This window comes from Garra rufa, chromosome 11, assembly GCF_049309525.1.
Source record: "Garra rufa chromosome 11, GarRuf1.0, whole genome shotgun sequence".
Lineage (NCBI taxonomy): Eukaryota > Metazoa > Chordata > Actinopteri > Cypriniformes > Cyprinidae > Garra > Garra rufa.
The window spans coordinates 22186709-22258797 of NC_133371.1; positions in this window are offsets into that span (position 1 = coordinate 22186709).

A 72089-nucleotide genomic window follows, 5' to 3' on the forward strand; every position below is an offset into this window, starting at 1 on the left:
TGATCACATATGGTCTCATTGCTTCTTTTTTCATCTTGTCTCATCTCTTCCTTTTTTCTCTCATCTTGCCATGTTGTCTCCTCTTTTTTCCTCAGCTCATCTAATTTCTTCTCTTGTCTCTGTGCTGACATCTCATCTTAATTAGTTTAATTTCCTTTTCTCCTAACATCTCTTTTCCTTGCATCTATTTTTTTCTCCTTTTGTTTCATCTAATCACCTTTCTTGTCTAATCTCCTCTCCTCCCTTCTGCTCCTGTTTCCTCACTGCTTCCTCTAGTGTCCTACCCTCTCTTCTCATTTCACTTCCTCTTTATTTCTGATATAATCTTTTTTCTTACATTTAATCTTTTCTCCTCTTATTTCATCTAGTTGTCTTGTCTCCTTTCATCTCCTCTTCTCTTATCTTTGTCTCGTTTCGTTTCCTACTTGTTTCTCATCTCATCTAATTCCGTCCCTTCCTGTCTTGTCTTTCTCATTTTGCCCTTTTACAGTAATTCTCATTTCATCTTTTGGTCTCCTCTCTTCTGACAATAGCCATTTTTTTTGTACCCAGTGTTGTTCCCTTGTTATGAAAAATTAATTCTCATGGTTCTCTCCCACTATCGCTCTCTCTTTCTTTCTTTGCCTCTTTTACTGTCTGTTTGTCTCCATGTCTCACACTAACACTGCCATGTTTACCCGTTACTATGACTCCTATATAAGTGGATGAGTGTGTGCTTGTGTATGTTTGTTTACGTGGTGACAGGCTGGGATGGGGGGATGGATACACATATGGTTGGTGTGTGGTCGTTGAAGAGATTTCATGCATGTGTTTTTGTCTGTGTGTGTGTGGATTTGGCGTCCTGTTTATCCACATAGAGACTTCTGGCAACTCTTATCTGCCGCTGTCTCATGATGATGATGTAATGCTGGTGGGAATGAAAGGGGTGTGATGTAGGGCAGCAGTACAGCCAAACTGACACAGAACTTTAAGTGCACAAACCTCTTTAAATCATCCAGCAAAAGACTGTCAGTGCTGACGCTCAGCCAGAGGCTACAAGAGGCCAAACCCAGTTCTAAATGAAGGTTCAGCAGGAACATGTTCATCTAATCCTGTCCATCACAACACATATATACTCTATAAACAGCTGCTTACCAAATGTGTTTACCTTAAAGAGATAGTTTGCCCAAAAGGGTCAATTCTGTCATTAATAACTCACTCTCATGTTGTTCCAAACATGTAAGTTCTTTATTCTTTTTTTTAAGGAAATCTGAGAGCTTTCTTACCCTGCATAGACAGCAATGCAACTACCACATTCAAGGCCCAGAAAGGTAGTAAGGATATCATTAAAATAGTCCATGTAAAATCAGTGGTTCAACTGTAATTTTGTGAAGCTACAAGAATACTTTTTGTGAGAAAGGAAAACAAAAATAACAATTTTATTAAATAATTTCTTCTTTTCCATGTCAGTTTCTGATGCACGTTCATGAGAGTATCACAATTCGCGTCGAAGACTGACAGAGAAGGGAGGAAATTGTTAAATAAAGTTGTTATTTGTGGTAGTTAAGTAGTAGTTAAGTTGCAGGGTCAGAAAGCTCTCAGATTTCATCAAAAATTTCCTAATTTGTGTTCCAAAGATGAGCAAAGGTCTTACAGTTTTGGAACGGCATGAAGGTCAGTAATTAATGACAGAATTTTCATTTTTGGGTGAACTATCCTATTAAAGTGTGTTTATCTGCTTACCCCCAGGGCATCCAAGATGAATGTGACTTTGTTTCTTCAGTAGAATACAAACAAATATTTTTAACTCGAACTGTTGAAGTCTGTCAGTCATATAATGGCAGTCAATGGTTACCAAATCTTCAAGATTAAAAAAAAAAACAAACAAAAAAAAACATTAGCAGACAAAACCAAATTAAACCCTGCGGCTTGTGACAATACATTGAGGTCTTGAGACACATACCGATCGGTCTGTGCAAGAAACTTTTTTAGCAGTATTTTGGGACTTCTATGGTGCCCGCAAGTTTGAACTTCCAAAATGCAGTTTAAATGCAGCTTCTAAGGGCTCTAAATGATCCCAGCCAAGAAAGAAGGGTCTTATCTAGCAAAATGATTGGTTATTTTCTAAAAAAAAAAAATGGACAGTTTATATACTTTTTAACCTCAAATGCTACTCTTTTCTAGCTCTGCCTGAACTCTGTGTATTCCAGTTCAAGACAGTTAGGAGAGGTTGAAAAACTCCCATCTCATTTTCTCCTCCAACTTCAAAATCGTCCTACATCTCTGCAGAAGTACCAACCCAGTGTGTCACGTTGGCACAGAGGAGGTCAGGGTCCAAGTTGCAGGGAAGGGAATATTTATTAAATAAACACAAATAAACAAACGAACAAACAAAAGGCCGAAACGGCACACCAAAACACAAACAAGGCAAGATCAGGAACATAAACTTCAGGAACAAGAATCACGAAAAACAAACCACACAGAAGACAATGCAGCCAGAATGAGCAGTGAGACATGAGCAGCTTTAAAGTCCGTATAATTGTGAACAGGTGTGAGTTGAGACGAGTGTAACGATCACAAGACAGGTGTATACAATCAAGGAAGTGCAGTGCAAGGGAAAGGGAAACAGCGACCTCAGGTGGCTGAGGGAAGCCCCACAGCCCAGATCATGACACAGTGTTTACAAAGTGAACATGCAAAGAAGATCAAACAACCTTTACAAAAAAGGTAAAACAGCAATGTAGGATGATTTCATAGTTGGAGGAGAAAATGAGATTGAGTTTTTTGACATACCCTAACTGTGAACTGGAGTTCACACAGAGCTAGACAAGACGAGCATTTGAGGTTAAAAAGTATATAAATTGTTTATTTATTTAAAAGAAAATAACCAATCGTTTTGCTAGAGAAGACCCTTCTTCCTCAGCTGGGATCGTTCAGAGCCCTTTGAATCTGCACTGAAGCCACCTTTTGGAAGTTCAAACTTTTTGGCACCACAGAAGTCCACTATATGGAGAAAAATCATAAAATGTTTTCCTCAAAAAAATATTTCTTTAAGACTGAAGAAAGTAAGACATGAACATCTTAACATCATCTTTATCCTTGTCGTCTCATCTTGTCTCTTCTGTTCAAATAGTACTCAATGTTTCATCCCTTTTCTTCTTCTCTCATCTTTCATGTCTCTCTTCCTTCTCATCTTTCAGCTTGAACATTTGATGTAGTGTCTTCTCATCTCATTTATATTTTTTATTCCTTTCATCTTGTCTCTTCACTTTTCAAAATCAACTCAAACATATTCTCTCTCTTTATTACTCATCTTTTTTCCTTCCTTATTCCTATTTTCTCTTCTATTACAAATGGCTTTTTTTTTAAGGAAGCACTGTTGCCTTGCAATAAAGTGGTGTAGTGAAAACATGTAGTATAGTTCAGTACTAAATCAGTATCTTAAATAATTTAAATTTTAATAATTAATTTAATTTAATTTTAATATTTTAATAATTTAAAATGTAATAATTTAAGATACTGTAACGCATGCGTAATAATGTACTTTTGTGTGTCTGTCTGGGCATCAGATCAAGGTTTGTGCAGCAGCGTTCGCTTCTCAGGGAGGCTTTGGCCCTGCTGCAGTCGTCCCGTGGGGAGATGACGACTGTTAAGAACCAGTTAACTCACTTCCTGGAGACCTGGGATAACAGCAAAGCACTGATACAGCAGAGTTGCATCAGTGCTGATGCAGGTAATTACACACACACACAAACAAAACCACTGCTTTTGTCCTGTGAACTTCCTTGCTTCAGAAAACATTTGCTTTTATCTAATTTGTACATCTGTTACAGCTTATAATACATGCATTACACACATGCTCAGGCAGTATCCGAGCCTCATGCTCAGAGCACAGTCCTACATGGTGAGGATGACAATCATATATATCTGTCATGGTCTGAAATTAAAATAGGAACACATTCTCCCTCGGCCTCTGTGGGTGCGTGTCGGTGACTGTGAGATGTAGGGCACTCTGTACCCGCTGTGCTGAGATAATTGCAGTATAATGATAATAGAGGATATGAGACATTTACTATGAGTGAAGAGAGGAGAATGTTAGGGGATGGTAGGGCTGATATATGCCCCACAGTCGTGTGTGTGGTGTAGGTTTTGTAGGATGAAATTTCTTAAATTCATGAGAATTAAAAACCTTTATAGAAAAAAAAAACATGAAAGCATTTGAACTTTTGATCAAATTGAATGGCATTAAATGTATTAATATTTATTAAGCAGCACAACTGTTTTCTACATAGATGATATTAAGATTTTGTAGCGGCAATTCAGCATATTAGAATGATTTCTGAAGGTCCACGTGACACTGACGACTGGAGTAATGGCTGATAAAAATGTTAAACTGTAAAATTATTTCACAATAAGTGTTACTGTATTTTTGTTAAAGTAAATGCAGCCTTGATGAGTTTTAGAGACTTCGTTCAAAAACTGTTAGTGTACATTGTTGAAATATCCCCGAATAGATTAAAGTAACTTAATAATGAGTTTCTTCACATCTACTGTACAAATAACTAAATGTTTATGTTTTTGTCTGCTTGACATTACCATACAAAGTTGTGTATCTTGGATTAGAGCAGTTTAAATTAGGTGCTTTAAGTACAATTCTCTCATACTGACAATTGGATGTTCAACACGGCATCTCATGGCAAAGAACTCTCTGAGGATTTGAGAATTAGAATTGTTGCTCTCCACAAAGATGGCCAATGCTATTAGAGGTTCAGTAACACCCTGAAACCGAGTTACACTACAGTGGTCAGGGTCATACAGAGGATTTCCAAGATGGGTTCCATTCGGAACAGGCCTCGCAAGGGTCGATCAACGAAGTTGAGTGCTCATTCTGTGCATCAGGTGTTGAACCTGGCTTCAAAAACAGATGCAGGAGTGCTGCCAGCGTTGCTTTAAAGGTTGCAGAAGTAGAAGGTCAGCTTGTCAGTGCTCAGACCATACGTCGCACACTGCAATAAGTTGGTTTGCATAGGCGTTGTCCCAGAAGGAAACCTGAAGCTGACTCACAAGAAAGTCCGCAAACAGTTTGCTGAAGACAACCTGTCCAAGAGCATGAATTACTGGAACCATGTTCCGTGGTCTGATGAGACTATAAGATAAACTTGCTTGGCTCGGATGGTGTCCAGCATGTGTGGCGATGCCCTGGTGAGGAGTACCGAGAAAATTGTGTCTTGCCTACAGTCAAGCATGGTCAATTCCATGCCCAGGATGTTTAAGGCAGTGCCAGATAACAATGGTGCTAACACAATATATTGACATTTTGGACAAGTTCACTTAGGGTGTACTCACTTTTGTTGCCAGCTTTTTTGACAATAATGGCTGAATGTTGAGTAATTTTCAATAAAGGCCTTCTGAAGTGTGTTTGAGTAAGAAAAATATCCATATTTAAAACGTCATAAACAATAATTTTCTAGCTATCTGTTGTATGCATGTTCATTAGAGTGGTGTTCCAGCAGACGATGTAGGACACAGGTGTAGTGTAAGGGCTAGTGGAAAATTAGCATTTTTATTTTGCTTCAAAATCTTGACCTTTTATATCTTTTTACTAAGGTTGGAAGAGTCTGAACATTTTTAATATAACTCCATTTGTATTCTGAAAAAAGAAAGTCAACTATCCCTTTAAATAAAGCAGTTGAAGTTGTCTGCCTGGATGGCCATTTTGGTGTAGACGGCTTTGTTGATTATAATGTGAGTTTTGTGCAGTCTTTGTTTTGTGTCATTCTAACCAGACTGAGATGTTCTGAAAAACACTTTTCTCACCCACTGTATTTTTTTTTTACTTGGAATCTAAATAGGCCCCATATGATTTCTTAAAGTTAAAATAATTTGTGTAACCAAACCAAAACCAAACCAAAACAGAAGCATCTAAACAATTAACATATGCTACATGCTTACATTTCATTTATTTAAATGGCAAAATGTGATTGAAAAAACAACAACAACAACAACAACAACAACAAAAAGCTAAATGATTGTGGTTATTGCGATATATACTTAATATGTGCAGGTCTACATACAGTCACACTTACCGTTGCTTGCCAAAATGTTTGCTTATTATCAATTTGGTCATGCAAATCATTGCATTATTTAAAGACTGTCAGTCCAAATCCAATTTTGTGCCTATCCGATTGGAAGTCAGTCTAGATGATTGACTGTCTTGTTTTAAGCAAAATGCACTTAATTTAACTAAATTTAACTTAATTTGTTTTCCCCCTGGAAACAAGTAAAATTATCTGCCAGTGGGGTAAGTAAAATATTCTAAAATTAAGAGTATTTTACTTACCCCACTGGCAGATAATTTTTACTTATTTTAAGCAAACTGCACTTAATTTAAATTTTCCCCCGTGGAAACAGGGCAAAATATGTAATTTTGCTTATCTAGTAAATGCATCTTAATTTGAGAATTTTTTAGATATTTTAGACTAGAAACAAGACAAAACTACTAAGTAAGATAAGCCTTTTTGCAGTGCTGAGCTAGGCTTAAGAGAAAGCTGATTGATATAAACAAGTGAATTCTAAGTGAGCTGTACTTCATGCATCACTAGACTACTGACAGTGGAAAATAGACCTTTTTGCCTGCGAAATACTGCCAAAATTTAATGTGACCACACCTTAAGAGAGAGAATAGAGTGTTACGGTGTGGGCAAGTATGAGTATTTTCCAGTTTTTTACAAACCGGCTCTGTTGTGACTTGCATGTTGTGCTTATGTGTTAAAAGAGTTTTTGCATGTTTAAAGGCATTTTTTCGGTTCATACATTGGCATGCAAATCACTTCATGCAGTGATACTAACACTTGCATACTTGTTGTGTGTCGCTCAACATAGTTTTGGTTAGCAGATGATTTGGGTGCCGAAGGGTGAGTTAACCTCTCGCTCACCCCGTGGGGTGTGTGCCTCCTCCCCGCAAATGTTTGGAACCGCCTTCCTTCTGCCTGTTGCACGTTCCACAAAGCTGCCAAATTCCAGCAAGTGTGTACGTGTGTGTGTCACTGAGAGGTGATTGAGTACAAAAGGCTAGAATCCTTTGAACCAACGGACAGGTATTTTGTTTACAGTAGCCTAAGGAGTGTTTAGGCTTTGCTTTTCCTTCCTCCCTCTACCTGTCTTGCAGCATACACGTGTAACGCATGCATATTTTTATATACACTCTCTCCACTCAAGTCAGTTTGATGGAAAGCACTCTTGGATGCCATATGCGGCTGTTTGTGCATGTAGGTTTTGCTCTGCTCAAAAAGACAGCTTGTTTATGTGCAGAAATGCATATGTGTGTGTGTGGGTAAAGGCCAAACCGATATGGGTGTGGGTGCAACAATTATGCACTGCTACCTGTCTGTCTGCTTTCCACTGTTATGAGACAGGGGGGAGATGAGATGAGAGCAGAAAGGTATAAAAAATGAGAGAAACAGAGGAAGACAGTCAGAAAAAAAGATGAATAGAAAAGTCGGATTTGATTATGTTGTATTCCACTGCTGCTAGCTTCATGCTAACCATTAGCTCATAATAAAAGAGTAGGTCTGATCTTAGTAAAATTGGTAGGGATGTTCTAAAAATATAAAATTCAGAGGAAGCAGTTGAAGCTACACATTGATGTTGCATATGGGTCAAAGACATTATGTAGATTTTTTTGTCTGATTTATTGATTTATTCAAAAATACAATGTGGCTCGTAGAAACAACAACTTGAATACACTACCAATTAAAAGTTTAAAGAAGTCTCTTCTGCTCACCAAGCCTGCATTTATTTGATCCAAATTACAGCAAAAGCAGTAATATTGTGAAATATTTTTACTATTCAAAATACCTGCTTTCTATATGGATATATTTTAAAATGTAATTTATTCCTGTGATCAACATTTTCAGCATCATTACTTTTCAGTATCACATGATCCTTCAGAAATCATTCTAATATGCTGATTTGCTGTTCAAGAAACTTTTTTTTAAAATTATTATTATCGTTAATATTTAAAACAGTTGAGTAAATTTCTTTTTCCAGGATTCTTTAATGAATAGAAAGTTCCAAATATCAGCATTTATCTGAAATAAAAAGCTTTTGTACCATTGTACAGTATAAAGGATGCTTTAAATTGATCAAAAGTGATAATATAAACATTTATAATGTTACAAAAGATTTCTATTTCAGATAAATGCTGTTTATCTGAACTTTCTATTCACAAACAAACAGCAAAGACTCGTTCATCTCTACTATGGAACCTTGATCTAGGAACAGAGAGGACACCAAAATTACTGGATCTTAGAGACCTATTGGGTTTATGAATAGAGATAGCCTCTGAAAGATATGCTGGTGCTAGGTTGTGACGAGATTTAAAAACAAAAGTTAAGATTTTAAAAACAATTCTAAGTTTGACTGGTAACCAGTTCAGCTAAATAAGAGATTCTAACAAGCCCCGCCCTCACCGAGCTGAAACAGTCCGAATACGATTGTCATTGTGTGACTCAGGTGCAGAAGAAGACTCTAATTGAGCGATTGAGGTGTTCTGTTGTTGGATGTAATAATGAACATAGCGGTAGTCATTTACTCCCGACATCTGAGCCGCTTAAGAGGCAGAGGACAATGTTACTTTAGTTTTTAAAAGGAAAGCACCGATCCTGATCTACATATGCATCTATGTTCATGTGAATCATTTGTTATGCAGCTTCATCCACAGCAGAAGTGAGTATAAGGGGTTTTTATGCATCTTTGCAAATGGCCTTTCTTAATAATGTACTTGCAAGTTTTGCCGATAAACGTGGCTAAATGTGCCTAAATGTGGCTAAATGCGGCTAAAGTAAACATTACAGCTTGTAATCCTTCAGCAGAGAGGGCGGGGCGAGCAGAACTCATTTGCATTTAAAGGGCCCATGCTTTAAAATGAGCTGCTATTTTGCAGAGCTGATTTTGACAAGGTAAAAGGGTATTTTTTTACACTACTATTGAGAATTTTTAACCAAAGTATATTAGAGACTTTTTTTATTAAGACACTAAAGAATCATATGAACTTGTGGAAAATGGGCATCCGATGACCCCTTTAAAATTCAAAGAATCAAGATTGGGTCTCTGTAATGATGGAGTTAATGTGGCTGTTTTTAGGCAGTCAGGAACAACCCTGGTACTTAGACTAACTTTAAAAATAGATAAAAGGTTGTGTCCAACAATATTAAAAAATCTGTTTTAGAAATCTAGATGGAATGATATCTTGAGAAGATATCAACATTTATCAAAAAAAAAAAAAAAAAAAAAAAAACCCTGAAAATTCTACTCAGCTGTTTTTAAATAATAATAAATGTTTATGAGCAGTAAATCAGGATGTTAGAATGATTTCTGAGGGATCATGTAACTGGAGTAATGATACTAAAAATCAGCTTTGAAATCACAGGAATAAATTACATTTAAACATATATTCAAATACAAAACTGTTATTTTAAATAGTAAAAATATATCAACATTTTACTGTTCATTTGTATCAGATGAATGCAGGCATGGTGAGAAGAAGAAACGTCTTTAAAAAACATTTTGAAACTTTTGACTGGTAGTGTACATCTCTGTAATGATGAGCATGTATTTACTTTCCTTTTTATTAATTGAAATGACTACTAATTCATTTTGATTTCAAGAAATAATAAATGTATTTAATAATACTGCTCTGCATATTAATATTTTCAAAACCTTTAACATTTAATGTTTGGTATTATTAACTGGTCAGGGAATGCAAAGGGCCTTTATGGTAGGACACCTTACTGAACAGCATTCTTGGTCAAGAAGAACATAAAAGGCCAACATGAGTGTGTTAAAATGAATTTGGATGGACCTGTACAGTTCTGGAAGAATGTTTTATGGGGTAATGAGGCCAAACTGGAACTTTATGGACCCATGGATTAGTGGCTATATCTTCAAAAAAGGCAAGGCTTTTGAGCAGAAGAACACCATGTCCATGGTGAAACATTGAGGTGGACCAGTGTTGTTATGGGGATGCTTTGCTGTTGTAGGAAGAGGAAATCTTGACTGTATAAAGGATATAATGGATTCTTTGAAGCGTCAGGCCATTTTGGCAAAGATTGGGATGATTTTCCTGTAGGAAAGGTCAAAGCTTTAATCTATGCTATGAAGGCATCACAATGTATACATCCAAATCTACTGAAGTTTGTTTCAGAGATCAGTCATAGTTTCACAAAATGTTTATGAATGCCCTATTTAGTCTTTGGACTTATTGGGATAGCTCACTCAAAAATTAAAATTCTGTCATTAATTATTAATACTAATGTCGTTCCAAACCCATTAGACCTTTGTTCATCTTCGGAACACAAATTAAGATATTTTTTATAAAATCCGAGAGCTTTCTGACCCTGCGTAGACAGCAATGAGACTGATATGGAAGAGGTGAATTTGTTGAATAAATTATTTTTGCTTTCTTTGCATAAAAAAAGTATTCTCGTAGCATCAAAAATAAATAAATAAATAAATAAATAAAATAAAGTTTGAACCACTGATGTCACATGGACTATTTTATCAATGTCCTTATTATATTTTGGGGCCTTGAACATGGTAGTTACATTGCTGTCTGGGGTCAGAAAGCTTTCGATTTCATCTAAAATATCTTAGGCCATAAATTTTCCGTAAATAAAATGATCCTGCCAGAAGAATTGCGTGAAAACTTATGTCTGTTCCGTCTGTATAATCTCAGTGAGTTTCTGGAGGCTTTACACATGTGCAGTACGACAAATTTAACATTTTCCTAGTGTGGAGGAGAAACTTTTGGAAAATGCTTGGAAACGCTAGTGTTCAAATGTATCTGGATTAATGTAGACATAGCCTTAATTTGTGTTCTGAAGATGAACGAAGGTCTTAGATTTGGAACAACATGAGGGTGAGTAATTAATGACAGAATTGTCTTTTTTTTGGGTGAACTGTCTCTTTATATCTCATTGAAAATTTTTGGTGGAATTTTAATAAAGCAGTGGCAACATGAAAACCAAAGAGTATTGGTGATCTAGAAGCTTTTTCAAGTGAGTAAAAGGTTAAGATTTCAGTAGAGAGGTAACAGAAGAACTTAGAAAAGAGTGAGATATAAATAATAAAAGAAATTGACAGGGGGGGGGGGGGGGTTAATAGTTTTGCACATAATTGTTTAGAGCCTTTATTTTTATTTTTCGTCAACTTTACATTCTCAGAATCACTCAAATGTGTATTTTGGTTAATATTTTTCATTAAATTTCATTCAGGCAGCAGACTATATCGCAGGTCGTTGGGGTTAAATACTTTTGATTGCAAAGTCATACAAGTTTACAACGACACAAATGATGACATAATTTTATTTTGGGGAGAGCTACCCCTTTAATAGATAGTAAATAGTTTATCAAATAGAATGGGTAAGGTTAACAAAGTTCAGCAGACTTATTCTTTTCACTGAGGTTTCTTGCAAGTTGAACTGATATTTTCTCCACACTGCTGCCTGTTGTCTGTAGAGAGTAGTGCAACCGAGCACAAACTATAAATGCCTCCCAATGCCTTTGAGGTGCACACACTGTCTGCCGTGGTTTGTGCCAGAGCGAATGCGTCAGACTTCAACAAGACTTAGCTTGTGCACGTACTACACCAGTCATATACTATGCCACTGACATTGAATCTTCAGATTAGTGAGTGACCAAATCTTAAACTTTTACATTTGATCTCCATTCCAGTCTTAAGTATTTGCTTACAGTTTGGTGCCTCTAGGTAACTCTTACTTAAATTTACCAAGGTAAATAATACTTTCATTTTTAAAATTGTATAGGCAGTATTCAGTAGTCTTTGGTACAGACGTGTCCTTACTGTTTATCCAACCTGGGAAAACCAAAAGCAAGTTCAGACACTCACGCAGAGCAGGGCTTTATATTGCAACCCCCCCCCCCCCCCCATGCACGTACACACACATTATGCAGTAGCATGCTAACGAGTTTTATCCAAAGCGTTCAGTGAACCCTAACCCAGGCTCGGTCAGCACTAGCAGCTGCTGTTCAGGTGCTTAGTCAGCTGAGAGAGACAGGTAGGGTTTGAATGTGTTTGAATGTGTGTTCATGTGCATGAGACAGCAGGTTTGGGACTGAGCTGGAACAGAGCTGATGGTAACCGCCCCATGACCCGAAGTACATCAGTCAGCAGACAGAGGCTCGGCCTCTCTCTCTCTGTCTCTCTCTTTAGCTCTGTTAATGTGCAAGCACTTCATTGGTCTGTGTTGTTGACGTGAATTACTGCACCCGCTGCTGTTGTTAAAAGTTCTCTGGTATTTTCTCACCCATCAGAGCATTTGCTTAGTTGTTATCTTTGTTATGCCATGCACAAGCACTTGTGTGAGATTTTTCAGAGTTACGTATTTTACCTTCTCGGGTGACTGATTTCCTGTGTCACTTTGTGTGAATGGTTCTTAAAGCTTTCACAATTGCCTCATAAAGCAGCACTTAAAGTGATGGGATGATAATGTTTGTGAGGTATATCAAATCAAATTACACTTTACATTTTAATATACTGACTTTGTTACATCATGTAACTCTTTATACAGACAGAGTACAAGAAATGTTTTTAGATTTACTTTTAAACAGTTTGTTTTAATTCAAGATGTCAGTTCCAGTAAAATATTATTATTAGTAGTAGTAGTATCACATAGTAGTACTATTTTATTTTATTTTTTTTTAAATTCATGATTCTATGATAAATAGAAAGTGTACAGGAGCGGAATTGATTTTGAATAAAACATCTTTTGTAACATTGTGAATATCTTTACGGTCACTTTTATATCAATGTATACATTAAGTTTAGTTTTAAGTGTATTAATATAATTATTTTGAAATAGATTTGTTTATACATTACCGTTCAAAAGTTTGGGATCAGAAACATTTTTGTTGTTAAAGGTCTCTTATATGCCCATCAAAACTGCATTTATTTGATCAGAAATGCAGAAAATACAGGGGAAAAAAGCCAGTACTATATTATAATATTATTGCAATTTCAAACAATGATTTACTATTTTAAAACATAATTTATTCCTGTGATGCAAAGCTGAATTTTCATTACTCCAGACTTGGACAGTGTCACATGATTCTTCAGAAATTATTCAAATATGCGTAATTATCATCAATATTGAAAACAGTCCTTTTTTAATTTAAGAAATTTAAGAAATTTAAGAAATTAATTAATTAATTAATTTAAGAAATTAATATTTGTTTTGTTTTGTTTTTTGCAACAATGTGATAAATTAATAAAAACGGATGGTAAAAACTTATATTATTGGAAAATATGCTGTTCTTTTTATTTATTTATTTTTATTCATCAAATAATCCTGAAAAAAGTAGCACAGGTTCCAAACAAATATTCAATCAATCAAAATTTATCTATAAAGCATAAAAAACAAAACCTTGCTAAAAAGATATAGAAATAAATCTAAACAGTTTTGACTGCAATACACTAAAGAGGAGGACGAAAGGACACTATATATAAATATTAGTGTTTTTTTCTTGTATTTTTGTTCAAATAAATGCATGAGAAAAAGAAACATCATTAAAAAAACATACAAAATCTTACCGATCCCAAACTTTTGCAAGGCAGTGTATATATAGTTAATTGTGGTCCATGTATCAACACTTCATAATTCAAATACTACTAATAATAGTAATGTTTTTAAGTGTAGCTTCCATACGTTTTAACCCACTGTGTTTATCTACTTTAGCTCTGCCCCAAACTGTCTAAACCTAGCCTACCAGCATCCATGCGAATGGCCTGTTTACTGTGTCATTATACAGTCTGCTTTAGAGGGTGGGAACCATGTTGGCTGGATTACCCTACACTTCACTGAACTCATTGTCTTTCCAGCAGGTCAAATTAGTTTATGCTTGGGCATCTTGTTTTTATCGCTATTAATTTTTCTCTAGAATCTGTTTTGCATTTAAATTATTCTCTGGAATACTGCACATTAAACCAGGGTTGAATGTGGTTGACGTCAGTGCACAGCACTGCCACTACTAACTATGAATTGGAAAAAAAAAGGGAAAATGCAAAACACAAGTAAACAGAGATTTCTCTCTCTGACCATTTTAACAAATGTATTCTTTTTCAGAGTGTACTCATCTGAAGCAGGAAGTGACCAGGTTGCAGGCAGAGCTGAAGAGGCTACAAGTGGAGGTCCCGAACCTGAATTCACGTCTTGGTGAAGCAAAAGAACAGATGCTGGATTTGGAGAACCAGGTCCAGGCCCAGAAACTACTGCAGAACCAAAACCAAGAAGCCCAGTTTGTCATACAGGGTGTGTATACCCCTAGTTTAAAGGTTAAGTGTGTCATTTTTGCAATTAGCAGCACTAAATAGAATTGGATTAATACACTCTAAAAAAAATAAGTACATATCACTGTAGTTTCCAACAGAAATGAACACTAGAGGTGATAAAATAGCAAGCACTTGTAATCATTTTCATACACAGTTATGATTACAGCTTCATGTGATTTGCTTAACAGACATAATAAGCTTGTTCGGTTGTTTAGCGGCACGGAATTGGAATTAAGATGTGGTATCCTTGGGTTCGAAAAACAAACTAAAACTTTCGATTGTGTTTTTACATCACATTTGCTTTTCGCTACTCAACGGACATTTCAAGTCAAACCGGCAGTGAAACGTACAAAACCAATATTACATAAAACATGTTCATCTTTTCCGGGGGAAAAAACTAACACTTTTTTAGCGCCACTCAGTGGACATTTCACATTGAATATGTCACGAAACGCACATGACCATACGTATTTCGCATCTTGCAAACAAGTTCCCATAGGGACGTTTTCCTCTTGAGATCAGGTTGCTAAAAAATGTTGGGTTAAAAACAACACAGGGCTGGGTAAAATATGGACAAACCCAGCTATTGGATTGTTTTGATGCAGCAGTTGGGTTAAATGTTTAACCCAGCCCTCTAGATAGTTTTGTTTACCTCAACTATTGTTTAAAAAATAGAGTTATAGTGCCACTCAACGAACATTTCAAGTCAGAACTGTGGTGACATACAAAATCAAGGTCATATAAAATTGACCATATGTACATTTATCTGTACCGGGGGAAAAAATGAACACTCTTTTAATGCCACACAGTAAACATTTCACATCGAATATCTAATGAAACGTACATGGTGGTACATATTTTGCATCTTGCAAAAAAGTTCCCACAGGTACATTTTCATAATGAGATCAGGTTGCTTAAAAACACTGGGTGAAATATGGACAAACCCAGCACTAAATAAATAATTGGATAAATTTTGCATGACTTTCACAGTAAGCATTACAGCAATATACTGTGATTTTATATATGTGATATTACAATGCATTGTTGCAAAGCACAACTGTATACTGTAACTTCACAGCTTCAATGACAAAGCAATTATTTTGTCATATTACAGTACATTACTTTCACAGTACACACTGTAAAAGTACAGGGCCTTGTCGTAATGATGTACAGCAAAAGGTTGTAATTGTAAATTGTCCAGTAACTTACTGTAAAAGTAATGCAGATGAAGCTTCCATTTACAATCATTGTACACACTGTAAAAAATAAATCGTAAAAAAAATACGGTCAAATGACTGGCAGCTATGGCTGTCAAACAAAAACCATAATATTACAGTAAAATATCTTAATTGAAATAAAGTGCAAAAACATTTAACATAATTTTAACAGAAATTTTCATTAAAGGTTTTACAGAAAAAAAAACTTTATTTTACCGATTTTTTCTTGTTTCAGTTACAATATTTTACTTTATGGTTTTTGTTCGGCAACTGTAGCTGCCACTCGTTTGATCGGTTTTTTTAGTGTAAAACCCTTATTTGACAGATTATACCCGTCACACCCCTGGACAATTTAGTTGGTTTCACCCATCATCTCCCCCCACTGCTCTGTGTATTTTGGTTCATCCCTCATTGTCTGCACCTGTGTTTGTAATCAGTCTGTGTATTTAAGGTGTGTGTTTGTCCTCTATCCTAGTCGGTCTTTGATGTTTTCACATGGTGTTCCTGTGTCTCCTGAGTTTTCGTCGGATTTATTAAATATACGTCTTTTACTACGTCGTTTGTTCGTGTGTTCCTGTTTAAAACGTGACAGAAACACCGACCAATACAGTTATTTTTGCGTGTTCACCTCCGTTTTGTTTCCCGTTCATTTTTTCCAGTCTTTTGTTTCTGTCGTGTGTTTTTTTATGGATCCCCTACTCCGCCCAGAATTCCTCCTCCTACGGCTGAAGCAGGGGGAATTACCGCTCGAGGGCTACACATTAATGTTCCAACTAGTAGCTCACAACACCAGCTAGCCGGACGATGCGCTCTGTGCATTTTATGAAGCCAGCCTTAACGCATCATGCAGAGTGCCGTCGTTCGAGGACGGCCCTCGAGCAGATTTCGCCGCGTTTGTGGAGTGGACACTGGCTAGAAACAGACCCTCGTTCCCCACCTGTTCCGTGGATAATCTCGCCAGTGCCACTCCGGACCCAGAGCCCAGCCAGCCACCCCGACCCGTGGATTACGAGCCATTCGTAGACGGGAAGCCCGAGCCCAGAGCGACAGAAGTATGGAGCGCCGACTAGGTCATAACTTCCGACCAGGTGCGAGAGCCGGCAACTACATCTGCGACAGTGGAATGCTTCGTGGAGCAAGAGAGGGCGGTAGAGAGCCCTGCCCACTGCACCCCCACTTGGGGTGAGCGCGAGCACAACTCTGGGGACTTAATAGACTTTGTCACGGAAATACCTGTCTGCCTGGATTTCCCACCCTCCTCCCTCTTCAGTCTATGCCTGAATCTCCGCTGGTTCCGTCCAGCCGTCCTGAATCTCCGCTGGTTCCGCCCAGCCTTCCAGAATCCTCGCTGTCTTCTGTCTGTCCCCTTGCTCACCTTCAGCCCACCATCTGTGCGGTGGGTTCGCCGCGGGTCTGCCAGTCTCCAATGGTGTCATGGCTGGAGGATCCCTCACCATCGCCTCCAGCCTCTGAGTCCTGGACTCCGCCGCGGACCCCCGGACCTCCATCTTCGCCTTGGTCGCCAGAACCTTGGGTTCCACCTTGGCCATCCGGATCCTCTGTGTCGCCCATGACAATCGGCTTTCCGTCTCCGCCTCGGGCTCTACCACCACCTGCTCCGCCTCCGTCGGTCGGCCCCCTGGAGTCGTCAGCCTTCCCTCCACCATGGCTCCTCCCTCCATCGGCTCCACCGTGGCATTCCATCTTGGCTGCGTTCTGGGTCCCACCTGGCTCCTCCTGCTCCAGCCTCCTCCTGTCACCTCCTTAGCTCTTCCCTCCACCATCACCTCACTGGACTATTCCGTCACCTCCTTGGCTCCTCCCTCCGTCGTCACCTCCCTGTAATCTGTATTTTGCCCACCTTCCGGGAGTCCGTCCTCCGCCGAAGCCCCCTCCTAAGACTTTGTTCAGCTTCCTGTTTGTCGGCGCGAGGACGCGCCTTCCGGGAGGGGGGAGGTAATGTCACACCCCTGGACAATTTATTTGGTTTCACCCATCATCTCCCCCCACTGCTCTGTGTATTTTGGTTCATCCCTCATTGTCTGCACCTGTGTTTGTAATCAGTCTGTGTATTTAAGGTGTGTTTGTCCTCTATCCTAGTCGGTCTTTGATGTTATCACCTGGTGTTCCTGTGTCTCCTGAGTTTTCGTTGGATTAAATATACGTCTTTTACTACGTCGTTGTTCGTGTGTTCCTGTGTAAAACGTGACAATACCTAGATTATTACAATGAGAGCACTAAATGTTCTACAGAGAAACACTGTTATTTTACAAATCATTACAATAAAAAACCTTCAATAAAGCGTCAAAGCATGCTCAAGGTGAAAAATTAAGTTTTATTTAAAAGATAAAATACAAAGCCTAAACAAATGTCATATAAAATTAACATTTTACATTTCAGCTTTTTTTTTTTTTTTTTTAAGAAATACAGCACAATTACATTTAAAATACTGTGCTGATGAAGAACATGGAACAGTTTCATCAGAATGTTTAATTAAATATATTCAAGCCAACTTAATTATATATATTCAAGCCAACCTTACTTCTAGAGAAAATATTTCCTGATAATTTACTCACCCCCATGTAATCTAAGATGTTCATGTCTTTCTTTCTTCAAGTCGAAAAGAATTCAATAAAAGTAGAGGAAAACCTTTCAGGATTTTTCTCCATATAGTGGACTGCAATGAGAGCCAACGGGTTGAAGGTACAAATTTCAGTTTCAATACAGTGTTCAAAGGGCTTTACAAGTTCCCAGTGACCCTTATGCCTTGGCTGGGATCATGTAGAGCCCTTTGAAGCTGCATTGAAACTGAAATTTGGACCTTCAACCCGTTAGCTCCCATCGAAATATGGAGAAAAATTCTGGAATGCTTTCCACAAAAACCTTTTCGACAGACAGAAGAAAGACATGAAAATCTTGGATGACACAGGGTGAGTAAATTATTAGCAGGAAATACTTATATTGGAAATGAACTAGTCCTTTAAAACAGAATAAATACTTAACCAATATATCTACAAGACTGTCAAGATTAATTTAACAATTTTTATGTAAATTTAGATTATCATTGAATTTTTCACAAACAGTTTTTCAGAGCCCCCAGGAGGAATTGATTAACTAAACATGCATTTCTATATCTTACCCACATTATTTTATATTAATCCACAATATTATACTGACTCCCATAGGCTCCACATACAGTGGTGTCATAAATGATTAGAACACTAGTATTTTTAACACCTGAAATAATTTTAATTCAGTTATGTCCATCTTTTGCTGTAGTGTTTCAATTGGTAATATCAGTTTACATTTCTAAACATTATGTTTGCCATTAATTGTAATAATCCAGTGAGATTTTTGTCTAACAACAGCCAGTGCTCCACACAGAAATCTGATCTCATCATCATCCAGTCTGCCTAGAATGACATAAAGAAACAGAACAAACTGACACATTAAATCTAGAAGAACAGTGGCAATGTCTCCAAGATGCTTCAAGAGACCCACCTGCAAAGCCACCTGAAAAACTATCTGCAAGTGCACCTAGTGCAAAAGCTGCTTTAAACACAAAGTGATGGTCACACCATGTTGACATTTATGATATTTTTGACAACATTCTCACTTTACAGAATTTATACACAAGTGCCTAAATCATTTAGCAGTACTGCTTTGCAGGTAGGTTTCTTTAAGCATATTGGAGATGTTGCCAAAGTTCTTCTGGATTTAGATGAGATCAGACCTCTGTGTGAAGCAATTGTCTGTTTTCATACTCCTTGTGTCACTGATTATTATAATCAATGGCAAAATGAATGCTTGGAAATGTAAACTGATAGCAAATGATAGAAATAATTGAGTTTAGACCATTAGTTTAGCTAGTGAAAATACTAGTGTTCTAATAATTTTGGGCACCACTGTAGCTCTGATAATAAACGTAGTGTGATAAGTAAACCAAAACATACAACAAAAGGTCCATGACTCTGCACCAGAAGTGACAGACACACCTGATAAAGAGCAGTCCTCCTCCAAATAGCCAGTAATCAGCTGGATCAGCTGGGGGTAAAAAAATAAAATAAAATAGAAAAAAAGATTATGTCAGAGGACACCTGTATTGTCTGGTATTAAAACAACAACAAAAAAATAAATACTGTGAACATTTCTTTAAAAATGAATTAATGTTAGTATTTCTTAATGTTAGACATAAATACTTACTTCCTTTGAAGATCATGTGAAGATTCCCAAAACTTCTGGATCATAATGGGGAAACAGACAAGCAATCAATTAAATTCATATTAATTAGTTTGATAAAACACTATCTATTTACTGACAGACTTTGGCTTGCAAAAATGTACTCACCAGCTCCATACCAAATCTGCACAGTTGATCCAAAATCCAGGATTACATCTAGTATTCTTCTCCGAATAGCCCAAGGATCATGCTTTCAGGTCCTCTCTCTGTCAAATGAGTTCACATAACAGTGTTCTCAGATTACTCATTTAAAAGTTCTATCACTTTTTTGTGAGTTTGAATTTAAAACTAGCATGGGTGGGCGATATGACCATATTATTTCACAGTATATAACGTTTTATTTCAGCAATAGTAACATAACACAATATAGTTATTTTTGATATTTTATTTCATTCAGCATAAGATCAAAGTAGCAAATTACAAAGAATATGGCTAATACTAAGGTAAGTTAAGTACATTTAGTGATTTCCTCTTTAGTATTTAGTATTTAATATTCTTGACTCGAAACATTAGCGATTGTGTTTAGGTCAAGTACATCTTGAAAAAAAAACTGTCTGTATTTGACTATTCAAGTGATGTGCAGCTTTCTTTCACTTAATCGGCAAGACATACATCAAATATTGCCTAGCTGCAGCTAACAGTATAGACCTTTCTCACAGAAACCGGAAATACGCAATCGCAGGGTATGCAGACTTCCTGTGTAATGTCAACACAGCAGAAAGCCGGGTAATTTAAAATTAAAATGGAGAGAGTCTACACAACTTCCCTCACTGTTGCCAAAGATAACTTTTGCCGACGTGATAAGAGTCGTGGAGGAAAAATTGGATAAAGGATATACATTTTTCCACGAAGTTTATCCGGGACGTTCTAAAACGCTTAACGTGAAAAACGCTTAACGTGGCTTAACGTACGTAAAAAACAACCAGGAAACCCCAAATTTCTGTTAAACCTTACTTGGAACAAACACTAACTACTATCAAAAGAACAAACCCTTATTCCACAGATAAAGTGAATTATATCACGTTAAGCGTTTTCTCCCCCATAGAAGCCCATTATAAGGAAACTGCTTAACGTGGTTTAACTTACCTTAACAGCGACCAGGGAAGACCAAACTTCTGTTAAATTTCACTTATAATAAACACTTGCTGCTCTCAAAAGAACGAGCTCTTATTCAGCATATAAAGTGATCGCCCCCATAGAAGTCCATTATACAAAAAAAAAAAGCTTAACGTGACTTAAAATTGTACTTATAATAAACACTTTCTGCTTTCAAAAGAATGAGCTCTTATTCAGCATATAAAGTGAATATATCACGTTAAGCATCCCCATAGAAACCCATAAGGAAACAGCTTAACGTGGTTTAACGTATCTTAACAACGACTGGGAAAATACAAATTTCTGTCAAAAAATACTTATATAAAAGTACTTGCTGCTGTCAAAAGAATGAGATCTCATTCAGCATATAAAGTGAATAATATCACCTTAAGCTTTTTCTCCCTATAGAACTCCATTCAGGAAAAAGCCTAACATGGTTTGTTATAATGGACTTCTATGGGGGGCGATCACTTATGCTGAATAAGAGCTCGTTCTTTTGAGAGCAGCAAGTATTTATTATAAGTAAAATGTAACAGAAGTTTGGTCTTCCCTGGTCGCTGTTGAGGTAAGTTAAACCACGTTAAGCTGTTTCCTTATAATGGGCTTCTATGGGGGAGAAAACGCTTAACGTGATATTATTCACTTTATCTGTGGAATAAGGGCTCGTTCTTTTGATAGTAGTTAGTGTTTGTTCCAAGTAAGGTTTGACAGAAACTTGGGGTTTCCTGGTCGTTTTTTACATACATTAAGCCACGTTAAGCGTTTTAGAACGTCCCGTTTATCCATAACTTTCAATGTAAGTAACGTAGCTAACGTTAGAGAGCAATCAGGCTAACAAATTACTAGTGTGTACACTTAGACCCAGGACTAGGGTTATAAGGTTATGTATGGATAGTATAGAGGACATGTACAACTTTATTAAAGCAATATAGTCGTGATGTTACAAACAATATGACATTCATTGTCTGCCTTTGGTCTAAGTGAACGTCTTGTGAGTAGCAGCTAGCGACGATAGCCTAATATTAACATTAGCCGAATGCTGTCATCATCAGTTAACATTTTATTTTCGAATAGCTTGAACCCATTTTCGTTAGCAGGGAAGGAGTGGAAAGATAAATAAGGCTGCTTTTGGGCATTACAAGAACAGCCCGGTACGCTACAACAACTTTTGCTCGATGTTTGCGCCATCTTTGTTGTTTAACTGGTTACCGGCATACCGGGGCGGAAATAGGTTTACACAGCAATTACGTATTTCCGGTGCAAAATACGGAAGTTGTGAGAAAGGTCTATTAGCTCATACTAACAAAACACAGTAACACACACTGGTAGGATACTAAAATATGTAATTGTGATTAGCATTTCACTTCGATGCACTGTATCTTGATGTAACTGAACTTTATATAACGTTAATACTTAATAGTATTTACTAATAGTACTTACCTTTTGCAGTTTGCATGTCCTTTAGCTGCTGGTAAAAGTCTATATTCGCGTTTGTTTGTTATCAATCTTCATTTCACAACCAAAACTCGCTCAAAATATAAATGAAACAGTCAGACGTAAAATAATCCATGTGAAAGCCATTACTAGAGGAGCGAAGCAGACTGCATCAGAAGCCGATCGGCATATTCAAATTTAACTGGGAAACGTGGCCTTGCTAGTCATTGGCCAGAATAATTAACGCTCAACACTCAATCAAACGCTCATTGGCTGTCGCCGGTTTCGTCGTAGATTGCGAAATGCAGTGTTTTCGGCCGGCGATGCGTGTTTTGAATGTGAAACACGCTCTTTCACGGAGCGGTAAATCGGGATAGCATTTTTAGCGTTTAACAATTTAAATTATGCCCTAAATTATTATCTAAACTATTAGCCTATAGGTGCTACTCACCTTCTCCATTCAGCCCGGAAGAGAAGAGGGACACAACGGCGCCTTCAGTTTAAAACAGTTTGGTTATGTCATGTGACTTCCCAGGGCAAATTTCAATTCATAGGGACCATGTGACGTCACTGTGCTTTATCGCCGCCATTTTTGTGTCCGCGCTACCTATTTCAGTCTATGGTCACAGCAGCCAAAACTACCAGAGGAAGATCAACAAAACTCCTAGAATGTTCAGAACAAGGATACAATATGCCCGGGATCTGTTATTCTGTTAGCTGTAACAACAATCATCAGAAAAAAACCTAACTACAGTTTTATTCGATCTCAGCAGTGCTTGAAGTGGGTCGGTATGCATACAGTATAGCCTTTAGTGTACCGGTGTCATTCACGCAGGTGCTTTTCACAGCAAGGGTGTTTTTTTCAGCACAACAAGAGTAGTGGAATAATAATTAATTATTGAATAAGATTGTGAATCAGTACATTATAACCAAAATAATGCCTTAAAATGAAAAGAAGCATTTGTTTTGCGATTACATCATTTTGAACCGATCAACTCGTGAGTCCAAAGATATAGTAAACAAGAAAGCAATCGAACAGCAAGTTCAAAACAGTGCTAATGCAGAGAATAGTGACTTACAGTACATCCAGATGCTGTAAATTATTTGTTTCAGTGTGTATTTGGCTTAAGAGCAAGATTATGTTTTAGATTATGCATTGTTTAGTGAATTATGAAAATTAAATAATAAACGCTAAACTATTGTACTACATAGCGTTCGTCATTGCAACGCCTGCAGTAAAGTATATACATGTAAAAAGGTTCTCAAAAATAATCATATTTGTTTTGCTAAAACTATTTATGTACAATTACTCTAAAAATTACTTGTCATACAAAAATGGCACACAAGTTACACACAAACCATCGTCCCGAGTAAATGGTACCATTGTGAATTGTGACTGGCTGCACAAGTGGTGTAATAAACTAAACTAAAATGTTATTGCAGCCATATAGCTTGAATGAATACAAATGCATATTTTAAATAAAGAAATCTCATGCTTTTGGTGCTTGAATTTGTGCTTCAATAATGAGATCCAGGTTTAGGAATACACAAGACGTGAAAGACGTCTTCCCTCAGATAAATTCTATGTTTTCTTGGCTTGCTGGATGTTGGGCTTATGCTCAATAATCACATTTTTTTTTTGCATTCGCCAAAACTAATATGCCGAAATCTAAGCGCGGAATGTAAGGGAATTAGTGCCGTCAGCGCGAGTCCCGTTCGCTGTGAAGTAGTGACCAGGATTCTTCAGGGTCTTAAAGCCTTCATCGAGCGACTACGTTCACAATAATTTACACTTTTTGTCCTAAACATACAATCAAGTCAAATACACAGTGTGGGAAGTAGTAAAAAGTAATTTATTATTTCAATTTATTATTAAATCTCATTTAGATGCGCTGTGTCTGTTGTCATATCGGACACAAATATGGCGGCGAGCATAGCGGAAGTGACGTCTTTGGTACCCATGAATACAATATTTCACTGTAATAATACTGTTTAATGCTGTGAAATCCTTAATTTTTTTCACTGTGTTGCTGTGATATTACAGACCTTGTTGTGATATAACAGCAGGTTTAAGATTGCAAGATTTTACTGTAAAATAAGAGTTAAATGCTGTAAAATCCAAGGATACTGTAGTTTTTACAGGTATTCATTGGAATATTACAGGGAAACTTAATTACAACAAGTTACTTTAAAATAATACTGTTAATTATTGTGAAATGCTGGTAATTTCTAACTGTGAGCGATTGGGTTGTTTTGACGCAGCTGTTGGGTTAAATATTTAACCTAGCCTTCTGGGTAGTTTTATTTAACTGAACTGTTGTTTAAAAATTAAGAGTTATAGCACCACTGAACGGACATTTCAGGACAAGTCAGAACTGCGGTGACACGTACAAAATCAACGTCACATAAAATGTAGCATATGTACGTTCATCTGTTCCAGAGGAAAAAAAAAAACGAACACTCTTTTAATGCCACACAGCAGGCGCGGCGCCAGGATTTAATCTTTGGATGGGCCGTAATAATTTTGGGTGGGCCCTAATTTAACGAGTCAATATTTTCAATAAAAAAATGTATATAACAAGCAGGTATACACAAACTATACCAAAGTTAAACTCCTTTTCCCTATCTTTGGATTGTGAATATTGCGGGCAGAGCGATAGAGAATATTTGGTAAACTCCATTTACAGCAGCGGCGCACGCACTGTTAATTCCCTTACCGTTCCATTTGGAGCACGCTATTCTTTACCGGAATAAAATGAAACAGGAAGAAAATGTCAGATCCACTTCTCAACGTTGTTTATTTTTTTCCAGCTTTCAGTACAAAATGCAATTAAAACAATCCGATGAGACAGTGAATGAATTTGCATTTTAAACACTCGGAACATGTTAAGAGGCAGGTTATGATTAATCGTCTATCTGCTTCTTCTGATCATGAAAAAAAGTGTATTCGCTGTATAGCGCTGAATGAAACTAACATGAACAATTTTGAATGGAATGAATGTTCAAAGTTAAATAGCATGCGTGAAAAACTGAACTATTGTGGGAAGTAGCCTATACCACATTGTTAAAACACAGGTGAAGTACATTCATATTCAAATCATATAACGGACTTTAAGCATTTAGAATAAGGAAAAAACAGGCTAATAACCAAAACCTGCATATCGAACAGAGTAGCTAAACATCGGTGTCCTAACGAGACATTTTGACTTTTGAAAATCCTCCATGCAAAAGTTTTCGCACTGTTTGGCCTAACAATAGCACCCAGATCACAAAAACAAAAAGGTAAAATAATCAAAAATAAAAACAACATGTGTGTGTGTGTGTGTGTGTGTGTGTGGCTGGCAGTTACTCAGGGTGGGCCCAAGCGCAAGTGGGTGGGCCTAGGCCCAGTAGGCCCACCCACAACGCCGCGGCTGCCACACAGTAAACATTTCACAATGAATACGTATTTTGAGTCTTTTGAAAAAATTCCCACAGGTACACTGCAAAAAATGCTTTTCTTACTTGCTTGTTTTTCTTATGTTAATGTTTGCTTTTATTTCTTTTTTTCGAGTCAAAATATCTAAAGGTTGTTAAATATTTTACTGAATCATTTTCTAGACTGATTTTCATATTTTCAGAAAAAAACAAGTAAAAATTAAGTAAATTTCTTAAAATAATCTGCCATTGGGGTAATAAAAATAATCTTTTTTTTTTTTTTTTGCTTACCCTATTGGCAGATTATTTTGCTTGTTCTAAGCAAAAACAAGACAATCATTTTTACTTGTCTGGAAAAATCCTCCTTGATTTAAGAATTTTTAGATATTTTGTTTTGATCCAGAGATCAGGTTGATAAAAATGCTAGGTTAAAAACAGCACTGCAAATAATGTTTTTTTTTTTTTTTTTTTTTTTTTTGTCTGGTGTCCAGCCAAAATATCTAAAAATTCTTAAATCAAGAATTCATTTTCTTGTTTTCAGAAAAAAGAAAAAGAAAAAAACAAGTCAAAATTAATTGAGTTTTTTGCTTAGAACAAGAAAAAAATAATCTGCTAGTGGGGTAAGCAAAAAAAAAAAAAAAAAAAAAAATCATATTTCAAACCGAAAACAAGATTCTTTTTCTTACCCAATTGGCAGATTATTTTACTTGTTTCAAGCAAAAACACACTTAATTTTGATTTGTTTTTCTGAAAACAAGAAAATCATTTTTACTTGTCTAGAAATCCCTCTTGATTCAAGAATTTTTAGATATTTTGCTTGGAAACAAGACAAAAAATCTAAGTAAGAAAAGCATTTTTTTGCAGTGAGAGCACTGGGTGAAATATAGACAAACTCAGAGTTTGGGTTGTTTTGACAGAATCTTCCATCCAGGTGCTCAGTAGTTTTTGATTCATTTTGTCTGTGTCCTCCATGTTTATTCAGCATGTGCATCATCAATGGAAATCCATGGTGTAATGTGTTTACAAGTGTTTATGTTAGACAGGTGTTTTGGAGTTGCAGTCTCACACCTTGTCAGTATCCAGACATGCGTTTGTGTTTCACTTGCTTTTTCAGTTCTTGTCTGTGTGTGTTTGTGTGGGGTTGAGTGTGTGTATTGTGATGTTTGTGTTAGGCAGGTGTTCAGGGGTAAGAGCCTCAACCCCTCTGCTTATTTCATTATAGAGCCTCTGAAACTCTCAGTGGTGCAGTTAACACTTGTGAAATGTTACCCTTGTCAGCAAGCTAACAGCTCCTAACCCCTATGAGCAGCCTGATGGGAGATGCCTCTGAAACAAAGAGAGAAACCGAGCTTAATGTTTAAAGAAAGAACGTCACAAACTATTAAAAGATTATTCAGTTAGAGTTTTGTTTCACAAGCTCGCCTGCCCATCCAGTCCTGATGGTTAATGGTAAACAAACTAGGCTTGCTGTCCTCAGCGAAGGCTCGGAACCTTGAGAACTCAGAGTTCAACCGCTCCATTGTGGTGCTACATAAAGGAGAATAACAGAAATAGAGAAGGAGATGGGGAGGTGGAGGGATGGTGCGAAGTCAGAGTTGGAAATGAAGAAAACAAGTCATTTTCCACCAATTTTGTATTTATGCAATTTGTATAATCCAAAATACACATATCTAGTAGTTCTAGTGGTTTTAGAAAGTTTTCTCTTCAAATGTGTCACTACCAAAATTTTATTAAGAAGTTTTCACAATAAAATTACAATTCTAACAATATTTCAAGTGTGATTTATGAGATTTGTTATATTTTGATTCCAAAAAGGCAAAAAGTTTCATTGGTTTGATAAACATTGGACCAAACACTCGTAACATCTTAGTTCATAATTCAGTATACTTTATTTTTGACAAAACATCCCATTTCCGGTAGTGACAGTAATGTTTGGTAGCGACTACATCACATTACAGAATTTTAACTCACATACTACAAAAAAAAAATATAAAAATAAAAAAATAATAAAAAATAACATAACTGTATTAAAATTTAGTTTATTTCCCCCAAATAAAGGATTTATGTGTTCCCTTTTGTCACTAACAAAACATTTGTGACGTTTCGATCGTGACTCTTATGCTAGTGACAATTTTGGGCCCAAATCAAAGATGCTAATCAGCACATGCTTAGCTAGCACAGTTCTGAACAGTTGTACAAACCTAAAAACTGAATTTTATGAAACAACACCCAAAAAACAATGATCAACTTCATCAAACACTGTTTGATAGTGTTAATTATAGATACTCCCTGTTGAAAAAAACAGCATAGGCCTATGCTGGTGAGGTAGGTTTTGATGCTGGTATGCTGTTTTAAGCTGGTCTTTTGTGGTTTATGTTGGTCCTTAGCTGGTTTATGCTGGTTTAAGCTAAGGACTAGCATAAACCAGCTAAAACCAGCATCCCAGCATCAAAACCTGCCTAACCAGCATATGCTGTTTTTTTTTAACCTAGCTCAAATATGCTATCAGCTAACTAGCACATGGTTAGCTCATGGTTAACTGGCACAGTTATGAACAGTGAAAACTAAATGGTATGCATAGTTACATGCTTTTTAAATGTGTTTTTTTTTTTTTTTTTTTTTTGGTTGTGGAACAGCAGTTTGCAGTAATTCTGTTGAATGGCCCATATAGGCTTAAAATGATTATTGACAGTACTGAATGATTCCTGAGTCTTTTATTAAATCTCCTCTTTTTTCTTATTTTTTTGTAGTATAAACAGTAATAACAGTAATATTGTAAAAACAGTAATACTGTGGAATTTAATTACAATTTAAAATAACTATTCCATTCTCTTTGAATATAATTTAAAATATAATTTATTACTGTGGTTGGCAAAGCTGAATTTTCAGTGACAATTTTACACCAGTGTCAGATGATTCCTTCAGAACTTATGTGTTGAATAAATGTGCATACTATTTTTGATGATTTTCTTAAATTAAAAATTTAATAGAAATTAATAATTGTCTTATTAATAGAAAGAACAGCATTTATTGGAAATAGAATAAGTGTATCAAAAACTTCTGAACATTTCTCATCTACAGTAGTTTGTTTCCCAGAACCAAATGATCTGAGCCATGCCATTAATTCTCAGCCTCTGTACTCTCAAAATGTGTCATTTGTATCTTTTTTTTTTAATTTTTCCTCTTCTAAAGAACTTTAAGAAACCTTTCTGAGACAAAATTGATGTAGAAATGAAAAACTCCATTAACTATGAAAGAGCATAACAATGTCCATGGAGAAGTACTCATTGCCCTACACTCATAAATGGAGTGGATAGATTTTTTCTTTCCGTGCAAGACAGAGAAAAATGAAAAAAGAGAGCAAAACAAAGAGTGTATATGTTTATACCTTGCTCCCTATTTCGCCTGGTCATGTTACGGTGACCAGAAAGCAATTATCATTATTCTGCTGAAGAGACGAAACCCTCCTGCTAGGCACTCTTTTACCCCCATCGAGAAAATGTCAGACTGACACGGGCAGCGCAGTAGAGAGCACTTTCACCAGAAAAAGCACGACGTCACCTTAACCGGTCTCAGCCTCTCAGAGCCAGCCAGACAGCCAATTCACCAACAAACAGACAGAACAAAACAGCCCATTTTTCCTCTGAATAAAAGCCCTCTGGACCGACCGCGTGGGGAAACGATCCCCTCAGCCTTTATGCAGTTCTGGAATACATCCTGTTGTGAGTTAGCAGACCCGCTTGCCAGCACAAACAGTTTGAGAACAGAATGACCGCTTCCTCTGGACTGTGGTTTCAGGTGTTTATGGCTTGGCCCCCAGTTCCTTTAGAAACAAACACATTTGTTTCCCGTAATTTACTGTGGTTTTACACCCTCTATCTCTCTGCAGCTGCTGTTTTCACAGAGATGATGCAACGGCCTAATTATTGTCTCTTCATTCGCTAAAGACGTTGTTGTGCTTTCTGTGGTGTTTTTCCTCAGGAGATGTGCTTCAAAATTAGACTGGTGTCTTACAAATGATTTCTCTCTGGGTCTCTGAAGTCTCGCAGCCTCTCTCGGGTATTTTTGTCCTGCGGTTTATGATGCTAATCATTGGGAGAGAAGGAGGAGACAGAGAGAGAGAGGTCAGAACGACTTGCTCTGGTCGGTGGCAGTAAAGGGCAGCCTCTCATCGACTACATCTTTTTAAACACTGACAGGACCTGTGTGTGTCTCCTGACTGCTGTTGTGCGTGTGACAGTGTGTTCTTGCTTGTTACGTTGATACCTTTGTAAATGTCAGTCATTTTTCATGCAAATTGGTTGATCTTATCTCTTGTTATTTGTTCATAGGGAGAGCTATGAAGGCACCTGAAAAAAAACTGTTTATCCATGCATTATTAATAACCACTGACAGTCATAACCGTAACTCTAAATATAGTTCAAATATACTGTAGTCAACAGTAAAATCTTTCAATGTTAGTCACTTTAATTTTAAAGTAATGTTAGTCACTTTAATTAATACATGAATTAATTTTTTTGATAATTTTTGCTTTGACATTTATCGAGTATAATTCATTCCAAATAGCATTTAATTTAATTTATTTTTTTAGATTAAATTGGCCCCTCTAGTCATAATTTCTAAAAGTTATTTTGGTAATACTTTACAATAAGGTTTCATTTGTTAACATTAATTAACTATATTAGTTAACATGAACAATATTTATATAGCATTTATTAATCGTAGCTAATATTAAGTTAAACACTTATCGATACATTATTACAATTTTAAAGTTGTATCTGTTAACATTAGTTACCTACAATTTTTTTTTTAACTAGCATTAACAAAGATTAATAAATGCTCTAAAAATGTATTGTTCATTGTTAGTTCATGCTAGTTGCTAACAAATGAGAGGTTAACAAATGAGACCTTATTGTAAAATGTTACCGTTATTTTAATTCTGATTGTTTCTGTAATCATGTAGGCCATTTTGTGAACCAGTTTGACCGATTTATTTAAAATGAACTGCCTCAAAATAATAATTTACTCACAAATTGAACTCCACACTTACTTACATTTTTTTGTCGTTTCCAGCCAAAATATCTAAAAAATTCTTAAATCAAAGAAGGATTTTCTAGACAAGTAAAAAATATTGTCTTGTTTTCAGCAAAAAAATCTAGTTGTCTGCTTGAAATTAGATTATTTTGCCCCATTGATGGATTATTTTGCTTATTTTAAGCAAAAACTCACTTCATTTTGATTTTTTTATTTTTTGAATTTTTTTATTTTTTTAGAATTTTTTAGATATTTTGGCTGGAAACAAGACAAAAAATGTAAGTAAGAAAAGCATTTTTTTTGCAGTGCACTATGGGTTGCATGCTGGTTTAAAGGGATAGTTCACCCAAAAATGAAAATTCATTCATTACTCACCCTTTTGTTGTTCCAAACACTTTCCAAAGACCTTTGTTCATCTTCGAAACACAAATTAAGATATTTGTGGTCAATCCGAGAGCTTTCTGACCATGCATCATGATACTCTCGTGAACATACATCAAAGACTGATGCGGAAGAGAAGGAATCGTTGAATAAAGTCATTCTTTTTGTTTTCTTTGCACGCAAAAATGTATTCTCATAGCTTCATAAAATTAAGGTTGAACCACTGATGTCACATGGACTATTTTATTGATGTCCTTACTACTTTTTTGGACCTTGAACATGATAGTTCTGCTGCTGTCTGTACAGATTCAGAAAGCTCTCGGATTTCATCAAACATATCTTAATTTGTGTTTCAAAGATGAATGAAGGTCTTGCAGGTTTGTAACTTTTATTTCTGGGTTTGTAACTTTTTTATTTCTGGGTGAACTATCCCTTTAACTCCAAATACTGTAAGCTCCACATAAGATATATTTCCATATTTCCATGCTCTTAAAGATTTATTTGCTCCTATCACATTTCTAGGGCTGAAAAATACATTTTTAAAATTGCTCCCGAATGGTCTTTCCGGGTTTCCATGACCATATGGAAGGTATTTGTCCACATTCTGGTTGTTAAATGTTAGTGGAACACGTTCATAGTGTCCTGTGTGGGTTTGAGAGGAACTGATTTCATACAGCCACTAAAAATCACCTTGACACCAGCTGGTTAAAAATAACTGTTAAACTAGATAAAAAGTGTCATTAATTCTGAGAAAAGCACTAACAACCATTGTTTGTAGATGTCTCTTAGGTTTGTTATATAATTAAATGACATAGATTTTAAGTTTCTAAATACATTTTGAGGCCAGTGAAGATACAGAATGCTGTCATCATACAAAACCAGATGAAGATAGGGTTGAATGCCCGTAATTTGTGGGTTAGATGTCCTGCATGTCGGGTGACTGCAGTAGCACAACTCTAAATCTGTGGCTAGTCTGACTCCTACAGTTTCCTGTCATCCTCTCCTCCCTCTTGTCTTTTAAAATGTCTCCTGTTTCAAATCCTTGGCCGTTTTTCCTCTGTCTCTCTGCCCTCTTCACGATAATGAGAGCAGGGCTGAGTGAATACGGTCTCCTGAATACTGCATCGGATGTCACCGAGCTGAGATGATGAATGAGAATGCTTTCACTGGCCCGTGTTTGGGTGTAGAGTTCACCCTCAATTATGGCTGCTGGCAACCGATAGGCACCAGATTATGCTTCAGTGCTTCAAGAGAGATACAAAGCAGGGAGAGATAAAAAGGAAAAAGAGAATTACTTTTATTGGCACAGGAGGAAACGGATGGATGAGGGAAGAAACCCAGATGAACATTTATAGCAAGTGACAAAAGACAGTGAAACAAAAATCTGTTTTTAACTTTTGCCAACAGTAGATGCTGAACCAAACTGGATTTATTATTGAGCACATATCTTTCAACATTTGTTTCCTGAAGCATATCTTAGTCACTAGACCAACACTGTTGCCTGTTAAGGGTACGTAGTGTCATGTTTTTGACTTTTAACAGGGTACCTGAAGGTTTTTTTTTGTTCTTGGTGTTTTTACAGGCCTGAGGGAGGAGGTGAAGACTCTGAAAATAGATCTTCAGAACAGCATGCGTGAACGAGAGCATGTAAAGAAACTCCTGGAGTAAGTTGTTTTTGAATAATCAACACTAGTATCCATTCATATTCACATTTAGACCTGAATATACAGTGCCTCCCATCTATAAAATGGGCTGTGTATTTATATTAAGTACAACTAGCTTGTCTTGTTCGCGAAGACTATTTATGTTAATTACAGACATATATTTTGCTTTATAATGTGACAGAGACAAAAGGCATTTAAATCCACCTTTTTCCAATCTAATTCTTTATCCCATTCCCATTGCATATCAGCTCAGAGAGCCATTTGTTTTAAACAAAAAATGAAGAAAATGTTCATAAAGTGGAAACAAAGTTCCTAACAGATGTATAACAGTGGAAATAATGTGCCTAATCGGTATTTAATAGGCTTATAATTGAAAGTAGACGTGATGTCCTCAGATTGATCCAATGGGCTGGCCACCAACTGTGATGTGTGCAGCTCATATTGTTATTATGCTCAAAAATGTGGACAGATTTAATCATAAGCAGTTTAATTTACGTTTAAGGTAGAGGTTTAAGTTATAGGGACAAGTAAGGTTCCATCTATTTATGATTTTTATAAATATACACTGAATATTTTGTTATTGATTTGTCATGTACTACAGTACACTAAAGTGCAAATAAACTGCTAATATTCTTCCATTCTTTGCACTATATATACAGTAAACAGCATTTAACACTATTTACACTTAAAGGGATGGTTCGGAGTAGAATTGACTTCATTGCTATGCACTCCAAAGCCCATGTAAATACCCCATCCGAAGTTTTTTTTTACCTTAGTCAAACATTTATGGAGATATTAGAGTTTTTCGAATTGCTTGTTACAGGAGTGAATGGTACATGTGATGTATCTCGTAAATTGCACCACTAAACGTGCAAGTAATCTTACCAAACTTGTACAGTAGTGTAAATAGGTTATGTACTCACAAAACGCTGCATCCGAACATTTGTAAGTCCACCATGAGTGTTTTAAAAACACATTTTAGCCGATCCCTACTAGTCTCAAAAACTACAAATGGCGACACGTCGACGTCACTTCCCTGGTTTGAAAAAAGCACGTAAAAGTCCTCCTACAAGTTGACATGCACACAGATGTAGTAGGAGGACTTTTAAGTGCTTTTTTCAAACCAGGGAAGTGACATCGACTTTTTGAGACTAGTAGTTCTCGGGTAAAACATGTTTTTAAAACCCTCATGGTGGACTTACAAATGTTCTGATGCGGCGTTTTGTGAGTACATAACCTATTTACACTACTGTACAAGTTTGGTAAGATTACTTGCACGTTTAGTGGTGCAATTTACGAGATACATCACATGTACCATTCACTCCTGTAACAAGCAATTCGAAAAACTCTAATATCTTCATAAATGTTTGACTAAGGTAAAAAAAAAAACTTTGGATGGGGTATTTAGATGGGCTTCGGAGTGCATAGCAATGAAGTCATTTCTACTCCGAACCATCCCTTTAAGCCAGGCTTAGACTACAGTTTAAAAACCCTAACCAATTATGAAATCTGGTTGTAGCACACATATAAGAATAATCTTTGAAGATTTTCTTTCCTCAAATCTTAAACATGCACACACTACAAGATTTGAAAATCATGGCGCATCAGTCAATGGCAGCCCTAATAAACACCTCACATTATTAGATAATTATTAGATAATTTGTGCCAAACATTAGGACAAGTTCCTCTGATTGCCAGGTAGGTAAAATTTTAGGCCGATAATTCCGCCTAAAACTCCTCGAGTGTAGGTCTGGTTTTAGGCAACATTGATGCAGATCCAGAACATTGTTGTTAGTCCTGTATTTGAGTCATTAATGCAGTTGCATTTTCTATAACCAATTATAACGTGCTGAAGCACGTGAGCTACTGAGCAATCCTGCTGAATTAAAAAAACTCATGAACATGAAGCCATGTATGAGATGACAACATTCAGAAGTATCAGTTTTCAAATCGTGCAGGATGTAAAAATTGTTTTGAAGCCATAATATAATGTTCTGCAAGTAATTGTGTGAAAATTAGGCTTTATTAATCAAAACTCTGTGCATAAATAATACTTTCTGTGAAAAGGAATAGAAGTTGTTAGAGTTTAACTGCCTCTAGTGTTTATTTCAACTGGAAACTGCAGTGATTCGTACATATATGTATGTTTTTTTTTTTCAGTTTTGCAGAAATGTATATAGAGGCACATATTTCCAATGAGACTATGTTGCAGAATACAAATGTCAGTACTGTATTTGAGCCATTAATACGGTTGTGTTTACACACACTTTATACACAGGACCGACAACCGCATTCTATAACTGAACACACACCCATACATTTTCAGAACTCACAACTGTGTCCTGCTATGTGAACAAAACCGTATCGGACAACTAGTTGTCTCTCACGTTAAACAGCACGAGAGAGCTGCTCTGCACTTCATATACCCATTTATTATATCTTACAGGTTTTATTTGTGGGTTTTAGTTACTTGCCGGGACACAGATATAAGTTTGTTCTCCACCAGAGCTACTCCAGACAGTTTTGTGGTCAGCTTCTGACTCAAATGCTTGCACTTTACTGAGTTATAGAAGCTGCGGTCGGTTAATTTAGATTTGATGGATGAAATTGTGTCCGAGTTGAATTAAACATGTCAAATGTGATAAGACTTTGCAGCGCCACCTTTGATATTTACTTTAGTGACTGTTGCTATTCTTAAAGGTGATGGTCAATAATTAAATATAGGCTTGTCTTCAGTTGCACATTCATCACACAGTATTCAAGCCTCAATTATTAGCTGATGTGTGAAAAGGACAACTGAATGTGATATTTATGATCAAAATTCATTTGGATTAGATTTTTGGGGAAATACCTGAAACACACACATACACTCACTCACTCACTCACTCACACACAAGCAAACAAGTGCCAATATTATATTGAAGGTTGACACACTCCAGGTGGAGTACTCTGACCTGGTATTTTATCCTGATTTACCCAGGAGTCAGTGTTCTACTTCTGATAGCTCTTCATCATACACACTACATCCAAACATCTCAGCACAACTCACATTGCAGCTCAATATAACACCATTATCTATAAAACACCCCCTCCTCCCTTCTAAAATGATTTAATGTGTGTGGGGAAGGAGGAATAGGAGCATTTTATGATTTGCTCAGTTGGGTAACAGCCATCCATCTTTCTCCCAGTATGAGAGAAACCGTTTTGTATTACATTTGCATGCCAATGCACTACCGTCCACATCAAGCTGTATTTATATAACCAAAGCGATGAGGATATTTTCCCTGTGTGATGTGAAGGGAGTTTATTTTTTTCCTGGAGGTGCAGGAGGAGCGAAGACTTGCGAGCTCTGTGACCTGGCAGTGTGTGAGGAAGAAACATTTTTGTTGAGTTTGAGGTGTTGCTTCACACTCTGTATACCTCCCTCCTCTGAGGTTCATCGCATTACACACACTGACTCAACATTGGCTCATACTCCTTTTATAATCTGTCCCAACTTCTGTTTTTCTGGCTTCTTTTTTTTTCCTTTTGTGAGCGAAGGAGCCTCTCTGTTTTTCTGTTGATGAGAACTGTCAGATGCTTTGTGGCAGGACAGTGTATGTGATGTGACAGTGGGAGAACTGTGGTAGCTGTCAGGGCCGCTCTGGCATTGACAGCTGTGCATGTGTGCGTGGGATGGGGGTCGTCACGTGCTGGTCCTTCCTGCCTTCTGTGCTAATGTACTTTGGTAGGTTGATAAACAGATCTGATGGAACCGATAGGCCTCCATTTCTGTAAAAACATGAACACGCTCAACTAAGTTAAGATCCAGTGAGCTAAGATTCATTTAAGTGATCAAAAGTGATGTTATAAACATTTACAGTGTTCCAAAGATTTCTATTTTAAATAAATGTTGTTCTTTAGAATTTGGAAATGTATCACGGTTTCCACAAAAATATCAAGTGACGATAATAAAAAATGTTTCTTGAGCACTAAATCAACATATTAGAATGATTTCTGAAGGATCGTGTGACACTAAATATATTGAAATAGAAAAATGTTTTTTTTTAATAATATTTCACAGTATTACTTTATTTAGTGTGTTTCACTTAAGTTCACTCAACTTCTCTTTCTCTTGTTCACTCTACTTAAATTTTTAAGTTCGCTTAATTTGTTGTTTATATATTGTACTTCAGTAATTGGGTTCACTTAACTTGTACATTTCATGCGTACTTACACTGTAGCTAATGTAGGCTAGCCTCTTAATGAAATTAGTGAATAAACCCACTTCATAATGACCAAATTATAAACAAAAAGTAACCGATATCATCCAATCTCTTGCATGTGCTTTAAAAATGAAAGCAAGTCTAAATCAAAGCAAGTCTAAATAAGAACTTTTGTATGAAATGAAGTCAAACACTATCAGTTTAGTTTAAGGTTGGTTTGTTGTAGGGGATATTACCAACATTAACCTTTACCTTTTCACTTTGAAACTGCCTGCAAAACATGCAGAAATGTATGTAGAGGCACGTATTTCAAATGAGCCTGGGTTGGAAGATGCTGAGACCTTGAGAGATTTTTTACAGACACAATTAATGAGAACGCCTTTTGGAATTATCTACCAGTCAGTGCATTATTTCTCTTGTTGCCAGGCAGATGTTTTAATAATTTAGGGGCCAGATTTACTAAACAGGGCAAATTAACTTTGGAGCACAATTCCATAAAAACACAGAAGGGAGGGGAAATTCTAAATGTCTTTAGTAAATCCTGACAGTATTATTTTAATGTGCTGGTGCAAGAGGTTAGTAAATCTGGCCCAAGGACTCTTAAGTTTAAATATTTTGTACATAAACAAGTTACACAAACAATTTAAGTAATGTTTGGTCAAGATTACTTAATTATTTAAGTAAGGACAAAATGTGGGTTTACAGTGTTCATGTCATTGCAAACCTATACAGTATGACTTACTTTGTTTTATGGAACACAAAAGTAGTTTTGTATAAAATGAAACTGGGATCAGGTGTTGTTTTGGATCCCTTTGGCTTTCTTTATATGGACAAAACCATTCTTCAGCACATCTTCTTTGAAACAACATAAGGGTCAGTAAATGATATCAGGATCTCCCTTTTGTTTAAACCATCCCTTTAACCTAATTTGAGTTATAATAGCAAACAAGCCAAGAATACCACCTGAATTATTCAACTTTCTCAGTAAAGATACTCCGATGATTTTTTTAGAAGGGAACTTTAGACCTTATGAATTAGATTGCACTTCGGCTTCTCTGAAGTAGCATGATGTGTGTGTGTGTGTGTGTGTGTGTGGATATGTGTGCCAAAGCTTTGATATCTCCATATCAGGGAAGAAAGAGCAGTGTTTGTATGCAGCATGTGTTTCTATGACAACCATGCAACCTCTAACCCTATTTCAGACACGCATATTACACATCTGCCGAGCAAGTTTGTTTCCCTGGCTACGCTGATACATGTCACAAATAGTTAGGGGCTATTTAAATTACACATGGGGTGACACAACTCCAATGTGACCAAACTGTAGGGAGAGAGAGTGGAAAAGAGCAAGACTGAAAGAGATAAAGAGGATGAACACTTTTGTATATGACCTGGACCTCCATCTGGTGAGATATTATGACAATATATAGCTAAGAAACATGTTGATATGCAAAGCATTTCACTGGAACTTCTCAACTGAAGTACTGAACTCATGGAGTTCAGATGTCAAACATTTTTCACAGTATTCCCTCCTAGCCACAGGAGAAAAATGGAATACCTGGTCTTACATGTATCACAATGCCCCTCAGGCCTGAAGCGCACATGTGGAACACCATAGTGCTTTCTAAGAAACAGACTCTCACATGCCACAGATTCCACCTCCATTTGTTCCCCATTATTAAACCTCAAAGAGGTTATTTTAGCAGAAAAAGGAAGAGAATAAAGAGAAAATGTTTTATTATGCCATTATTTTTCTTATAAACTGAATTTGTACTTATTTGGAAGAAAATGTGAGTGGTTCTTACCCGTGCAAAAGTTTCCTTCATGAACTAAGTATAGAGTGGTTGTCAGGGTGTTGCTGCCTGTGGGGTCACTCTGGTGTTCTGGGTGGTTGCTAGAGTTTTGCCATTTAGCTTAAAAGACTGGGTAAAATATTGATTTATTTTGTTTGAAGAGCAGGTTGAATGTGTTTTTGAAAAAAGAGGATGATGTGAAGAATCAGTGGTTATTTATTTAATTTTTTTCACAATACCACACCAATACAATTTGTTTCATTGAGGACTGCTTCTCTAATCTTGGTTTTTATCTTCTATGGCTTCTAATCTTCTTTATTCAGACTAACAAGCATTTCCAAACCACAACCTGTAAGTACAATTGATACATTATGTGTACACTTTCAAACGAGTGCTTAAAATATCTAGTTTTATTGTGCTAATATGTGACGTATACCTAGTACAGCTTTAGATTTCCACTGAAATAGTCTTACTGAAGTAGTTCTGATGATTCGCTGTGAACCCACTGTTTCCTGAGAATGTGTTGATTAATGTAGACTGTTGTTGTTCTTATTTTTTCGTTTAATAATAAAGAATGGAACTTAGACATATTTTGGTTTACAAACTGTGTTGTTTCACCAGTTAGCCATGTTAGCACTTGTCTAACTTATCCACTATTATTGTTTTGTTATGTGTTTACAGTTTAGCAGCTAAACTTTAACTGTGGGCACGATTTGCTTGCATAAATGGTAAACAAAATGCTTTCATGTCATTATTTTAAGAACGGATTGGAGCACTATGTAAAGGTGCATCAGGGTTGACAGGTTTTCACAAGAAAGCTCCTCCAATTGCTAGCCCAATCACGTTTCAAAAACACGTTCCGGAGTGTAAAATACATGCTTTTTAATGTAAAATATGACGTTTATTGGGGGTTGGTTCAACCCATGGACATCAAAAACAACCACAGACTTGGCAACACAGAAGGTAGTGCTTGCTAACTTGCTCAAGTACTCCTCTCTGTGCCAATCACAACGGGCTTGGCAAGCTGACCAATCAGAGCAGTATAGGCTTATGGAAAGGAGGGGTTTACAGACATTATGCTCAAAGCTGATTCGAATGAACCGTTTTGAAATTATTGACATATTATTCAATGTATGAATGTATATTCTGAGAAAATTACTGAGAAAGTTTTCTGACCTTAGATGCATTTAAACCTGTTGTAGGGGACTCCAACACAATATTAGGACACTTTGGGCTCTTTAATTAATCACGATTTTCATTTTAAATGGAAAAAAACTTTTACTCTTTCATTCGAGTTTGTGTATAAAATGTTTTAAATATATTTTTGTAGACTCACTCAAAGCTTCTTTCAAGGCATGGTCACACCAAGGACGGTAAAGATAACAATAAAGTCCACACCAATTCTCAGCTATAGTTTTAGGTGATGCCCACTTCCAAATTTGAATTATTGATATGTTGTAGATATTACTTTGTTCCATTTTCAGAGTCTATAGGTTTGTTTTAACACTTTTCCATGAACTTGCCATACGAGGTGGCAAGTTCATACAAATTCGTACAACCTCTATTTTACTATTTTTCTAGACCCAAGTGGTGGGTAGGTTTAGGGGTAGGTCATTCATATGATTTAGCAAAAAGCTGCATGATTGGAGTATTATTCCATCTTTAGCACAGTGAATGCCAGAGTTCAATAGGGTTTGATGAAATCCCACACTCTAAGTATGAGCAAAAGTCACTTAGATCATTTAGTTCCTTCAATTCTGATCCATGGTAACAGTTGGATATCTAGCGAGCATGTGAGAGTTACAGATTGCATTCTTGTTTTCAGGTCCACTTGACCTGACAGCCGTTATGTTTTCAACCAAACGGAGACATCCATCTTTAACATGTTAATCCCATAATCGCTTACTCGTTCTCTCTCATTCCTTTTTCCTCTCCCCCTCATGCTTATCTCTAGTGTCACAGAGATCCAGGGGAAATAAAAGGTTATCTTAACCCGTTGTCAGATAGCAGTGTGTCACAGAGCTCAGTGAAACCTTCAGGCAGCCATAATAAACAAAGGAAGAAAGGTCTTCAGCAACCCTCCATAAGACTCGTCAATCCTCTAAACACCATCACCCTCGCATTTGCCCGGCAGATACCGGCTCAGCTGGGATACGCATACTCCCCTGATTCCCTCCAGATTGGTGTTGAGGGAACCGATGGGGCAGGATAGGGAGTGTTGGCGTGAGAGGGTGAAAAATATTTGTGAGTTAGGGTGGGCTGATGGGGGGATGCAGAAGGCTTAAGAGCTGACAGACGACACCCACAGGGAATCTATACCATGCTGACCTTGAGAGAGAATTGGAGAAACTAGAGAACGAGGGAATGAGACGGAGAGTGAGAGACTGATTGTTATTCAGCTTAGCGATGCAGGGATTTCTCTGCTATGTTGTGCTTAACATTAGGCCCCAGGAGCCTCGGCTGCTGTAGATGTTTTGCAGAGGGCAAAAAAAGAAGAAAGAGGAGAGGAGAGTTTCCGTTTATTAGAAACCAGGCTAAGACGTGCAAGGTCTGTGCTTATGTCCTGATCGACAGGAAGGTCAATCTGAAAACCAGAGGGAAAATTTGTCTGAGCAGCCCTGTGTGAGAAGTGATCTGGGTTGAAGGTTTGTGTGTGGGTGTGAGTGGGTCAGATTTTACCTTCATTGCAGGGATGAGGGACACATTATAACACACATTACTTACCAATACTGATAATTATTTTCATGTTAGGGCAAATAATGGCAGAGTTATACACAATTTAATTTTTTTTTTTTCTAAGTAAGTTAAGAAACAGTCTAAAGCTAAAATAATTTAAGTCATTTTAAGGCAAAATTACGGAAGCCTGTTTCTGCCACAAAAAAAAAAAAGTGAGATATAAACTCACAATTGCAAGTTATAAACTCAGAATTGCGAGATTAACTTAAAGAGGAAATTAAGTCAGAACTGTGAGTTATAAAGTCAGAACTGTGAGATATAAACTCATAATTCTGACTTTTTTCTAAAAATGCATAATATAAACTCACAATTGCAAGAAAGTCAGAATTGCGAGATATAGTCAGAATGGGAAGTAATAAAGTAAGAATTATGACACAAATGCAAATTTGTATATCGTAAATCAAGACTTTTTTCTCATAAATATGAGTTTGTAACCTCGCAGGTCTGACTTTTTTTCTCACAATTGTGAGTTTATATCTCACAGTTCAGATTTTTTCTTCAGTTCTGACTTTTTTTTTCGCAGAAATGTGAGATATGTTAGTTCCATTTTGAGGGGGAAAAATGACTGATATGTTCTTAGAATCGCGAGTTTAAATCTCACAATTCTGATTTAACTGTAATAAACTAAGATAAGATTAAGATAACTAAGATAAACTCACAATTCTGACTTTTTTTCTCACAAATGCGAGTTTTTATCTCGCAATTCTGACTTTTTTCTCTCGAAAATGCAAGTTTGTATCTCGCAATTCTGACTTTTTTCTCACAAATGCGAGTTGTATCCTCGCATTTCTGACTTTCTTTCAATTGTAAGAACATATGAGCCTTTTTTCTCCTTCAAAATTTAACTACCATATCTCACATTTCTGAGAACAAAAATTCAGAACTGCAAGAAAAAATCTGAACTGTGAGATATAAACTTGCATTTGCGAGAAAAATAATGCGAGTTTCTGTCTCACAATTCTGACTTTTTTTTTTTTTTTTTGCAATTCTGACTTTTTCTCAAAAATCTAAGATAATTAGTTGAGGAGGAAAAAACGACTGATATGTGCTTATAAATTGCGAGTTTGTGTCTCACAATTCTGACTTAATAACTATAATAAACTAAAATAAGATAAAGATAAGATAAACTTGCAATTCTGAGTAATTAAGTCCGACATGGAAGATATAGTCAGAATTGCAAGAAATAAAGTCAGAATTGTGAGATAAAATCTCGCATTTCTGACTTATTTTTCTCGCAAATCCAAGTTTATATCTCACAGTTCAGATTTTTTTCGTTCAGTTCTGAATTTTTGTTCTCAGAAATGTGAGATATGGTAGTTAAATTCTGAAGGAGAAAAAAGGCTCATATTTTCTTACAATTGTGAGTTAATAAGTTAGAATTGCGAGTTTATTTCTTAGAAATGTTAATTTATATCACAATTTTGAGAAAACAAAATTCTGTATATTCAAAATGAATATTTATTTTTCATAATGTATATTGTATAATAATATTGTGATGCCTAAATTCATTTGCAGCATTTAAGACAAATTAAAATTTTATAAAACTTATCCAATACTAACTAACTAACTAAATAAATACAAACAGTAACAACAAGTAAACTTCATCAAATCACAGAATTAAACAGAGGGGTTTGTTCATTTTTTATTAGCCTTATTTATGTAACAGATTCAGTAAATCTGTACCAGTTTTTAGCCATAGTTTTAGGTGATGCAAATATTGAAACAAGTTTCATCCACTGTTCATATTTCTTTTCTGAAAATGTTTGCAAATGATTGCCTATTTCATTAAATAATGTCTAATTTGCATGTTTAATCTTGTTTTGTACTATGCCTTGTCCTAATGTGGATGTGATTAAAAAACTGGGGAAAATATGGTACTAAGTTTTATCCAAGTTGTCTTAAATGCTGCAAGTGAATTTAGGCATTGCAATATTTTCATTATACATTATGAAAAATAGATATTCATTTTGAACCAAGGAATCAAGAAAAAGGTCTTGGTAAATGTACTAGATACTCTTATAATGAAACTGTAAAAATAATTTTTACTCTAAGAGTTAGTTTTAAGTGGTGGATGCTAGAAATTATATTCTTTAATATAATGTAATATAACATAATACAATATATAAAATAATTGATAAGTCCCCACCATAAAAGAAAAACTGGCCTGTACATGTGCAACAAATCTTTGGATGTTGCATGACACAATTGCTAGAGTAGCATGCAGAATTTGAGAATGTCATGGTGAATTAATGAGTTGACGCACTGACAGAGTGATAGACACACATGTAAACACTGTCTGGCACGCATTAAACGAAAGCACGCTCATACACATACAGGCACACAAAAGCCCCCTGCTAGCATATTAATAGTCTCGCTTAGCCAGACTTTTGACTTGCGGCAACAGAGTTTGGTCCACTTTGCAGATGATTCTGTTATGACATGAAGAGGCCGTCTATCTGACGTGTTTATGTACGGGTAAATCTGAATAAAAATAAATAAGGGAATCTGAGCAATAATAGAATTAAATGGAAAAACATGTCTGTAAATGGTAGTGCATAAAATACTTGAGGATTAGTGGAAATGTGTGAATACAGTTTAAATAATTGAAGCCACAAACTCTGTTAAAATCCAGAGATTAGTTCTTCCTCACCGGCGCTCATCGCAATAACATAATACCACTTGGCGCCACTATTGCTTTCATTCTGTGTTTTATTAGACTCCCACATCCACTCTTGTCACTTCTGTGCTCGCTAACCAAGTTTCATATTATTACTCAAACTACAGAAGGATATTACTAAAAAAAAACCTAACACTTAACAGCTGGATGTCAGATTGTGTTTCCATCTCTTTTCCACCTGCTTTCTTTCTTTTTCACCTTCTCCCTCTCACTCGGTGAGATTTCAACACCCATTATATCTTCGATGGTACCTGTTAACTTCACACGTGGACCTGCCCTAGGCTACACTAGTTTACACGTCATTGTTTAGCTGCTCATGCTGAGTTGCTGGTGTTAGAAGCGGATGCCAGAGGGACATGGTTGGGTGACTTTTTTGGGGAAGGGGAATTTTTCAGTGTCTTTCGCGCTCACAGGCAATAGAGGAAAGAGGGAACAGATGTTAGCAACCGCTGCTTTAAATAAAAACACATCTTTGTTGTCTTGCAGGGTAAAGTCCGTGGAGAAGGAGGATCTGCGAGTGTTGTGGAATGAACAGACGGCCACCATTGAGAGGTACAACCATGAGGAATGATAGTCACAAACATCTTAGTGTCACAAGTTGATATTAAAATTGAATCGGCTGAATCACAGTCGTGCCGATGTACAGCCATATCCCACGGCTACTCGTGATATTGTGTTTATACAACAGTTGGTGCAAGTATATAGATACATAAGAAACAACAACAGAGTGTCTTTTTTGTGCAGAATTACTCCATTCTGCTACAGATTAAAATCTCAAGTTAACAGTTTAACTTAAGCCCAAGCCTCCATTACTAATTTGAAAACATCACTTTAGACCTAGTAACAAAGAAATGTTGAGTTGCTTCATAGAAAGCCTATTGTATTACTGTATTAAAAACTCACTGTATTATGTAGAGTATTATGAGAGAGAGATGGACAGCGCGAGTGTTATTACCTGCATCTGTTACAGCATACATTCTTCAGCTCAGTCTCATATTCACAATAAAACATTAGTTTGAATGTCCGCTGAGGAAAGCGATATCTTTGTTGTACTAGTCTTTCATCTATTAAAGGGATAGTTCAGCCTAAAATTAAAATCTGCTTATCCCCAGGGCATTTAAGATGACTTTGTTTCTTCAGTAGAGCACAAACAAAGATTTTTAACTCAAACCGTTGCAGTCTGTTAGTTATTTAATGGCAGTGGATGAGCACCAAACCTTTGAAAGTAAAAAAAAAAAAAAAAAAAACATGCACAGACAAATCCAAATTACACCCTGTGGCTCGTGACGATATATTGATGTCCTAAGACAGTTTTTACGAGAAACTGAACAGTATAGCATTTTTTACCTTTGATACACAGCAATTTCTAACTTAGCTCAGCATCCAGCGCGTTACACGTGTACGCGCTCTGGCGTAGTATACGCAAATGCTGGAAGGGGAAATCTGTGAAAAGTCAACAGTCTCGGATGAGTTTGTGCAAGCAAACATAATCTTTTACCTTTAAATCGGTTTGAACAATCAGGATAAGCGCAAGTAATTACCATTTTGAATAGCCGCTATACACACAATCTCTGTGCACTGTGTAAACAAAGAGTGTCGTATACACGCGACAGATCGCTTCTGGTGTTTGCGTGTACTATGGCAGAGCACATACACATGTAATGTGGCAGATGTTGAGCACGCGCTCGGGACAGTTGATGGACATGGCTGTATATCAAAGGTAAAAAATGATATAAATACTGTTCAGTTTCTCGCAAAAACCAATCGTTTCGTGTCTTCTCATCAATGTATCGACACAAGCCACAGGGTGTAATTTGGATTTGTCTGTGCATGTTTTTTTTTTTTTTTACTTTCAAAGGTTTGGTGCCCATCCACTGCCATTAAATGACTAACAGACTGCAACAGTTTGCGTTAAAATCTTCGTTTGTGTCCTACTGAAGAAACAAAGTCACCTACATCTTGGATGACCTGGGGGTAAGCAGATAAATCAAATACATCAAATTTTCATTTTTTGGTGAACTATCCCTTTAAGGGTGATTTTCGATGACAGTGATGCTCTTACAATGTGTTGAGGAAAGTAAAAATAACTTCCAAGTTTATAATCCTTTTTTAGTCTCTTTAAATATAAAAGTATATACTGCTGATTCACTAATGTCGCCATTTAATAGTGGAACAACTAACTACTCACCATCAAGAACATACCGTTTCTCAATACTAAATACTATAATTGAATACTACTGTTATTTATATAAAATATTATTTCCTGAATAAGAACAATAAGTGCCATCATAAAAGTTGCTAGGCAATTCAGTCAAAAGTACAAAGGCAGTGCTCTGACATACACCATTAAAGTTACATTAAAATATAACGTGGTAAGATTTTGCCTTGTCAAAACTATTTGCTCTGGAACAAATAGTAGATTAGGTTAGATTAGATTTACCTAAAACAAATATGTGACCCTGGACCACAAAACCAGTCATAAGGTTAAATTTTACAAAACTGAGATGTATGCATCATATGAAAGTTCAATAAATAAATAATAATAAATAATAATAAATAATATTGATATATGGTTTGTTATGATAGGACAATATTTGGCCGAGATACAACTATTTGAAAATCTGGAATCTGAGGGTGCAAAAAAATCTAAATACTGAGAAAATCACCTTTAAAGTTCTCCAAATTAAGTTCTTAACAATGCATATTACTAATCAAAAATTACATTTTGATATATTTATAGTAGGAATTTTGCAAAAAAATCTTCATGGAACATGATCTTTACTCAATTTCCTAATGATTTTTGGCATAAAAGAAAAATCAATAATTTTGACCCATACAATGTATTTTTGGCTATTGCTACAAACATACCCCAGCGACTTAAGACTGGTTTTGTGGTCCAGGGTCACATATATCTAATGTTTAACCACAATAGGGACATCACAGCCAGCGGCAAATTCCAGAAGATCTGGCCGAGGTAAGGCTGCTTAGCAGTGGGTTCCTGAGCACTGAATGGCCGCTGACGCCCATGGAGCTCACATCTCTGAAAACACTGAATAGGCATAATCTTTATGATCAAACTACATATTTGAACTGTAAACAAGTCACCTAATTATGGCTCACTGTGAGAAATACCGCAAAGTTACAGTAAATGAAGATACAATAACAAAGCAACCTTGGCAAATATTTTTTTTCCTCTGAGAAGAGGAACAGTAGTTTCTCAGATATACACAAATACTGAGCTCACATGGACCAGGAAGTTATAAACAGAGGCATGTCAAGCTTCTTTGGTCACATTTTGTCTGTTTTGATTGATGTCATGGTCCACTAAACTGTGCACAACCATGAACTATTGTGTATTTGTTTGACTAGGGTGTGTTCATGTGTTTGTCTGTGTGCAAGTGTGGTGAGTGTGTGCGTCTGTGTGTTTATGTGTGGCGGAGACAGAGTTTGTTAGTGTCTGTCAGTCATCTGTAAGTGTCTCGGTGGATTGATGCACATTCCTGGATGTGGTTTGGAGTGCTGTGTGCTGTTTGTCACAATTGCTCACCAGTCTGAAGTGAGGATGACACGCTGATAAAGAAAGGCTGAAAAGATCTGAGGGCTTTTCACAGAGGGCAAAGAGACCTTAGACATAAAGAGACACTGGCGAATTCCACAAATACCATTTCCCATTACATGCATTAAGCCGTGTCTTTAATAATATCATTATTTGGACTGTTTCTACAGCATGGATAGAAGACAAGTAAAAGAGATAGTTTACTCAAAAATGAAAATTCTGTCATTAATTACTCACCCTTATGTCGTTCCAAACCCGTAAGACCTTTGTTTATCTTTGGAACACAAATTAAGATATTTTAATGAAATCCAAGAGCTTTCTGACCCTTCATAGACATGAACACAAATATAATTAAAATGTAATTTATGATGGCAAATCTAAATTGTCAGCAGCCAGAAATCATTTCTGCAGAAATTGTTCATAAATCATTGTGCAATGCTCGACAAACATTTCTTATTATAAATATTGAAAACTGTTGTGCTCTTTCACATTTTTGTGGATACATTTTTTTATGTAGAATAGGAAGAAACTTAATAGAAAGTTCAGAAGAAGAGCATTTCTTCGAAATAAGTCTTTTGTAACCTTATAAATGCCTTAAAAATGAAGTTTGCAGTCAGTTTCAGGCTCTGCTTTGTAACCTATTTGTGGAAATTGCCTGATACTACAAAAGGAGGATACAGGACAGAAGACAGAGGTGAAAGGTGAAAGACAACCCGATGCCTTTGAGCTTAGAAAGTAGCACGAATGTGAGTGATGTTCTGCGCTCTGAGGTCTTACGCCCTCCCCCTCGTCTTCGTGTATCACAGTTCTGTTTCAGACGGAGTGATATTGTATAGATATTAAATTCTGTAATGTGTCAGCAGGCTTAAGCTACGTGTGAAACTCTGTGATGGCAGATGGAAGCACTTCCCACTCACCGAGCTTCGGGTTTCAGAGCTTCCCGCACCTCACACACACACACACACACACACACACACACACACACACACACACACACACACACACACTTCACATCTCGGTTTTCAAAGCTCCTTTGAGCCACGATATCTGCAAAGTAGACTCATATGTCACAGGCGCTAATGATTTATTCTGATGACAGATATCAGACTGAATCTATTTTAAATCCGACCCCTGTCATCTTTAACCATGGTTCTCACTCTTCTATACTTAAAAAGTATGAAAGAGTGACTCCACGACTCCTCAACGCCCATGTGCTCCCCACATTGCTTTCATTTTGTATTTCACTTTATAGTGAACATATGTTAAGCCTTAGCATTTCATTTATTGTTTAGGCATTCCAAAGCAGCCATTGTGTATACTTTGGGAAAATTTTTATCCACGACATTCAAGCATACAAAAAATCCCCAGATGTGAGCGTGCCTGTGGGATGGCGCTTATCTTTGTCAGACTTAAGGACATTAGCTCAGCTCTAATGCCATACCACCCTCTTTTGTTTTGCTCTGCCTGGTTCCTCTTAAAGAAGCCTGAAGAGATCTTCTGCTGCACCGTCTTATTTATGGAGGGAACTGTCTGATCTTTAAGTGATAACTGTTCCTCATGGGAAGTGTGCTATTATCACGCCTTTTCCTAAAGTGTCTTCCTCAATCAGGGGGAGACGAGGCTGGAGGCTAACGGATAAGATCTTCTGTGTTTGGGAATTTTTCTACTTTTGTCCTGCAAAGAAATGACAGACCAAGGGAGATAAACAGAAAGAAGTAGAAATGTAATGGTTTCTCCAGGAAGTCCTTGTTTAGGCAGGTAAAGGAGGTTTATTTGTTCAGTCGGTGTTAAGAGTGAAGAAGAACTTTTTACCTCATCGTCATCTCATTGTCCATCTGGTTTGAGACCCACACAGTCCTGGAACCAAATTTCTAGGACCCTAGTTTTTTTGTGACAGCGCCACCTACCAAAGTGGGTGATAAGTGCAACCAAGGCAATTCAAAGTTGGCAACTCAACAACTCATAGTTTTAACATAATTATCCAGCCAAATAATTACTTGGTTGCTTGGTTAGAGTAAAGGACAGTCACATTTGCCATTGTTCATTGAATTTTTGCAGACAAAATCCAGCCATTTCAATAGGAATGAATGCAGTCTTGACTTTATGTGAAATTGAACGATTTCCATGCGTATTTTGCATTGGGTTCAAGTGAGTCATCGCATTTACAACAATGAAACACCAAGCTCAGAGACTGATTCAGCTTTAGTTGATTTAGCTTTTATGTAGTTTTAAACTATTTTCTTTGGTGGAGTTAAAACAGACAAAGTCACTGGCAAAATTGTGTCCTAAATGTAAGGAAAGGAAAGGAAAGGAGGTGAAGTGAGGCCAAGTATGGTGACCCATACTAGGAATTTGTGCTCTGCATTTAGCCCATCCAAGTGCACACACACAGTAGTGAACACACACCCGGAGCAGTGGGCAGCCATTGCTGCTGCGGCGCCCGGGGAGCAGTTGGGGGATCGGTGCCTTGCTCAAGGGACTCACCTCAGTCGTGGTATTGAGGGTGGAGAGAGTGCTGTATATTCACTCCCCCCACCTACAATCCCTACTGGACCTGAGACTCGAACCTGCAACCTTTGGGTTACAAGTCCGACTCTCTTACCATTAGGCCACGACTGCCCCTCTAATGTAAGTAACATTACTAAAAAACTACTAATCTATCGTTCCAAACCCGTAAGACCTTTGTTCATCTTCAGAACACAAATTAAGATATTTTTGATGTATCCGAGAGCTTTCTGACCCTGCATTGAGAGCAACGCAACTGACATATTCGAGGCCCAGAAAACTAGTAAGGACATCGAAAAAATAGTCCATGTGTCACCAGTGGTTCAACCATAATTTTATGAAGCTACTTGTAAACAAGGCTCAGGGCATCCAGGTTTACGTCAGAAGGCCGCTCATGCGCTTCTTACATGGAAGAGAAGAAATTGTTGAATTAAGTCATTATTTTTGTTTTCTTTGCACACAAAAAGTATTTTTGTACCTTCATAACATTGCGACTGAACTAGGGATACATCGAAATGAAAATTCTTGGCTGAAGCCAAAACCGAACAAAATGAAACACCTTGCCAAGGGCCGAAGGCCGAATACCGAGCAAGTTTTTTTCAGCCAAAATTTGCTTTTTACAGTTTTGTCCTGATTATAAAACAACAAATGAAAAATATTTACTTAACACTGAACATTTTTAACATTCTAGTAGACATTATAGCCTACCAAGAAAGCACAATTTAACTTAAAAAAAGTTAGTAAAATAATATTCTTTGGCTATTTTTAAGACCCCCACCATTTTTTATTTTTTTTATAAAATGGTGTTTTTTTAAATGTACAAATAAATGCAGCCTTGCTGAGCAGAAGAGAAAATATTACAGATCCCAATTTGAACACTACGTGTTTTGTCTTTTTTATTTTATTTTACAGAACAACAGTAAAATTGCAATACTAAAATTTAGGAATGTTAAACTTTATTTTGGTGAAAACCCGTAAGACCTAAATAGGCCTACTTGACAGCAATTTATATATGAATTATTCTCTCATTTTTAAGATTTTCCTCACGCTTTGGACTTTGAACCCTGGCTAACAAGCTCATGCAGCACTGTCAGAATACATTTTGTGCGTGTATTAGAAAATAAAACCTTCTGTAGTTTATTGACTAATGGTTTAAGGCCATTTCACGATATCAGTCATCATACAGTAACCAGCAACAACCACCCCTTCCTCTTCTTATTGAAGACATGCAATACTAAACAGTCACTCACTTTCAGAGCTTGAAATGACTGTCGTCATGTTTGCTGCATTAGTGCGCGCCTCTATTTGATTGCGTCACGTCATTGTTCGGTATAATTTATTCGGTATTTTTGCACTGAAAGAGCTTTTTTTGGCTGAATAATTTTGGTTGCCATTTCGGTGCATCTCTAGGCTGAACCACTGATGTCACATGGACTATTTTATCAATGTCCTTACTAGCTTTCTGGGCCTTGAATGTGTCAGTTGCATTGCTGTATACAGGGTCAGGAATATTTTGGATTTCATCAAAAGTACCTTTATTTGTGTGCTGAAGATGAACCACGGCCTAATGGGTTTGGAACAACATGAGGGTGAGTAACTCATGACCAAATTTTCATTTTTTGGTGCACTATCCCTTTAATATTAACTTGTTTGTTACATTAACTGTTACATAAAAACGCTCATATCTTATGAACGTAAGCCTATACTACTGTTCAAAAGTTTGGCCATTTTTTTTAATGCTGTTCTTTTAAATGTTATATTCACTGAAGAACCCTGAAACACATGTATTGGTTTCCACAAAAATATTAAGCAAACGTAAACTGTTTACCCAGTATTTGTTTGTGCTTATGTTTTGTGTTTGCATAGCAACATGTGCTAATGCCAGCTCTATTGGAATCAACTGTGAATGTTAGGAAATTAAGAAATCTGCTGAGACAACCAGCATGTAATTATCCAAAACACAACATATGCTGATCTTTCCAGCAGGGTATGATGTATGTAGGCAGTATGCATTGAGGCAGTGCTTTTGGTTTCAGAACAGGGCTATTTATTTTGTGTGTGCGCAGATGTGCGCAGATATCTTGCTTTCATGTGGGTGTAAATGGTTGCATGTGTCGTGAGTCAATGTGTTCACGATTTCCCCTGAAGGCTGTCCCGAGACCTGAGGGAGAAGGAGGAGAGCCGGTTGTCATGTCAACAACGATGCGAGTCCATGCAGGAGCAGCTGTTGGCGTGGCAACAGAAAGAGGAGGAGGTGACCCAGAGACTCGAACGGGCAGAGGGCGAGATGAAGGACCTGAGAGTAGCCCGATCCACTTTACTCCAGGAGAGGTCTGTTAGACAAACACACTCACTAGTCACACTCCACAGCAGGAGAGAATAAATAGTGTTGCTTGCTTTACTCAAATACATGTGCATTCAACCACACTATAGCTGTTAAGCTTTTTTTTTTTCTTTTTCTGTTGCATCCCTAAGTCCCACCTGCTCTACTAAACAGTCTGTCGGCATGTCGGGACCTGTAGGATATGACTCACTGTTTGCGAACCTGTTTCCTCTCTATCTGTCTTCATTTGCAATGGTAAAACAAACCACCAAAAGCTGTTAGGCAGAAGCTGTGCTCTAACTAAAGCTGTGTGTTTCTGGGATATTACCAGGATTGAGGGGTGTTCTTAGGAATGATGTGAAGCAGAGTCAGGGCTAGTTCACACAGACGTGTTTTTACATTAAAAAATACACGTAGGACAATGGGAGTGGTTCAATGGATCATATTATGGTTTTTGAGTCACGTAGCATATGTTTTTCGGATCGGCATGAAAAATAAAAAATTCAGTGTACTTTGCTTTCCAGTTATTACTTAAAACTAAGTACTGCAAATAGCAATGCATTCAGTTTACACTAAGTGAAAATAGTCGTAGATTCTATTTACAATATGTTAAAATAGCAGGATTTTATGCTATTCATACTACTTATTGCAAATAGTGGCAATTATCTGCACCTCAGTATTGTAGAACATTATAAAACAGTATGTAATAACCCAATCAAATACTTTATTTTCAGCTTTTCGTTTATTGCCTTCATTTTTGTTGAAAATAAATGTCTTTCCAAAACAATCCAGGCTTACTGCAAATACATGTCTTTACATACATTTCTGCAACACCGTAATTACGTACCTTACTGCATGTTTCGTGGCAGTTTTTAAAGTGAAATGTCCAGAGAGTGGCGCTAAAACACACGTCCAATATGTGACCTTGGGACGTTTTTATTAAGTTAGTACAGGCAGATTGTCATGATCTGGGCTGTGGGTTTTCCCTCAGCCACCTGAGGTCGCTGTTTCCCTTTCCCTTGCACTGCACTTCCCTGATTGTTTACATCTGTCTTGTTGTCATTAGCACTCATCAAGCTCACACCTGTTCACAATCATATGGACTATAAGAACTCTCATTGCCCACTATTCATTCTGGCTGCATTGTCTTCTGTTCTGTCTGTCTCTGTGTTCCTCGGATCTCGAGTCAAGTCGTGTTGTGCCGTGTTGCCCTTTGGTTTGTGTTTGTTTATTATTTTATTATTAAAAGAATCACTTACCTGCATTTGGACCCTGACCTCATTTCTGCCCGTGACACAGATATTGCTGCATTTTTATTACACTGCTTGAGATGTGTATTGCAGCTGAGCAAACTGACTGTGTTAGTAAACTCAATCTTTTCAAAAAAAAAATTTACCATCTACGCCACTGGAGCTGTTATTTTACAATTATCTTTTGTAGTGTTGACTAGCCCAATCACAGGTTGGTGGGCGGAGTTAGTGTAAATAGACACTCTGATTAAATATATATTAATCTTTGTCAAATATGTGTTTTGTTGTTTGATTAGCATTAATGACAGCAACAAGAATTTATAGGCTGCTGTCCCTTTAAGACCTGATGCACAGATCCAATATAATGATACACATCCGATTTCTTTCTCAGCTGTTTTTGTTCACTTAACTCAACTGTGCACCACATTTTTAGAACACTGTGTCGTGTGTGAGATGCTGCAAAAGACACGAGAGCACAACGAGACACAAGATTTCCATCTAGAGCATGTTTACATAGAAACAAAAAGTGAAAAAGCAGCACAGTAGAATGCAAAAAAAAAAAACATTCTGTGTAAATGACCTAGAATGTGTTTTTGCATTCCACTGTGCTGCTTTGTCATTGTTGTTCTATGTAAGTATGCCTTAGACGGATGTGTTTGACTGTTACGCTCATGTCGTTTTAAAATGATGGCACTCAAATTAAGAATTTCCGCTTTAAAAAAATGTTTAGAAGATGCTTTATACACTAGACTGATATATAACCCATGTCTTGCACCTTTTGCAGCTTCTAACACATAAAATGCTGTTCTAAAAAAACTTGCATTGGCAAGTTGGAAAAAACTTCCTTTTCATTCCACTACCCTGCATCTCAAGGGTAAAGGGTTAGTTCACCCAAAAATAAAAATTAGCCCACTGTTTACTCACCCTCAAGACATCCTAGGTGTCTATGGCTTTCTTATTTCAGTCAAATCCAATTGGAGTTAAATCAACAATTGTCCTAGCTCTTCTATGCTTTATAATGACAGTGGGGGCTGCATATGCACCACTGATATTGCGAAAACCAAAGTTTGTTTACGGGACCAAAGACAACGAAGTTTCCTTACTTTAGTAAAGAAAAAACAGTCTCCTCTTGGCTTATATCAGTGTTTTGTTTTCCTATCTTTTCTCCACTTCCACACTTCTTGTCACTTCTCAGCAGCGTCCTACGTCATCCACCCACAGCGCCGGCGCTCCGCACACGCACACCACGCACTGCGCGTAGGGCACCAAGTGCCTGGGGGGGCACCAAAAAAATCTGGGTCGTGAAAAATCATCACAACGGGCTACTAGTATAAATAACAAATAAAATATGTCTAAAGCATGTTGATATACAAAACCAATATAAAAGTAATATAGGCCTAGACCAAATTAGCCTGTGCGGCCCTCTCTCCAGTCTCCCTCTGGTGCCCACCTTCCCCACCTCCCAGTGGTCTGTTCGATTATGCCTCAATGTCAAATTTGGCAGTGGCACTTTTGGCAGACACGAGGCACCGATCTTAGACATGACCTCGAAAAGGCACCAAGAGTCGGGGGCGGAAAAAAGAAAAAAGAAGAGACAGCGGGATGATGCTCGTGCGTCGCTTGTAGGCTTGCCACGATAGATGGTGTCGACGGTGTTACCGGTTTTAAGACGCAACACCGGTGACATGACTTTTCCACCGTGACACCGTCCCCACATTTTTTTAAGTATTCGTTTTTTTTTTATTTTATTAAATATTTATTTGAATTAGATGGAAAATATAATTTTAAATAATTTACTTAAGACGAGAGCGTGCACTATAATTAAAAACTGAACATAGTTACAATGCGTCATATTTCATTTATCACATGAGGAGAACGAGAGGAGTCGAATTTACAGAATTTGTATAATCACAATATTTTGGGTTCAAACCAAATGCAAAAAGGGAACCTGAAAACGTTAATGAGGCAATCTGCAAACTTTGCCTGACAAAGGTGGCAGCATCTGGAGGAAACACAACTAATTTATACACGCACCTTCAAGCGCGCCCCGACTGCTGACTTGTCATTTTTGTAGCCTAATGTCATTTTGGAAGTTTTTATTTTATATTCGTTTCTTGTTCATTCGTTTAATCTTATTTAAACATTGTGCAATTTATTTTTTTATCTGTCTATTTTATTTTCTTATTCGTTTTAAAAAACTAACATAGGCTACGTAATAAACGTACTATGGTTGTTTTTTGTTTGGTTCCAACTTCCACTGTTTTTTCAGCCTGTAGAACTGTTGTCGTTATGTTAATAAAAGTTCTGTTTAATATCAGTGATTTTTTTTCGTAGTTTCGTTGTCGTCCATTCAAACAATTGACGCCGAATTGCCAATTCCCGCAAAACTGAAAGTGAAAGTATAATACACACGCATTTATAAGCTATTTAAAAGCAGAAAAAAGAGGAAAAGAGGAAACCCCCACCCCCACGATGATACCGGTATTACCGGTGTTGTCACATGTCGATTAACCGGTGGGGAAATTTCCTCATCGTCATAACCCTAGTCGCTTGCAGGTAAGACAATGTTTTAAATAAAAATGTTAGTTTTGTAGCCCTTGCGTGTGCATGTGTGTCTGTGCTTATGCTAGGTAGTGATCGACCGATATTTATTTTTTATTACGATACCGATACCAATTATTTGCATGTTTATGTGCCCGATAACCGATATTCATAACCAATATTTATTTACTATTATACTTCTGTTTTTGACACAATGATTACAACACTGAACTGAACAAACCGTTTTATTTATAACAATCACTCCCTCCTTGCATACAAATCAAAACTCTTATTTATACACCAATAAATAGAGGGGTGTGAAAGTGCAAAAAATACAAGAAGTGCATTGTTACTAAAGTGCTTTTGTTCAAAAATAAAATCTTCAAGCGAGTGAAGTACTGTAAGTCCATTCTTCACTTTGCTGTCTATTTTTTATTTTGGTCATCTTAAAAAAAAGTGTTGAATGTTAGCAGTCTTTCAAGTTAAATTTAATATTCATATTACAACAATAAAAAATATTTTATGAAAAGCATGAGCAGCAACACTAACATTACCAATAAGCAAAATAAATATAGAATGTCTGTCTTCAAGCACAGGAGTCATGTCAACTTTGCAGAAATGTAACCTCATTTTAAACTACAGTTTTATTATGTTTATAAAGCTGTTTATAGGCTAAAAAGTGAATAATAATTTGCTGGATAATGTTAATTTACTGAGTAATATTCTGAAATCTGGAAATGTAACAAACAAAACATTGTTTTTATTGCATTTCTGATATCTTATATCACAATTAAGTTTTTGAGAAAAGATTTTGATTAGATTATGAAATGCGTGCTGACAAAGCGCATTAAATTTCTTAGTTGTATTTATTTAGAAGATGTTTATTAGCGGAATGATGGTTATATAGTAAATGTTAATATAATTCGGGGTGTTTTAGTGAATCTTGTTAAAAGTTATATGCGGTGGCTGTGCTGGAGCATTTCATGAGCATCAACCCGGTGAGTGAACGGCAAAATGGAAGCGACTTCACGAGACGAATGATGAGCATATAGACGCTCATTAGTCGCTGTATTTAATTCATGCAAGTTACGTCTTTATTGGTACAGGACATGACGGTTTATCTTAGCATTCGTGACTACGACTTCACGAGACTAATAATGAGCATTTTATCTACAACATGTGCTTATTCATGGCTAGAGCCCTGTGCACATTTGAGCACGAGCCCGTCGGGGCCTGACTTTTTTATGCCCCTAGGGCCGGGCTTCGGGCCAATTTTCAAGTCATAGCTTGCACGCATATCGGGCTTCTGGCCTGCTTTAGAAAAAAAACTTTTAAAAAAGGTTAATGAGATCTAATGTGTGCGGTCCGGAAGCGCCAGTGATGCCTAACTCGCGCATAGCAGAGTATGTGAGCGGAGCGCAGAGTGGAGCAGTGTGATTTTGAATGGAGGGAAGAGCGGATTTTTTAAAAGTCAGAGCATCGTGGTTTTCACTCACTTGACCGATAATGTTTTATGGTTTGTTAAAATGGCCACTTTTAGGGTATGAGCCAAAACGCGCCATTTTTGTGTTTGTCCCTTTAAATGCAAATGAGCTGTTGCTCCCACCCCTCTTTTCAGAGCTTCAAGAGCCAGCAAAAACAAAACAGGCCAATCTCACAAACTAAAAATGTCAGAAACTCTCAGTAGTGGTGTTAAACCTTACATGTCCGAACTGGAATCGGTTTAAAAGTCAGTCATCTGATTGTACTGTGCATAATAAATACACATTTATGAACTACACAAACAAGGAGCGATAAAAATAGTGATATATCTAGTCTCACGGTGCCATCACGTGCTATCACAAACTTTATCATTTCTACTTGTGATTATGAGCTCAACAAACTTAAGCGGTCGACTTCACATTGCTTTCATGTGCAATTTTAAACTACCACATTCCTATTTACGATCATTCTGGTAGCATTTGATGGAAGCATCAGTGAAAACAGGCAGACATGATGGTAGCTTTAGCAACATTAGTCTTAGAGTGCTAAGAAGCGATTTCAGAAAGGCAATTTGGAAAACAAATGCATGATACTTACTTTGTCTAGAGCTGACGTTCGCTCACATTTCCGAAACATTTCCTTTGAAAATGAAATTTAACCACAGTGTCCTCAGCGGCTCAGGTGGACTATGGAGACTATGGAAACTGTTTGTTGGTGCGTCAAGTTTAGGTCTCTAAATCCCTCTATATCTCAAAAAACATTTTCTATTTGATCTTCTATTGTTCTTTTCTACCTGTTCATCAGGGTAATTGCAACTCAATTCACATCTGTCCTTTCCTTTATTAGTGCCTAATTGTATTAATGGCCACCTGGGTCTTGAGTTTCTGTGTTTTTCTCTCTTTTGTTACGTCCCAGCTGTTTGCGTCTTTAGATGTCTGCCGTTGTTTGTATACACGCCTCTGTCCCTGAGGTCTACCTGTCTGTTAGCAACGAACAGCGCGGGCTTGTCCTCCTTTCGCTTACAGTGTTATGTTCACTGTTACCTGTTTACACCTCAGCTGTTGCATAGGCTAATGGTCTTGTTGTCATCTCCCTAAATTCTCATGTAGATGTCCAGACTTGTCTGATCACCAAAATCCCTTTTCCTCTTTATAAGCCTGTGTATTTCCAGTCTGAATACATTGTTGATCACTTATAATCATCTGTGAACTGAACATGAGTGGTGCTTAATCATGCAAAACCATGATTCTAGGTGATTTACTATGATGTTTGGGGTGGTTGCTGTGGCATTGCTAAAAGGTTGCTAGAACATTTCTAGGCTGTTTTGACTGGCTGTTAGGATATTATTAGATTGATGCTAGGTTGCTAAGCTGTTCTGTGTAATTACAGTGGTGTTTAGGGAGGTTTCTGTGGCATTGCTAGGTAGTTGATAGGACAGGGCTCCTCAATAGGTGACCAACAGACCACATCAGGCTCATAAGAGACAAATGTTTGGCCTAAGGCTCTCTGCTGAAGTCAAATGTGCATGTCAGTGTAACACCACTGTAACTATATTGTTGGTGTAAACAACGTAGGCAACTGTTGTCTACCTGATCTCATCACAAAAACATACCTGTGGGAACTTTTTTCGCAAGATGCGAAATACATACCAATAAGTACATGTCACTGCAGTTTCCAACAGAAAGGAATACTAGAGACAAAAACAGTGAGCACTTTCATACACAGTTATGATTACAGCTCTATATATTTCGCTTTCCAGACCTAACAAGCTTGTTCGTTAGCTCAGCTGAAGCGGAAATGGACTTACGACGCGGAATCCTTGGGTACGAATCCTGTGAAAAACATGACTCACAATGAAAGAGCTGAAAGATGCGAGATCATAAAACAAGCTAAAACGGCATGCTTGTGTTTGCGTTATTATGTCACATTTGCTTTTGTTTGTACTATCACATAGATTTACGTGTAATGCAGATGGTAGATTATTTTAAAAAGCCACGGAACATTAGAGTTATACGCTACTCAATGGACATTTCAAGTCAGAACTGTAGTGACACATACAAAACCAACGTTATATAAAACATACCATATGTACACTCTTTTAGTGCCACTTAGGGGACATTTCTGTTGGAAACTGCAGTGATATGTACTTCAAGTCTTGCGGAAAAAGTTCCCACAGGCAGGGGCGCCGTTGGGGGGGGGGGGGGGGGTTAGGACAATTCTAAGGGCCCACGCCATTTAGGGGCCCCCAGAGATCTGCTTTTGTGTGGTAGGGGGCCCAACCTCATATTTTGTCATAGGGCCCAAAATTGCAAGCGGCGCCCCTGCCCACAGGTACGTTTTCGTCATGAGATCAGGTTGACTGCTGTTAATGCAAACAGACTGTGATTGATAACGTGAAGCAACATTTCAGCGCACTGACTAACAGCTTGAACTCCAATTATCCAGAACAATCTGAGCGTTGCAAACAGAAGTTACATTTCTTATTGAATGATGAGTAGATTTTAATTAATAAAGGTACAGTTTGATCCCTATAAAATCCTAATAACAATGTTAATGGTGATAGATGTACTAATTGAATGTGTAATTAGGGAAAGTGCAGGGTGGAGATCCCATGTAGAGATGAGTAGGAAAATTGGACTCGCATGGCGGACATGAATATCCAGATTTTTTTTGTTTGTGCATTATTATGTTTAATTTTTAATATATTCAACATACAAAGTTGTGTAGTTTTGTATTCCTATTTACGTTCATAATACTGATACTACTAGTGCTGAGAAACATTCATCTTGTGACAATTAAAAATGTTAAACAACATTAACAGTTATAATAATAATAGCAGCTGCACAAACACTTCCTTAAAACATTGAGGTTGTTGGCTCTTGACAATGTATTGTTTAAAAAAAAATTGGCCCTTGCTGTGTGTGTTTGCGTATATAGGGCATTGCTAGGGTGTTCTAAATGGTTGTTAATTTGTTTTAGATACTTTATTAAACGTTCTGGGTGGTTCCTAGGGCATTGCTAATTATCCAGGTCAGATATTGGCAAGAAAATAGCCAGTCAATTTATTGGTCACCGCTGAAAACAATTAGAACCTGTCACAGCAACTTTATAATACCTTCAAACATGTATTTGCAAGCATAACTATGTTTTATGAATGTTTCTTTGTGTTACATTTGCAGCATGCAGTGTTCTCTACTCAGTCTTCTCCTGCCTGACATTCTTGTATATTACAGCAAAGACTATTGCTGTGAAATCTTCCTTTACTTGTCAAATGGTCATCTGGTCAAGTGCTATTCAACACCTTTCATTTCAGCCCAAGGCAAACACTTGATTTTCTAAAAAATGTAATGATCTAGTCGTTGAGCAGTCAAACTGATTTTCAGACATGGGCTTTGTTAGGCAGGCTCTTACTTGTGCTGCAGGTGAGGAGAGGTCAGAGGTCGCAGGTGTTTGAGTAATGAGATGGAAATGAGCATTTCAGCTGTCATCCTTTGAGGAACAAGGATGTCAGACTGAGCCTAAAAACAGCTTGATTAGATTGTTAAAAGCAAGGAGGGGAAATCCATCTTGTACCCAGAAGCAGTAATAATCACAAATTCTAGAAGTAAAAGTGAGTCTAGATGTAGTCAGGCATAATCATTATAGTTTTTATTTTCATTGTATAGAGACTGAGCTCTTTCTGTGTTATTATGTTTTCCTTTTTCAGAGGGAGAGGGATATTCTAAAAAATTATGTGAATGCAAGAGGGATGATGCAAAATACATGCTGATTGTCATGATTGTCCTTCCTTGTATTTATTGACCGACATTCTGTTATTCAATTCTAAATATGTATATATTTTTATAATAAATCTTAGGCAAACAACAGATACAGTAGAGGTCAAAAGTTTACATACACCTTGCAGAATCTGCAAAATATTAATTATTTTACCAAATAGGAGGATCATACAAAATGCATGCTATTTCTTATTTAGTACTGACCTGAATAAGATATTTCATATAAAACGTTTACAAATAGTCCACAAAAGAATATAATAGTTGAATTTATAAAAGTTTATACACTTGATTCTTAATACTGTGTTGTTACCTGAATGATCCACATCTGTTTTTTTGTTGTTTAGTGACAAATTCTTTGGTCTTCCAGCATTTTTGTGTATTTGAACCCTTTTCAACAATGACTGTATGATTTTGAGATCCATCTTTTTACACTGAAGACAATATATGCAACTATTACAGAAGGTTCATATGTTCACCGATGCTTCAGAAGGAAACACGATGCATTAAGAGCCGGGGGGTGAAAACTTTTGGAATTTAAAGATCAGGATAAATTTAATTTATTTTGTCTTCTGGGAAACATGTAAGTATCTTCTATAGCTTCTGAAGGGCAGTATTAAATTGGGAAAAAAAGATATTTAGGCAAAATAAAAAAAAAGTGTACACATTTTCATTCTGTTCAAAAGTTTACACCCCTTTCTCTTAAAGCATTGTTTTTCCTTCTGGAGCATCAGTGAGCGTTTGAACCTTCTGTTCGGTTGCATATGAGTCTCTCTGTTGTCCTCAGTGTGAAAAGATGGATCTCAAAATCATACAGTCATTGTTGGAAAGGGTTCAAATACACACACATCACATCAAAACAAACTACTCAACTGTAGTAGTGACATATTATATTATATTTTTTTTTACCAATGTGTTATGTTTTAATAGTGTGTAACAGTATGCAAATATTAGGGTTAACGTTAAATTAAACTGTACTAAAAAAAAAAAAAAAAAAGAGGAGGGGACTGTGCCTTCAGACAAAGAATAAACACTGTAAAACTGCGAAGACGTTAACAGAATGTCCTGACCGTGTGGTTGAACTGAGCGTGCTGTTTTAGTTTAGAGGGACAAATGCTGAGCAAGCACACTAAAAGGCAAGCGCATTGTATTCTCACACACTCTCTCAGTCATACAATAACAGGGTCCTGCGGTAACCACGCTTTACCAATTATCACAGGATAACACAGGAAAGATTCTGACCCCTGTTTTGCTCTACAGAGGACATTTTGTCCCCCAACTCTCTAGTATCCCTGCCCACCAAACAACTCCTGCTTCGGTCTTTGAATAAGCACTGAATAATAAGAACAAACCCTTCTTTCATGCATCCGCCCAGATCACAATGACACTGTTGATGTTTTTTATAGACAGAGTGTGAGACAAAGTAACACTGAGGGAGCTGCTTTAGGTCTCCCACAAGGACAGCAAAGGGTCATACAACAACAGTCACTGAACCCCTGACAACCCCATTTCACACCAGCTAACAAAAAACTGTTCAAAGAGTGAGAAAGGCACTATTAATTTAGGTTATTTTAGAGGCAAAGGTTTACACTGTTGTTCAAAGGTTTGGGATCATTAAAAAAAAAAAAAAAAGACAAACGAACAGATAATAGGCCTATAATTGAAATTTAGCTGAAAGTTTACTTCATTTTTGATTAACATACTAGAGTATGCGTACAGCTGAACTCAAAGCCTTTCAAAGTATACTCTTCCTGAAACTTAGAGGACCTTTAGATGGTATAGGGTTAGGATTTAGGGATGTATTTATGATTTTAATAAATATAATCATATACACTATGTTATTTACAATGTACTACATTATGTCAAGGTGCAAATAGTATTTATAGCATAAGTATTAATAAAATCTAACCCTCTTTACATTTAGTGCAAAAAAAATACTGTTTTCAGTTGAATTTGATTTTGAATTTCATTGAATGGATCAAAAGAGACATCAAAGACTTGTATATTGTTACAAAAGATTTATATTTTAAATAATTCTGAAAAAGGCACCTTTTTTCACATAAAGATTAAACAGATTAACTGTTTTCAGCACTGATAATACATTACATAAAATATACCACTATTGGTTAGCGTAAAGGCTTAGAAATGTTTAGTTCTTTGTATTTTTGTGAATGTTTATAAACATGAATGTTTGTGAATCTTCAGGAGACTACTTATTTATCATAATTCAGATTAATATTTGCATAAATTTTCAGCGTGTATGTGATTGTCATTAACAGACCTAATTTGTCACTGTGTATATTGGCTGTAGGGTATTGCTGTCATTAATTGGCGAAGAGATTATTGCCATTAACAACAGAACTATTCTGACTGACAGAAATATAGTTCGGAAATCTGCTTCTGAATAAATTGTGTATAGTATGTGTGTTAACACCAAGTCTAGTCTTAGTCTGAGTGAAATGAGTCGAGGTTGTCTGGAAATACAGACAGAAACGCAAATGTTGGACTTGAAATGTGTAAAAATCTTGCATTAACACAAAGACAGGTCCTTCATTTTTCAGTGAAAACTATAAGAATAAAGGACAGAAGTGCTGAGATGGACAAATATGGAGATACACTACCAGTCAAAAGTTTTTGAACAGTAAGATCCATAGTACAGGAAAAACAGAAATATTTTTACTATTTAAAATAACGTATTTCTATTTTAAGATTTTATCAAAAAAAAAAAAAAAAAAATTCCTAGAAAAGCTGGAGATTGGTGGACAATGTTCTGAGTGTTCTTTCCTTTACACTTTAGTCAAACATTTGTTTGCTTGATACATTATTTATTATATATTATATTATTTTATTGTATTTAGATGTTCAGTGTTCTTTTTGTTGTATGAAAAAGTTAAATGTATTATTAGGAGCACAACACTAAATCGGTTTTTGTAATATACATCTCTATATGATATGAAATTTTGAAACTATGACAGGCCATTTTTCATAACTATGTCACTTTTTTTATCCTGTCACTTAATTTTTCTCCCATTCAGTGTCGTGCCTGTGAGCGATTAGACATTTAGTATCAGTGACTTCGACCTCAAAGCTGTGTTGAAAATCCTAGTTACACTAAACTTCTCTCAGAACTTTTTTGGCATGTGTTTTCTTTCCTCCTCCCCTCCGACTTTTTCCATTTTCAGAGCATTTGCTTTCTATCTGCCACTCCGATATTTTCCCATTGATTTGATTACACAAGTGCAGTGAAGTGTGGACATTCCAGACTGGGCCTATTTAACACTTGTATTTCTGAGAGCCACTTCCCCCAGACATCCCATTATAGGCCAACTCTCTTGAGGCCCATCGCACAACTGCTGTCAGAGAGCTGCGTGTCTGTCAGTCCCCAACCTATCTAACATTAATAGTATGCCGCCTCACGGCACGTAAGACCGGCAAGATGAAACATTCCCTCTCTGTTTGGGTGGGGAAAAAAAAGAATACGCCTGGAATCTTTTGCTCACACACTCTATTTTCTTCTCTGTGTGACTTCCTCTCTCTCAGGGGAATTACGGCAACCTACATTAACACATACTAGGGTGTATCTAGGTTAATTTTAGCCTATTTTGGTCATTTAAAGTCCCTAATATTCTAAATATTGTATTCAAGACACACATTTTAACTAAGAGAGGTTAGGACAGGATAGGTGGATTTAGGAATGCTGGCAACTAATTCAGTCTGTCTGTTTGGGCTTTGATGTTTCTCCTGAGCTGTTTGTTTGTTTTTGTGTGTGTCTGAGTCTTCACCAATCCATGATGGAAGTAGTCTGTTTACGAAGTCACAGTTTATGTCTCATGGGAGGAATGTTTGAGCCACTGAGGATTGTGCAGTAAAAATGGAATTTCTGCCAAGTTGTCTGTCTGTCTAGTCACCAGCGTTCCTCATATCCCCGCTGTCTGTGTCAACTAATAGCAGAAGATCTTTTCAAAGGCTTTTGTTAAGATCTTGACAACAAGAAGTAGGTTTAGATGAGTCAAACCATAATCACAGTTTAAAACTGACAACAAACAAGAAGCGAGACTATCTTGGAAGGTTTGTCTGTTAGCCATGTCTACTGCCTGTACATGTACAATGTACATGTCTTAATTCACCGTTAATTTATTAATTACTCACCCTCATGTCAATCCAAACCTGTAAGACCTTCATTCATCTTCGGAACACAAATCAAGGTATTTTTTATTTAAATATCTACCACGTTCAAGGCCCATAAAGGTGGTAAAGACATTGTTAAAATAGTCAGTGTGACAGCAGTGGTTCAACCGTAGTGTTATGAAACTACGAGAAATCGTTCTGTGCGCAAAGAAAACAAAAATAACCACTTTCATTCAACAATTCAAGATTTTTTTTTCTCTTCTGTGTTTGTCTTCAGTGTGTGTTTGCCCACTGACAATAAACGATCAGTCTATAATTTTAATGGTAGGTTTATTTTAACAGAGACAGAATAACAACAATAAATCCAGAAAAATGCTTTTCAAAAAAGTTATCAATTTATTTGCATTTTTAATGAGTGAAATAAGTATTTAATACCCTGTCAATCTGCAAGATTTCTGGCTCCCAGGTGTGTTTTTTTACAGGTAACGAGCTGAGATCAGGAGCTCTCTTGTAAAGGGAATGCTCCTAATATCAGCTTGTTAGCTGTATACAAGACATCTGTTCACAGAAGCAAGCAATCAATCAGATCCCAAACTCTCCACCATGGCCAAGACCAAAGAGCTGCCCAAGGATGTCAGGAAGATTGTAGACCTACACAAGACTGGAATGGGCTACAAGACCATCACCAAGCAACTTGGTGAGAAGGTGACAACAGTTGGTGCAATTCTTCGCACAAAATAACATAAAATAACTGTCAATCTTCCTCGGTCTGGGGCTCCATGCAAGACCTCACTTTGTGGAGTTTCAATGATCATGAGAATGGTGAGGAATCAGCCTAGAACTACATGGGAGGATTTTGTCAATAATCTAATGCAGTGAATGACTGAAATCCTGCAGCGCCTGCAAGGTCCCCCTGCTCAAGAAAGCACATGTACAGGCCCGTCTGAAGTTTGCCAATGAACATCTGAATGATTCAGAAGAGAACTGGGTGAAAGTGTTGTGGTCAGATGAGATGAAAATCGAGCTCTTTGGCATCAACTCAACGCCCTGTGTTTCAAGGAGGAATGCTGCCTATGACCCCAGTACACCATCCCCACCGTCAAACATGGAGGTGCTTTGGGTATGTTTTTCTGCTAAGGGGACAGGACAACTGGAGGTCAATGGGACGATGGACAGGGCAATGTACTGTCAAATCTTGGGTGAGAACCTCCTTCCCTCAGCCAGGGCATTACAAATGGGTCATGGATGGATATTCCAGCATGACAATGAATACGTTTACATGGACATCAGTAATCTAATTAATGACCTTATTCTGAATAAGACAATAATATGATTAAGCTGTTTACATGAGTTGCTTTTAGAATATTCCTTTCATGTTCCCGTTTTACATGTTATAGTACATAGATCGATTAATGACACGCATCATTAACACGCGACGCTATCAGTTCATCTTCGTTATAGACTTTTGGATGTTTCTGTTTTAATTTGACAAAAGCATGAAGTGGCTCTGGACATATGCAACACATTTTTGTGCATGCTGTGCTGCTCCAAAGCGTCTGCTCCATACAGCGAGCGTTTCAGAGCCAGACAGTTTTTAGGAAAAAAATCACACGCAAGCACAGTCACCGAAAGCCAGTTTAGTTTGACTTTTTTAGTTTGTTTTCATTTTGAAAACCCTGTTATCTTTGCCGTTTACGTCACATTACGCCTTGGAGGCTTTCTTTTATTTATTTATTTTTTATTAATTAATTTGATTGCGCGCCCTGTAATAAATGGTTTAGTCGGCATATACCTAACACAGCATGTGATGGAGTCCATGCCTCGTCTTATTAGTTTTTGTTAATAAATGCTATATAAGCTAGTTTTATTTGATTGTTGTTATGCTGTTTAATTAAAAATAACAAATCCATCTTTTAAGAATTTGTTTTAATCTTAAAATTGATAGGTGTAGCCTATATGTAAGCAAAAGATCATGAATTCGTAAAAGTGAAAAGCATCCTAAGACGTTCCAATAGCGGAAATCTATAATAATAGCCTACTAATGAAAAAGAACGGGTTGAATGTTAAATACGTTTCCATAAAACTATAAATTATGATAACAGACAAACAATTTATCAGCAATGAGCATTGATTAATCCCATGTTGTAGCAAAAAAATTAATAAATAAAAATGAAACCAAAGCATATGCACGTGCAACCAACTGAGAGCGTTATGCCGCGTTCCAGGAAACCCGTGTTTTTCCAAACTTCTACCCGTGAAAGTGCTACAAAGTCCTGAGTCGTGGTTTGAAGACGTGATTTACGAGCTCAAAAACCTGTCTGGAACGCAGCATTAGTGTGTATCCTCTGGTGAAAAGTCCTACGCAAGGGGAATAGTGTGATTAAGGTGTGTACATGTCTTCCATAATGCGACTAAAATAGGAATACTCCACCTGTCTTAATTCGATTTGTGTTTACTCCGATTATGACTTTAGTCGGATTAAATTAATCAAAAATATCAGTTTACATGGTTGCTTCTTAATCAGAGTATTGTCTTAATCGCATTAAAATCGGAGTATTGTTGTCCATGTAAACGTACTCAATGACCCAAAACACATGGCCAAGGCAACAGAGGAGTGGCTCAAGAAGAAGCACATGAAGGTCTCCAGTCCACAAGACCTTAATCCCATTGAAAATCTGTGGAGGGAGCTGAAGGTTCGAGTTGACAAATCCCCCCTGAGATGTATGCAAGCCTGGTGGCCAACTACAGAAACATCTTATCTCTGTGATTGCCAACAAGGGTTTTGCCACCAAGTACTGAGTGTTTTGCGAAGGGGTCAAATGCTTATTTCACTCGTTAAAATGCAAATCAATGTATAACTTTTTTGAAATGCGTTTTTCAGGATTTTTTTTTTCTTTGTTATTCTGTTTCTCACTACTCAAATAAATCTACCATTAAAATTATAGACTGATAATTTCTTTGTCAGTGGGCAAATGTACAAAATATATTTTTCCCTCACTGTATAAGTATTAATTTCTTTAAAATAAAAATCTTACTAACCCCAAACATTTGCATGGTATTGTATATTTTAATATTTGCTCTTCCTGCTGATTAAAAATGTCTCTATGAAAGCTAGATGACAATTTACAACAAAAAAAATTCTCTCTACCTACTTGACAACTTGTTTTTACTTTAAATGGTGGACTTGTGAACGTCTTCAGCTAGGATTAGTAGTTGTTGTGAATTACTCATTACTGTCTGACTGTGGATTGTGTTTCAGCGTCCCTTCTCATTTCCTTTGTAACACTTTATCCCTGAGGCTGCAGCCTGACATTAGTCATAGTTTTATATAAGAATGTTTTATGACATGTGACAATTAACAAAAATAACAATTATGTTTCCATAACAACTGGCTTATAAAATATTCTTGCTCATAATTGTGTCAGTAAATGTGTCACTGAGACTCTTTGAAATCTGCAGTTGTTTAAATATGACACCTTACATCCCAATGGCCTAATATTTCTCCTCTGTCTCACCTGTAATATTGAACAGATCAATCATGTAGTGGTTTTTTAAAACTTCTGTCCTGGCAGGTATGACAACATGAGTCAGATTGGATGAGTCAAGATTTTGAAAATGCTTACGTTTTATGTTACGTTTGATAACTTGCTCAATATATGTTATCCAATATGTTCAGTTGATTTATATGGTGTTCTGTTGGTGTACTTACTGTGGACTTTCTTTTCATAGGGAGGAGCTGAGGAGAACTCATGTGGGAGAATTGGAGAGACTGGAGGAGAGCTTTAGAATGAGGCTGAAAGCTGCAGAAGAGCACAGTTCAAAGGTGAGGTCATAAATACACATAAAAACCTTTTAAATTTAACCCAGGCTTATAAAAATATGTGACTCTAAATACTTTTATGCATCACTGTAATTACGTATCTTACTAGATGTTTTGCGCCAGTTTCAAAGAGAAAAGTCCAGAGTGGCTCTAAAACACGTTCAGTACGTGACCATAGCATGTTTTATTACTGGTACTGACACATATTGCTGTGTTTTTATTACGCTGCTGTTTTGTCAAACCGTAGTTTCACGGGATTCTTACCGGAGCTCTTCATTACTCAAGTGCAACGCCATATCTCGTGAGCTACCAAGCAAACCTCCTGAATTAGAAAACTTGAAGCTGAAAGCATGTGAAGCTGTATATGTGATGACAACATTCAAAAGTACCAGTTTTCAAATCGTGCAGGGTGTTAAAATAGTTTTAAAATCATAAGATAATATTCCGCAAGTAATTGTGTGAAAATTAGGTGTGATTGATCAAAACTCTGTACCTGTAAATCATACTTTGTGTGAAAACGAATAAAAGTTGTCGAGTTCTACTACCTATAGTGTTAATTTCAACTGGAAACTGCAGGGATTCATACATATAGGTCAATTTTTTCAGTTTCGCAGAAATGTATGTAGAGGCACGTATTTCCAATGAGCCTATATGCTAAATTTGAATGATAACATAAAAAAGATATATACAATAATAGATAAACTGATTAAAATAAAGTCATGTATTCGACATATTCTGGTTGTCAAATATTGTATTGCGTATCTGTATTGAATTGTGTTCTCTTGAGAAATTTTGCTCCTGAGCTCATGAATTAGTATATCATGTACACGAAACCAACAATTTTAAAACCAAACCAGCAATTGTAAAAAACTGTAAAAATGCAAAAAAACAAAAAACAAAAACATATTCATTGGTTAACGGTAAGTTCCCCTACACTGTAAAAAGTTTTCACCAGTTTCAACTTAAAAACTTAAGTTTAGCAGCTGCCTTAAGATTTTAAGTTAAATCAACTTAAGTCATTTCAACTCACAAGTTATATCAACTCATTTTTATTGTAATAAGTTTAAATGACTTGTAGTTTTAAGCTGATTTAACTTAAAAACTTAAGGCAGCTGCTAAACTTAAGTTTTTAAGTTGAATCTGGTGAAAACTTTTTACAGTGTACTATACACGGTGTATCTGACATTTCATGTAATGAATTTTCACACAGTTACTTGCAGAATTTTATATTATGACTTCAATACAATTTTAACATCCTGCACGATTTGAAAATGTATATTTTTGAATGTTTTTGTCTCATATACAGCTTCATATGCATGAGTTTTCTAATTCAGTAGGTTTGCTTCATAGCTTGCACGATACGCCATTGCACTTGAGTGATGAAGAGTTCTGGTGTGAACCCAATGAAAATAAACATCTCTCTGCATAAGGAAGTTAAAAAAGCATGGCTGCATCAACAAATACGTTTTTATATCACTTTTGCATTTGTTAACACTATCGTAGGTTTAGGGTTGGGTTTGGTGTAGGGGATATTTCCAACACAATAGAGCATTTGGCATCACTCCCCGGATATTTGAATTCTGAACAGCCGCAATACGTACCTCAAGCAGCGCAATAAAAACGCAGCAATACGTACCTCTACCAACGTAATGAAAACGTGCCACGGTCACAATTTAGCACTACTCTCTCTGTGAAAAGTGCATCATGTTATGTAGTTATGTTGTTGCAGAAATGTATATGCACTAATTTTCATGAGCCTGGGTTGTTTGACAAGTGTGTTGGCGAAATATGTATATATATTTAAAATTTATTCCACTTGTTTTGATATTTTGTTAATTAATTCAGTTATTTTCATGCCCTTTGGGGCTAGTGTATTTAAGTTTTATATATTCCCTTTGAACACTGAAAAGACAAATATAGCGTTTCTATTCATTATGAATTGTATTTTTTGTGGGTTGAGGTCTGCCCTTAGCATGCTTGTATTAAGAGGTATGCCGTTTGATTTAGTGCAAATTATATTTAAGACCCACTGGTTTCCTGCTGTTAACACAGCCATGCATCCAAGTCTAGGTGGAAGTGGTCTCTCTGTCAAACACACATAAACACAAACACTCTCTTTGTCACACACACTAAGATGCTTTCTCTCTCTCACCACCATACACGCACTGACACAAACCCTTCTGTGTTCTCTCACACGCACTCTGTCTGCACTCTGGTCTCTATGAAAAACACGGTGGCCTTGGTCATGCCCGACTTAAAATACACGGCATGCCACTATCCCCGTCTTTGTTGTTTGTAATTGCTCTAACCGTTTTATTCAACTGCTGACAGTTCAATATTTCACAACACACAGTTGGTGAACAATCCCGGTCTTTGATATGACAGCATGCAGTCACAGATAGACTGCGCAAACAGCTTTATTTGCTTTTTCCTACAACACAAGGCCTTAATTAACCAAAATGAAAAGAGATGAATGGATCTCATAGCCATTTTG